General features: G+C 37.2%; 3 protein-coding genes and 1 long non-coding RNA gene across 6 annotated transcripts; 2 read left to right on the forward strand and 2 right to left on the reverse strand.

Annotated features, from left to right (window-relative positions):
* The first annotated feature begins 7,828 nt into the window (after positions 1–7,828).
* rcan1b (regulator of calcineurin 1b) lies at positions 7,829–30,799 on the forward strand. Of its 2 annotated transcripts, none has more exons than XM_060860831.1 (4): positions 7,829–8,182; positions 21,032–21,205; positions 24,589–24,748; positions 28,489–30,799. In XM_060860831.1, exons 1-4 carry the CDS (start codon positions 8,063–8,065, stop codon positions 28,656–28,658), a joined length of 624 nt encoding a protein of 207 aa, XP_060716814.1. In that variant the 5' UTR covers positions 7,829–8,062; the 3' UTR covers positions 28,659–30,799. The 2 variants fall into 2 exon arrangements, with proteins under 2 accessions (XP_060716814.1, XP_060716815.1); XM_060860832.1 differs by lacking the exon at positions 7,829–8,182 and adding an exon at positions 12,820–12,938.
* Positions 30,800–31,877: 1,078 nt separating this feature from the next.
* On the reverse strand, positions 31,878–37,873 carry LOC132839830 (small integral membrane protein 11-like). The gene is made up of 3 exons (XM_060861019.1): positions 37,494–37,873; positions 32,862–33,058; positions 31,878–32,078 (listed from the first exon to the last, which is right to left on the reverse strand). The coding sequence occupies exons 1-2, from the start codon at positions 37,506–37,508 to the stop codon at positions 32,870–32,872; spliced, it is 204 nt and encodes a 67-aa protein (XP_060717002.1). The 5' UTR covers positions 37,509–37,873; the 3' UTR covers positions 31,878–32,078; positions 32,862–32,869.
* A 7,800-nt stretch (positions 37,874–45,673) lies between these two features.
* Positions 45,674–56,356, forward strand: LOC132839284 (chloride intracellular channel protein 4). 2 transcript variants are annotated; one of them, XM_060860181.1, is made up of 7 exons: positions 45,674–46,410; positions 47,372–47,494; positions 52,872–52,981; positions 53,113–53,238; positions 53,338–53,444; positions 53,594–53,775; positions 54,017–56,356. In XM_060860181.1, exons 1-7 carry the CDS (start codon positions 45,760–45,762, stop codon positions 54,176–54,178), a joined length of 1,461 nt encoding a protein of 486 aa, XP_060716164.1. In that variant the 5' UTR covers positions 45,674–45,759; the 3' UTR covers positions 54,179–56,356. The 2 variants fall into 2 exon arrangements, with proteins under 2 accessions (XP_060716164.1, XP_060716165.1); XM_060860182.1 differs by lacking the exons at positions 45,674–46,410; positions 47,372–47,494 and adding an exon at positions 51,550–52,108.
* Positions 56,357–62,396: 6,040 nt separating this feature from the next.
* On the reverse strand, positions 62,397–71,888 carry LOC132839392 (uncharacterized). Its single transcript, XR_009647727.1, has 3 exons — positions 71,835–71,888; positions 64,602–64,700; positions 62,397–62,746 (listed from the first exon to the last, which is right to left on the reverse strand). It is a non-coding gene; the product is annotated as an uncharacterized LOC132839392 (long non-coding RNA).
* Positions 71,889–72,089: the final 201 nt, after the last annotated feature.

Raw genomic sequence — 72,089 nt, forward strand, 5'->3', positions numbered from 1 at the left:
TTTGGGTGACACCAGAGAGTGTGAATATAAATTATTCACACTCTCTGGTGTCAGAGAGTGTGATTTTAAATAATGTCCTTTCTGCAGTCCTATACAATTGGATTTGTGTAACCAGGAGATCCTGAGCAACTCATAAATTAGCTCATCATAGATTCAACACCAACTCCTCCATGCCAAAGCCTTCAAATAATCAAATTTTAAAAGATAAGAAAACATTCATCCAACAGACACTTAACAAAAAAAAAGTGTGCCCTTGAGAAGCCGGACATTTACACTTCACAAGCTAACAGATGTTGTTGAGACTAAAAAGGCCAATGTTTCCCAGAATTCAGTGTTGTTTCAGCCAGCAGGCTGAGCATGCTTTCCCAGTGGTGAAAAGGGGCCTGTGGTGTGAGTCAACATACAGAGCAGACATGACATTCCAATTGCACCTCACTACTCTAGCTGTGTTTGTTCAGATGGAATTATGTGCTTTTCTTTCTCTAAACTCTGACTCTTCTTTCCCTAAAATGCTGTTATGTCAAATCAAACTACAAAACATCAGATGCAAATATGTACACATACGCTGTACAATCAGCAGCCCTGTTGTACCAATCAATCAAATTCGTATACTTCCAAATTTGTTTCACACACACACACACACACATATATATATATATATATATATATATATATATATATATATATATATATATATATACACAAACACACACAGAATTTACTTATAATTCCAAATAAGCTAACAAGATTTCATTAAAAGTTAAATTAACAAAGAAACAAAAGGTTTAGTAATTTTAGGCCAGATTTTAAAAGTATGTGTACATATACATTGAGTACAATCAGATGTACACTATTAGGCCAAATGTTTGTGGACCTCTGACCATATGTGAGCCTTCCCTAAACTTTTGCCACATAGTTGGCAGCACACAAATATACAGAATGTCTTTGCATACTGTACCATTAAGATTCGTTTTACTGGAACTAAATGGCCCAAAACTGGTTCCATCACCTGTAAAGCAGCACCCATTCCAGCACCTTTAAAACATTACAGGAGCAGGAAATGTGCATGAATGAGTGTGGGCATGTTCACACAGTGATGAAATGTCATCTCATTCAGGATCCACCATCAACGGTTAGTGAAAGTAAGTGACATACAGAGTTTTAGTGCCCTCTGCTGTTTAATACAAGTGGCATGAAATTTGTAAACCCCAGGAAATCCTACAGCTCTGTGGGGAAGCGACAGATGTTGACAGTAAAAACCTTATCTGATCCATGAGTACCCCCTCTGGTCTTACTGTGTATCCAATAAAAGCCACTGTCATCATGTGAAGCTTGTATTTCAAGTAGTTTGTTTAAAATATGATTGACGTGGGCAATGTTTGTTTCTTTGTCTGGGGAGTAAATTAAAATTATATTGATGATGAACCTCCCCAACATGTCCCTGCTGCAGAGTCTTCTCCATGCATTTATACATGACTATATTTGGCCCTCAATGTGTAAATAAGGTCCTGCAGTTACTGCCAGGAGCTCAATGCAATCTTCTCCAATCATAAGGCTTTGTTGAACACCTCCTACTTGTGGTCTGAGTCTTATGGCTTTCTATAGTTATAAAAGCAACATAGGATGAAGGAACTTGATGGCACTTTGTATGTGCCTTCTGCAATATGCATACCAGTGTGGGATTTCCCTTTCTTGCATGAAATCTGTGTGCCCTGGGTTGCATCCAGCGAAACCTGAGCACCACAAGGAACTAGGTTGCAACTGTGACAGGAAGGAAGATCTCTTGCATGTTCAAGGTGCTGATGTGGAGGGTTAATGGTTCTATGCAGTGGTTGATGGAAACACCTAAATGGGGCCACTGTGTTCGTATGTGAAATAGGTGCTAAAGTGGCTGGAGTGGTGATTGGAGCTTCTCAGTAAGTGTGCATTTACTGTTCTATGTCCTCCAGAATCAATCGATGTAGAAACATAACAAATGTTGTATAAGTGCATCTAAATGGGAGGGTGCAAAATTCTGGTGAGAAAAGAATTTGAAATAACTCTCCATGTGGGAGTGAGAGGTGGAGGTTGTTCCCTCAATTTTCTCTATAGAAGAGCTGGAAAAAGTGCTTAGAGAAAGCCATGGATTCACACCCTTTATCCCACATTGCAATCATCCATTTGTGGTATCTTGCCAATAAGCAGATTCATGAAGTGTGAGACTTTTTATAGCTTATGCATCCTCTCAAAACTGGCAAAATACAACAAGCACTGCAGCCTGACATTTTTACACAGAGAGAGATCAGTTTAACTTTAGCTGTCTTGAAGCATCATCTCCTGTCCCCAAACAAGGTCTTTGGAAACAGTCTCAGATTTGCCTGCACTAAATGGTTCTATATGCTGATATCTGTAGATAAAGACACAAACAGGCAAATATGTTTCTAACATCATAATCCTGATTGTCCAGTGCTTGTGGGTGTTAACATGGTCTGTCTCTCACTCTCTGCCTGTGTGTCCTCCTCAGCCTCAATATCACTGTCTTTTTGACACTTTTTGTTCTGTGCCTCTACTTTCACACCTTTCAGTTAAGACCCCTGGCTTTGCATTCACTTCCTTCTGCTTCTCTTCCCTTTCTGCTTCTTTTTGTCTATCTGGATCAATCTCTGTCTCATAAAGGGGCAAAAAAGGACACAATGTCCCTTTTTTTCTTCATTTGGATAAATATAGAGCAGAAACAACAGAGAGAAATGCACAACACTTCACTCAGAACAGGAAATTAATACTGTTGCAAGCATACTTGTGAGCAGGTATTATTACTCGTTCTCTCTCTCTCTCTCTCTCTCTCTCTCTCTCTCTCTCTTGCTCGCTCGTAATGATCCCAATTGCTTCTGCACTCTGACATGCCTTATCCTGATGACCTACTTCTGTTTAGAGTCTCACCACTGCTGATGGGGATGGTTCCATGTGGAGTACCTGGAGATATATGAAAATGCTGTTAATAGAATAATATGGAGACCATGGATGTGGCTTTAACACATACTTATATCTTGCCCAAAAGCTCCTGGTTATACAGTTCCACTTGAGTTGTAAAAAGCAAATTAATTATAATCACACTCTCCGGTGTCACCCAGAAGAGGATATGGTTCCCTCTTGAGGTTCAAGGTTTATATAAGCTTATAACATCCCAGAGATTTTTTTGCCACTGTTGCCTCTGGCTTGCTCATTAAGGATAAATATAAATATAAACTTTTTTTTCTAACTTTTTATATTCCAGTAGCTTTTCCTGTAAAGCTGTATCGAAACATATGGTACCATCATCTCTCAGAGTAAGAGGTAGGTATTTTGTGGTGTTATTTGGTGTTGTGGTGGTGGATTGAACCTCCCCTGGATGTCTGAGTCAACAGCTGAATCTTCAAACGACGATTGAAGACCTACCTTTTCCTGCAACACTTAAAAGCCTGCCTGAACACCTCCCTCTGCAACCTCAGTCAGTCCGGATTGGGAACAGCACCTCCAGCACCACCACACTAAGCTTTGGGGCCCCTCAGGGCTGTGTGCTCAGTCCACTGCTGTTCACTCTGCTGAATCACGACCGTGTAGCAATGCATAGCTCAAACCACATCAAGTTCACCAATGACACGACTGTGATGGGTTTCATCGACAATTTCCAGCATACAGGAACAAACGGCTAACTCTCTGATATTGAGCCAACAACCTGTCTCTGAATGTTGATGAAACTAAAGAGATGGTTGTTGACTTCAGGAGAGACCACTTTCCGCTGAACATCAACAGACCTTCCGTGGAGATCGTCAAGATCACCAAATTCCGTTCAATTGCCAGAGAACTTCACCTGGTCAGTCAACATCAGGTCCATCAGTAAGAAAGGACAACAGTGCCTCTACTTTCTATGCAGGCTGAGGAAAGCCCATCTCCCTCCTCCATCCTGACCATGATCTATAGAGGGACCATCAAGGGACCCTGCAGCGTAAAGTGATGACAGCTGAGAAAATCATTGGCATCTCTCATCCCTTGATCACAGACATTCATAACACACACTGATGCACAAAGCAACAGCATTGTGGATGACACCACACACCCCTTACACACACTCTTCAGGCTCTTGCTGTCTGGAAAATATCATATCATGGTACATACAATATCATGGTATCATAGCATTAGGGGCTGTGCAATAGTTTCTTCCCTCAAGCCGTCAGACACCTCAACAAACAGAACTGAACTATACCGAACACGTGCACATACACACACACACACACACACACACACACACACACACACACACACACACACACACACACACACACACACACACACTCACTCACTCACTCACACAACTGTGTGAACATCACTGGACTGTACAAATCAATCACTCACTCACTGCTGTTTTGCTAACCGTATTTCAATACCTCATCTAACTGCGGTTACTACATAAGTTTGTATATGTTGACACTTGCTCTGATTGCACAATGTACTTCATAATAAACAATATGCACACTGGTCAGCAATATTTTGTGTATTTTGTGTTTTTGTCTTGTAGTGTTTTGTATTGTCTGTTTGCACTGTCCTTTCTTGCACTGTTGCATTAGGTTGCACATATTGCATTTTGTGTGGCTTAAGTCCTTAGCTCTGTGTTGCCTGATGTAGCTTTGTCATTTTTTGTAGCACTGTAGTCCTGGAGAAATGCTGTTTCATTTCACTGTGTACTGCGTCATGTCTTTGGACTGGGGGAGGAAACCGGAGTACCCGGAGCAAACCCCCAAGGCACGGGGAGAACATGCAAACTCCACACACACAAGGCGGAGGCGGGAATCTAACCCCGACCCTAGAGGTGTGAGGCGAACGTGCTAACCACTAAGCCACCGTGCCCCCCCATCTAACCAGTGTTAATGTATTAATTGATAAAGTTTTAAAAGCACTTTTGTACATCGCTTTGTATAAGGCCGTCTGCCAAATGCAGCAAATGTAAATGATACAGTGTCCATTGTTAAAAGTGCTATATAAAACAAGATAGAATAGAACTGAATTATCCCTAGAAGGCTGACTTCTCATCTGACCTGAAGGTGTTTCCCGAGGTCTTCTGTAGTGTGCACATATATGTATATTCTGGCTTGTATATGTTGTGATGAAGATAATCTTCTATACACATGTAACCAGTCACAGATCCTGTGTATTACTCCAAATCAGTGGAATGGTGATATGTCTTAGCCTCTTTAAACATGTTCCAGACTGGATGTGATCAAAACAGTCCTGGAGAGCCCATATGGAGCACTCAGTCCAGGGGATTCATTTATCAGCTCTTTCTTCAGATGTGTGCACCGATTTCTTTGGCAGTAACTAGTCCCATTTCTGGAGAGACAAACAAAATTCAGCAATAGCATCCTTGAGCACACCTAAGCCCTTTCAACACTAGGGATTTTAGACACAGACACATTTCTACATGAAATGAGAGGATATCACACCATCACTGGTTTCCCGCAGGTTATAGGAACAACAGACTGCACACATGGAAGCAATAAATCCACCCAGCTTTAAGAATTTCATGCATGTGTACAGAAAGGGTTATCATAGAAGCTAGAAGTACAATGGAATGCACAATATAACTATTGTGTTCCCCATATGGTCATTGTGCATACTGAAAACCCAGTGGCTATGCTTGTAAAGCATATTATATTCTTTTCTTAATTAGTCTTTTATATTTGCTGTAGTATGATACCATGTGAAGTTATGTAATGAGAAATGTTGTATGTACAAGGTCCCAAAAATTGAGTGACATAGTATGTATGCCTCGTACATAGTGAAGATACAAGCAAGTTCTTTGCAAACACTAGGGGGAAAATTTTATTATTTTTTTTATATACAATAGAGACATATAAGTCACTCCTTCTTGAATAAGCCTAATTAGACACAGGAACCACAGCATTACCAACACAAACTCATAGGCATAGGAGCCACACCTCCTCTGTTAAGCCTGCATGACATCGGTGCCCACACCACCACCGACAAACAGCCTGCAAGCTCTCCTCCCACTACTACCACCATGATAAACAAAAGACCATGTGGCTGTATGGTGGGGAACTCTCTTTGCAGTCAGTTAATCTGAGAGTCAGCAGAAGCTCTTCACCCTCAGAACCCTAGAGAATATCAAGATATCCAGCAGATTGGTGGTGGTATAATAGTTTTCATGAAATTATTCTGATTGTGTTCTCTGTAGAGTTTCTCAGAACTGTTGCCCTGGATCCTAGATGGAACCTAAATCTTTCAGAGAATCAAGAAGGTGTGCTTCTTCCTTCATGTTAAGCTTGGAAAGTACCTTTTCACCTTTCTCTGCTCCTGGTGTATCTGTGCTGAGCCTAATAAACAACTGATAAACACACAGGACAAGTGCTTCATCCAAAATGACTGAGACATACATATCAACTACAGTATGGCTTATAATCAGAAACCACACCTCATCCAATAAAATACTGACAGACACAGCTTCCATCTTCTCCTCCAGTAGGTGCTGGCAGACATAGAAGCCACATGTCCTGCACTATGGTCTGCCATCTCCAAAAGGACTGAAAGGACCTTATTTGAGAAGCTGAATTACATACAGTGCAAGTTTGCAGGAGTGCCTATAAACTTTCTGTTCTTTGAAATCAAGTGAAGAAATGAAAAACCAATCACAAAGTCAACAATTAATCTGATAATGATATAAAGTCTCGATATAATTTTCAACATAATTGAAACTATATTGAATAGACTCTAATATACATACAGCAAAATGCAATAAAGTGTTTACAGACACAGTGGTGAGAGACTACTTTTTCTTAATCAATTTCTCTTGGCTAGTCATGCAAAAAGTAATTTAAAAACACCCAATCAAACAAATCAGTCCAATTATTTCAACTTCATTTGAAATTATTTCAAATTCCTAAGTTTACTTAGAAATTGACTGTCTGTTTAATAGACTGAAAGATTCCAGAAACTGATGTATGGACATTTAGAAGTTCAATTTTTTAATTTATACTTATATAAAGTTTGAGGTCAAACAGCCAATTTTTTGAAAATATAAAATTCATATATATTATTTATAATATTTCGTACTGTGTTTTTTTTCCCTTTTGGCTGCTGCCTGTTCGGGGTCACCACAGGGTATTATGTTTATCCCAGGTTTTGGGCCGGAAGCCCTTTCTGACTTAATCCTCCCATTTAAAAGGGTTTTAAAAGATTTAAAAAGATTTAAAAGGGGAATCGAACCTGGATCCTTCTGCTGGGTCACCAGGAGACCAAAATACTCCATACTGTGTAAAAGACTACCAGGGGCCGCCCCCCCCCCCCCCCAAAAAAAAAAAAAAAAGAAAAGAAAGAAAGAAAAACATTGATCAGATGAAAATGTAAAAATTCTAATAATCTGATTTTAATAATAAATCAATGTTAATGATATAAGTCAATGATCTATTACACATTGTGGATTTTACAAAACATCAGTGTAGAGTTTAATAATCATTTATTGTTTTCGGTTCTTTGTGCTTGATGTTTTATGGTGATTTCAGGGTTCACATGTGTTTCATTTGCCTCGGAAAGAAATCTGCACTTTATTTTCTCTCAACATATGAAGACAATTAGCATTAATATTATAGCTGCTGTAAAAGAAATTAATACATAAAAATGAAAACACCTGCTTTTTCACAATCACTCAGCAGACTTAAAAACACAGGGTAGAAAACTACAGGATTTTTCTGATTGCATCTTGAGCTCTTTGTTCACATGCTGAAGAAACGCAGTCAAAACTCGACTTGTTATTGCTTTTATATGAACAGGCGTCATTTCCGTTTTTGGAAACAATTTAATTCGGTGCCATCACCAACACTGACGTGGTCCGTTGTGTCAGACTGTACGGGGATTTATAAAAGTCCCTCAATAATGAAACAGCGCTCGGACTGTGGTGTTGTGGCCGCAGACGCCTCTGTACCGAACACTGCGGCATGAACACAGCCGTCTGTTTAAAACAGACCCGTCTTATCTGACCTCAAAACGGCTCCAGCGGGTGAAGCCTCGACCATTTTTGTTGTTTACATCCGTCATGCAGGAGTCGGATGAACGGAAAGGGGCGGCGACGGCAGACGTGCAGGTCGATGAACAACCGAACGCGCTCATCGCCTGTAAAGTCCCCGACGAGGTCTTTAATGACACCCATGTAAAGGTAGGTTATAACAACACATAGCTTTTGCTAAAGCTTCACCTGTAAAACAGAGGGGCCTTTAAAACTGTTCACTAGACACATCATCTCAGCAGTGACATTTACATGCAGGTGAAGTGTGTGATGAATCATCATGAGTCAGTAAACAGCGAGCATCAACATTTATAATAATAATAATAATAACAATAATAATAATAATGTAGTCGGTTATTATACTTATTATACATAAAAATAATCTACTGTGCCACAAATATGGCCATAATATCTCTGTACAAATACATCAGACAGGAAATGACCTCATTCACCAAAATACTGCATTCGGTTTGTATTTCATTATGGACACACAAATCACTCATAGTGTTTAAAATGAGTAATTATCTTTTCTACATTTATTCCAAACGTCAACAAATACTTGTGGACCTGACCGAGTGTGATATGTTAGTATACAAATTAAAACTAGTTCAAATCAAAGTGTAATATCGTTATAAATCAAGTTTCAATGTGGTTTGCTATCTATAAACAAAAGAAAAAGAGCCCTCAATTTCTCTGGGTCTTAATGGCCTAGTCGTCTCACCCTCCAACCTGATTGGCTGTGATAATGGTCATATTAGAAATAGATGGTTAACTAAAACACTCGTGATCGTTATTATTAATTACTTTAGAGTGCCTTGTGTTGCCCTGCACACTAAAGTAGGACATGGTTTTTGATCTCTGATTTAATTTTATTTCCTTGGTTCACCTTCCTTGTGTTTCTCAGTCAGGTTTTGTGTGTGTGCCCAAAAAGGTGCATTGTCTGCCTCTTCAATTTATAACAAAGCTGATGGAAGATGGTTTACAAGAAAAAGGAGTATAAACACTTGTAAACTATATATAATACTGATGTGATAATGTGCTTGACACGGTTGTGTAGCATGCATATTGTATGACTAATACTAGCTTCAGACTGATGTAGTGCTGAAGTGAGTCATTATCTTTTCTACCTTTCAATCCAAATGTCAGTAAACACTATAAATAACTGCAACTCCTCCTCTTGATTTTGGGCAGCTCCATGGTGGGATGGCCTCGGTTTACTATGTTTGGATGGGGAAAAGCAGAATTAAAAAAGCCTTGCTGACCTCACCTCTGTTTATGCAGCACAGGTCCTATCCATCGGTGTATCTCTCCCTCAGTCTTAATCGCTGCCAGTATCACTGGGTGAAGAACAAACAGTTAAACTCCTTTGTGTGACAGTGTGCTCTGCCAGTCAGGGCATCAGTAAGCATGCTAAAGTAGTTTTCAAACTTGATTTGCATATGCATCTTTAAAAATTGGTTTCATTTAAGTATTATGTATGGGTTGTTTTCAGTGTTATTTATTTTGAGTTTGGCTTAAATGTATTGCATTTTTTGCAATTTTTTGAAAGATGAAGCATTTCGTAAAAGCTTCTTTGGTTCACCCTCTTTGTGTTTTTCAGTCAAGTTTGTGTGTTTCTGAACGTGTACGTCATCATTTTTGATTCTGCTAGTCTTTAGATTGCTTAAGCTAGTTCATTAATATGATCTATTATATATGATCTTATGCTCTTTTTTTCTGAAGTGAAAAAGTAAATGCTCCTTGTAGACAATGTCTAGTGATTATGCGATTTTATATAAAGAGAGGTAATATTATTAGAGAACTTCAGACTGTGGCGAAGTAATTATGTTTTCTACATTTAACGCTGTCAGAAAATTCTGTTTAGTGGACATGACTGAGTATAAGATATGGCTATGAATAGTATGTTGGAAAAAACAACGGTCTCAAAGCAGTTTATTGTGCTCTACAAGTGAATGAAGATGTCAATCTGTGCTTTTTTGTGGATAGACGATAGATGTTTTTATCTAGTCATCTGAAACTGGGTAGGTTTTGTTGAGCTAGGTGTAGTGGCCTCCCCCCCCACTAAAATAGAGGCATGGTTTTAGAAATTCATTTGCATTTGTGTTTCTTTAAACTTTTTTGATCAAAGCATTTAGGATGGGTTGTTTTCACTGTTTCTCATTTTGTGTTGGCTTAAATGTATTGTGTTAGAAAATATTTTGAAGCATTCCTTAGTTCAACTTCTTTGTGCACATGTGAACAGTTGCATACTTAACTTTTGCCCAACACCTAGAACATCATTATAATTAACTGCAACTCCTTGAAAATGAACAGTTGTACTACTTAACAGAAATGAGCCACTTGGTGTAGAATGGTGTGGAATAAATCGTTGCTCCTCCTTTAACCTGCTAAATAGCACTCTTCAAAGGCAGTGAACATTACTAGCCATTGGGTATAATAAGTGTGGTTCTGTTTACTCAGTGGAGAATAAACTGTAAATAAGCAGAGGTTCCAAGACTCTGCTCAAAGATGGTGTAGTAGATCTAGTGGCTTCTCTCTCCCACCCGAACAATAATAAATTACAACCATACTTTGCTGAGCAGCATTCACTGCACAGCAGAGAATAAAGAAGCCAACAATTTATCAGTGCGTGTTTGTTGAACATCCTATTCCAAAACCAAGTCAAGTCAAGAAGCTCGTCAAGAAGCTTTTATTGTCATTTCAACCATACAGTATATAGCTGTTGCAGTACACCGTGAAATGAGACGTTTCTCCAGGACCAGGGTGCTACATAAAACAAAGACAGAGCTAAGGACTTAGTAAAGTACAACCTGGTGCAAACAGTGCAAGACAAGACAGACAAGAAAGACAAGACAGTGCAGGACAAAAGACAGTGCAGGACAATAGACAACAATACAGACAAGACAGTGCAGAACAAAAGACAGTGCAGACGAAATGTTACAAGACAATACAAAAAAGACAATACACAAAAGACAATAAACAGAAACAGCACCGATCGACCAGTGTAAATACTGTATGTTCAGACAATATTGCGTGCAGTAATACTAGAATGAACACAGTTACTTAGCAGCAGGTCCCTGAGATAATGTATAGGATTTGTGCAAAAACAGCAAACGACTGAAATGTTGTACAGTATGTGCAAAACGACTGAAATATTGTACAGTATGTGCAAAATGACAGAAATGATTAGACAGTGTGTGCAAAGAGCAAAAAAGTGTGCAAAACAGCATGTAAACAGTTTGATGGATGTATATTGGAAGTGTGTGTATTTGGTGTAGGTCTGTGCAGTCCATACAGATGATGTGTGTGTGTGTGTAAGTTGTGCTCAGAACAGTTCAGTTCAGTTATTATGAAGTCTGATGGCTTGTGGGAAGAAACTGTTACACAGTCTGGTCGTGAGGGCCTGAATGCTTTGGTACCTTATCCAAACGGTAGGAGGTTGTAGAGTTTGTATGAGGGGTGTGTGGGGACATCCACAATGCTGTTGGCTTTGCGGATGCAGCGCGTGGTGTAAGCGTCCATGATAGAGAGAAGAGAGACTCCAATGATCATCTCAGCTGTCCTCACTATCCGCTGCAGGGTCTTGCGATCCGAGATCGTACAGTTCCCAAACCAGACAGTGATGCAGCTGCTCAGGATGCTCTCAATGCTCCCTCTGTAGAACATGATCAGGGTGGGGGGAGGGAGATGTGCCTTTCTCAGACTTTGTAAGAAGTAGAGACGCTGCTGAGCTTTCTTGGTGATGGAGCTGGTGTTGAGTGACCAGGTGAAGTTCTCTGCTAGATGAACACCAAGAAAGTTGGTGCTCTTGATGATCTCTACAAGTTATCCGTCAATGTTCAGCGGAGAGTGGTCGCTCTGTGCTCTCCTGAAGTCAACAACCATGTCTTTAGTTTTACATAATTAGCATCAATATGGCAAATTATGTAAAACACTTCTTTTGTGGTTATTAGATACAATCAAAGATTTTACAGTTAATTACATAAAAAGTCACAAACATTGTTGAATAAAATACAATATTTTCTGGGGGATGTAGTAGCCCAGTGGTTAAGGTGCTGGGCTACCAAGCTGAAGGCTGCAAGCTCAAATCCCAGGTCCACAAAGCAACCATAATGGGCCTCTGAGCAAAGCCCCCAACCTCAATTGCTCAACTGTACAAAATGAGTGGAAAAGGGCATTTGCCAAGTGCCATGAATGTAAATGTGCTCAGAACATTTGCACTACAAGGATTCTAGCTTATGCCAATTGGCAGTAAGTGTGTTCTATATTATCGTACATATAACCACCTATCGTAATGTTATACAGCCTTTTTGTAGCATCAATGTACAGTATTACACTACTTGTTTGGCACAATTATTTTAATTGGTATTTTGTATGTTTTGAACAGACCTTTGAACATATCTGAATGTCTGATTAGTGGTGAGAAGACAAGGATTATGGACATCTGTTTACTATCTTTAGATGAGAAAAGAAAACAATACGCACTATAGATATCCATCTCTGCAATACAGTTGCTAAACATTCATTCATTCATTCATCTTCTACCGCTTATCCGAACTACCTCGGGTCACGGGGAGCCTGTGCCTATCTCAGGCATCATCGGGCATCAAGGCAGGATACACCCTGGACGGAGTGCCAACCCATCGCAGGGCACACACACACACTCTCATTCACTCACGCAATCACACACTAGGGACAATTTTTCCAGAGATGCCAATCAACCTACCATGCATGTCTTTGGACAGGGGGAGGAAACCGGAGTACCCGGAGGAAACCCCCGAGGCACGGGGAGAACATGCAAACTCCACACACACAAGGTGGAGGCGGGAATCGAACCCCGACCCTGGAGGTGTGAGGCGAACGTGCTAACCACTAAGCCACTGTGACCCCCAGTTGCTAAACAATGGTGTGTTTTTATTTTTAAAGTATCATAATGTTCATAGGTAGCTTCAGACTGAGGTAATATAATTAAGTTTTCTTTATTTAGCTAAAATGTCAATAAATACTGTTTAGTGGACATTAATGAGTATATGGTATAGGTACAGTATGTACAGTATTTAATTCAATTCAATTTTGTTTGTATAGCACTTTTAACAAAGGACATTGTCTTAAAGCAGCTTTACAGAAATATAAAGGAAATAGAATAAAATGACAGCTGAAATTTAATATTTATCCCTATTAAACAAGCCTGAGGAAACTGTGGCAAGGAAAACCTCCCAGAGACAATATGAGGAAGAAACCTTTAGAGTAGCCAGACTCAAAAGGGAGCCCATCCTCATTTGGGTTTCACTGGAGAGTGTGCGCTTATAATTAATATACTTTCTACAACTGTATGTAGTCAAGTGGAATTGTGCAACCAAGAGCTCCTGAGCAACTTCTAGGACAGGACAGACATTAGAGGGATAGGACAGAGTCCATTATAGATTCAACTCTAATTACAGTGTCACGCAAAAGTATTCATACCCACTGAACTTTTTCACATTTTGACACGTTACAAAAACACGAACAAAAATGTATCTTATTAGGATTTTATGTGATAGACCAACACAATTTTTTTTTTTTTACTAATAAATATCTGAAAAGTGTGGCATGCATTTGTATTCAGCCCCACTGAGTCAATGCTTTGTAGAACCACCTTTGTCTGCAATTACAGCTGCAAGTCTTTTGGGGTATGTCTCTACCCGCTTTGCACATCTAGAGAGTGAAATTTTTGCCCATTCTTTTTTGCAAAATAGCTCAAGCTCAGACAGATTGGATGGCACAGATTCTCATTTGGATTTAGGACTGGACTTTGACTGGGCCGTTCTAACACATGAATATGATTTAATCTAAACAACTCCATTGTAGCTCTGGCTGTATGTTTAGGGTCATTGTCTTGCTGGAAGGTGAACCTCTGACCCAGTCTCAAGTCTTTTGCAGACTCTAACAGGTTTTTATCTAAGATTGCCCTGTATTTGGCTCTATCCATCTTCCCATCGACTCTGACCAGCTTCCCTGTCCCTGCTGAAGAAAAGCATCCCCACAACATGATGCTGCCACCACCATGATGTGCATTGTTAGGTTTCCGCCACACATAATGTTTTGAATTTTGTCCAAAAAGTTAAATTTTGGTCTCATCTGACCCGAGCACCTTCTTCCACATGCTTGCTGTGTCCCCCACATGGCTTGTCTCAAACTGCAAACGGGATTTGTTATGGCTCTCTTTCAACAATGGCTTTCTTCTTGCCACTCTTCCATAAAGAGCAGATTTGTGGAGTGCACGACTAATAGTTGTCCTGTGGAAAGAGTATGGCACAACTGCAAGCCTACCAAGACATGGCAGGCTTGCAGTTGTGCCATACTCTTTCCATTTCCGGATGATGGATTGTACAGTGCTCCATGAGATGTTCAAGGCTTGGGATATTAGTTTATAACTAAACCCTTCTTTAAACTTCTCCACAACTTTATCCTTGACCTGTCTGGTGTGTTATTTGGTCTTCATGATGCTGTTTCTTTACTAATGTCCTCTAACACTTCTGAGGGCTTCACAGAACAGCTGTATTTATACTGAGATTAAATTACACACAGTTGCACTCTATTTACTAATTAGGTGACTTCTGAAGGCAGTTGGTTTTACTGGATTTTAGTTAGGGGTATCCGTGTAAAGGGGGCTGAATACAAATGCACACCACACTTTTCAGATATTTATTTGTAAAAAAAAATTTGGACACCATTTATAATTTTCATTCCACTTCACAATTATGTGCCAATTTCTTTTGGTTTATTTCATAAAATCTATTTCATAAAATCCCAATAAAGTACATTTTTCTTTGTGGTTGTAACGTGTGAAAATGTGAAAAAGTTCAGTGGGTATGAAAACTTTTGCAAGTCACTGTACATTCCGCTGAAGTCTTGACTGTCTTCAGACTTCTCTGGCTGAAGTCTTGACTACAAGACTGTCCATGCAGAGCCATCACCAGCAACAGTTAGCACTAAGTGTCAAGACTTCAACCAGAGGTAAGGCATCCGAATAGATCATTTTACATTTACATTTACAGCATTTAGCAGACACTCTTATCCAGAGTGACTTACATTTTTCTTATTTCAGTTTATACACCTGGGCAATTGAGGGTTAAGGGCCTTGCTCAGGGGCCTTGCAGTGGCAACTTGGTGGACATGGGATTCGAACCAGTGATCAGTAGTCGAACACCTTAACCACTGAGCTACCACATCCCACAAATGTGAAGCAGATCAGAAAAAGATCAGAAGCAGAAAGAGAGAAATGTATGTATATATTAGGCTGACGTGTAATCATGTAAGGGTTAAAGACAACCATTATCCATTCAAAGCTGAGCAACACCCTACAAAGATAGCAAGCTCAACTAGCCTGCGTGTTAAGTTGGATTCTGTTGCTTGTTGGCGAATTGGTGGGCAGTAATTCCAGACTTCTTTTCAATGGCTGTTGAGCTTGCACTTGAACACCTAGATTATTATAACTGCAACGACGTCTTCTGATTTTAAGCCACTCTAAAGTGAATGGCTTCCATTTGTTATCTTTAGAAGAAAGAAAAAAAATTCACTCTGTGCAGCAGAGCTCCTACGTATATGTGTTTTTTTTTCCCTCAGCTTTGCTTACTGCCAGCATCACTTGGTGGAAATGAGCAGTTATACTCCTGGCAGTGAGCTCAGACAACAGTAAGCATCAGTTTGGCAAATAATCTCAACTTGCCAAATTGAGTGTGATGTGGTACGGTACACCACACCACGAAGACTAAACAGTTGTTGTGTGATTTAGCCCACCAGTGTCTTCCACCATCCTGCTGAACTAAAAGCCCTCAAAAGCTGGGTGTTCATCTACTCATCATACAAGAGGGCAGGGTTTTCCATGGGAATGGTAGTGTTAATAAAGGCCACATTAAAACTCATGGCTAAAATCAAACACAATAGTTATTAGTATCAGGCTTGCTTGCTGCCAGTATCACTTGGTGGAGAATGAACAGTTGTCATTGTGGGTTGGCAAAAGGTTTCTTTTCTCAGTCAGGTTTTGTGCATGTGCCCAAACAAGCACATAGATATCTTAGGTTCTGCAAACTCAGTCTTAATTAAGGCTGATGAATGATGCTTTAAAAGAACTTTATGCGCTATATACTATCAAAACTATAAACTATATATAATACTGATGTGATAATGTGCTTGACATGGTTGTGCGTCTTGCATATTTTATGACTAATACTCTATGACTAAGCAGAGGTAATATTCTTCAGACTGAGGTAGTGCTGAAGTGAGTAATTACGTTTTCTAAAATTTAATCCAAATATCAGTAAATAGTACTTAGTGGACATGACTGTGTAGGAGGGCCAGTTCCAACCAATTATATTAGGGTGGGTTGGCACAAATAATAGGTGGACAATCAGTGGTAGTGGCTCTGACACCTAATCCAGTTCTCTCCATAACCAATATTTCAATCTGTGTTTTACCCACCAGCATACAGTTTCCCCTGTTGCTTCTGCACATAACTAGCTGGACGCATGCTTCTGTAAGAGATGGGGCTGCTTTGGGTCATTTGTAAGGACTGGGGAGGAGCAGTGTGTATGAATTGGAAACTGGAATTAGCTGTATCCACTGATGTGCTAGTAAAAGATACAGGCAGCACTAGTATTGCTTTATAGACTTAAAAATTATATATCACACAATACGTCAAGTTGCAACAACAGTCAAGTAAACATAAAATTTAATGTTGGTCAAACTTGAGCATTTGTTAGCTGCTGCACAGTAATCACAAATTGAGAAAAGTTGGTAGACTTAAAAAAAAAAAACACAGTATGAAGCTGTAAGTGTGTCGAACTCACAGAAGCATGAGGTGACTAATGAAAAACTGTTTCGCACTGCGGGATGAATGAACTTGTCGGGCTGGGCAAACACACCAGATTACATACTGTGCCTCTCCCTCAGCATTGCTTCCAATATATCATTGGGAACAAATGGAACAAATTGGAAGAACAAATGGTTCTATATCTTGAATGTATTGAACTCTGTCAGAAATCTGGAGACTACAGCCTGGTAAATGTTCTCAACTAGCTGGGTTTCGCTTGATACAGCACACCACAGTGGCAGATAATATCTGATTGCTTAGCCCACCAGCATATCCCTGCAACCTGTTCAACAGTACCTCTCAAAGGCAGCGTTATTTACAAGTGAATAAATGTCAATCTGTGCTTTTTCTGTGGATAGACTGTTTTTTATTTTCCAAAAGAGCAATGATAATCTAGCTCAGTCAGACAGCTGTAGGCTAGGTGTGGTGTTTATATAGCATAGCATGACACACCGCAAAGGAAAAAGGAGTTGCTATTTGATTGGTTATCCCACCTGTATCAACGCTTTGCTGCACAAAATCCTTTAACGGCAGGAAGATTGACCAGCTAATGGGAACGTCAAACTGAACACTGTTGACAGTTGACAGTGCTGAAGCAGCTATTTTTGTCTATTCAGCTGAAAGTTGCCAGGATTTTCAGAGCTTTTCTCAGAGGTGGTGAGCTAGGACTAGTAGCCTTACTCTCCCACCTGAATAGCTGTGAGAAGACGAGGATTATGGGTAGTAATGATAATGGCAACTTTAAAAACTGATGATTAAAATTAAACCAATTAAATAAAACCAAATGTCAGTAAATATTACTTAGTGGATATGAGTGAAAAGTCATTTTTTATGGCTATGTATGATGTTGGCATAAACAAATTTAAATTTGTTCAGTTTGAACACCTAAAACCATCATAAATAACTGCAAACCACTCCTGTTGATATTAGGTAGTTCAAAGATGGATGGCGTCAAATGTGGATGGCCCAGTTTGTGTGGTAAAGCTTCTCAGCATTGGTGTACCTTGCTTTCTTCTAATATAACATATTGGAGAACAAGCAGTTGTACTCCTTCTCAGTAGTGTGCTTTGTTAGCTTACTGTGCTTTGTTAGCTTTAGCCTTGATAACATTCTTAGCTCACTAAGTAAAACTTTATACTTGATTACTTATTCCATCAGCATGGACCCTTCAAAGAAAAGCAGCTTTAATAACTAATAGGGATGTCAAGTGAAGCCTTGTTCTTCTAAACGTTGATGAGCTTGGCCTAATGGCCTCACACACAAACCTGATTGGTTGTGAGAAGACAAGGATTTTGATTTTTAAGGATTTCTAATGCTAATATTGCACATGATAAGCCACCTGCTTCGGTTTGGGTGGAGTTTTTTTCATGTACTGTACAAAAGTTTTGTCAGGTGTGTAAAAATGCTGTAAAGCACAAATTCCTTCATAGATAGAAGTGTTAATAGTTTATTTTTTATCAATGAACAAAATGGAAAGTAAATGAACAGAAGAGAAATCAAATGAATATTTGGTGTGACCAACCTGGTGTGCAAACAATCAATTCTTCTAGGTACACTAGCACACAGTTTTTGAGGGAACTCCGCAGGTAGGTTGTTCCAGACATCTTGAAGAAATAACCACAGATCTTCTGTAGATGTTGGCTACCTCATATCCTTCTGTCTCTTCCTGTAATCCCAGACAGACTCAGAGCTCATGATGTTGAGCTCAGAGCTCTATAGGGGCCGAACCCTCACTTTAGGTCACAATCAGGTCTACTTATACACTGCATGGTAGTAGAATAGGTCTTTGAAGGTAGTCATCTATAATATTTTCTATATAAGTTGGTGTAGCTTATTGGATGTTTTCCCCTAAGACTGCTATTTGGGGAAAAGAGACCTAAAATTATGCAATAAGCTCTAAAATATCTTTGGCCTCTTAACGTTGTTTCAGCCCCTTAACGTAGTCACTTTCCTGTTTTAAACCTTTATACACAGTTTTCAGTGGTAAATAGGTCAGTAGCCTGTTCATAATCATTTTAGCTCAGAGACATGAGAAAGTGTGTGTTTTTAGGCAGTTTAATATAAACTTCAGTGAAATGTCTACAGTGTAAAAATGAGAGACAATTTCAGATCTAATGTACTGATATAGTTATGTAATGTGATATAGATATATTGTATAATGTGAATAGATTAGAATTTCATAGACATTGTGCTAGGTTTATTTTGTTCTAAAAAGCTTGATAACCAACCATTGCTAATTAAAGCTGTACTGTACATTTACATTTGTTCATTCAGATTTGTCTTATAGTCCTGAGTGTGGATACAGTCCATGCTGTAAAGGGCTTGGCTGAAACAGTCTAACAGCTACTCCGACAGCCTTCTAATTAAAGCCAATTCACACTGGACATGTCATGTGTAGCATCAAGTCACGTGCGGCAACAAGACCTCATTAAGTTCTATTTTAAAAAGCCTTTCAGTTCTCACCGGTCCAATTAGAGGCATTTTGGTGAGGTATAAGTTCCAGCCTGCACAAATGTTTGCTTTTTTTTTTCCATTCGTGAGTCCATAGAAATCCACAGTCCATTCTATGTCCATAGATATCCACTGCAATCTTAAAACCACACTTTATATACATTTTGATCTTTATTGAGAATCATGACCTACACTTGATCTTAATACAGGTATTAGATCTGACTTTGTTAAATATTCTCAAATTCAGTTTTGTTGCGTACAAATAGTTCCTGGTCCAGATCCAGGACCAAGCTTTTGCCAGCACATGATGCCACACACTTCAGTCCTGTGTTCTTGCATTTTTGAGCATGCCAAGAATGAAAAATGCCAGGAATTAAAAATATAATCATCATCATAATAATAATTATAATAATGAGAATAATAATGAGAAGAAGAAGAGTCCACATGTTTGAGTCACGTCTCACACACGGCTCTAACTGCAATCAGAGATGGCCAAACATTTGGGACTGTATAATGGATATTTAAAAAAAAAAAAGGTTTTATAGATCACAGATCTTTTGAGTTTACAGAAAAATGATTCAATATGCCTCACTAAACTTACTGAACTCCACTTTGCCAACACATGAATAGAAGTAAAAAGACTTCTGCACAGAATAGAAAGTTCACTGGATGTCTGAATGATGCCATTAGTTTCCAGTCACTCTCTGTTTTGGATTAGTCCGTGTTATAAAATAGCTTTGTTCCTACTCAGTATTTTAACACTTTGAGGTCAGTGAATTAGAACATAGGTGAAGGAATATTAAATGACAGATGAACGATGAAGATAGAATTGCTGAATGACAGACGGGTGGAAGGAGAGACAGAGGTAGTGATTCATTAGAAGAAGAGCCAGTTTAGCTGATTACTAAATCTATAAGCTGTTTCAGCAGCAGATATCGTGACTGCTAACAAATGTGGTGGAAGGAACATTTCAGATTGAACAGAAACTGCCTGAACTTCACTTTTCTGAAAGAGCTGGATCATCTTTTAAATCTCTACAGAGAAAGAGTTCACAAACATGTACTGGAAATATTGCATTTGTACCAGAAAATCTAATGTATTAGATCTCTTGTTGGTAGTAAATTTGAAGACCACTATCAATCATTTCTATCTTGGTGGCTGTACTTGGTGCTGAGGTGTTCATCCATCCAGTAGATCAGGTAAGGCAGTTTAACAATGAAATTCATGCTGTTGTTTTGCTAGCAACAATCTAGCCACAGGGGTTGCAAGCCAGTGAAAAGAAAAGAAAAGAAAAGTTTTGCTAGCAACAGGGTAGACCATTTTAGAGGATGAGGTTCTCTTTTGAGTCTGGCTGTTCTCAAGGTTTCTCCATCATTTCATCTCAGTGAGTTTTTCCTCATAACTGCTGCCTTGAAAGAAACCTTGAGAGGAACCAGTCTCAGAAGTGAGAAATATAAATAATGTTCTTTCTACAACAGTTTATAGTTGAGTGGAATTAATCATCCAAGAGCTAGTGAGGAACTAACAGGTCAGTTTAATTTCTTATTTCATTGCAGACTTAACACCAATGTTCTTCAAATGGTCACTGATAAAGATCTGATTCAGAATATCAGGGGATTGGTCTCCAGAAAATGTTTGTCTCGACCAAGTACCAGGACCATCTTTATTGTCTTTTCTTGTTTATTTGTCATCTTCAGGGCCAGTTTGAGACACTGTTTCATCAGTTTGATGCAGGAGTGTATTTCCAGTTCTTCAAAAGCTTTCACCGTGTACGCATTAACTTCACCAGTGCTGTGGCTGCTGCTCAGGCGAGAGTGAACCTTCACAAGAGTGACTTCAGTGGCAAAGAGATGCGCCTCTATTTTGCCCAGGTACAAATAATCTTACTGTAAAAGCATAAACCCACAGCCAGGAATGTAATTAACCAAGTTTATTCTTTAGTAATTCTTTAGTAACCAAGTAATTTCCTTAAACGAGCCACTTAAGAGTTACATATGTGTATGTATGTATGTGTGTGTATATATATATATATATATATATATATCACTGATTCTTGAGATAAGGGACAAAAGAACTTTTGAAAAGTGACAAACAAAAAATCAATACTACATTAATTTGAACTGGATATCTTCATAAACACGGGTCTCATCTATCATACCATGAAAAGGAACAGGTTTTTTATTCAACCACTTTTTATAAAAATGTACATTTACTCGCTTAGTAAGTTGACATTTGTCAACTTCGTCTGACACATGAAAATATGTTTTTTGTGTGTTTGATCAATTCAACAACACTGTAAAGTCTTTAAGTGTGTAGAAAGGGTGTGCTTTAGCAAGGTTAAGTAATAAATTGTATTGTATACACTTTTAATATTAATTTACATTGTTTTGGAATTAGCCATTTTAAATTACCTTAATGTAGTTTACTAATTTTTTCATTTTTAATATACACAGTCAATGGGTTTGTGCACACAAGACACTGATGCATGTAGATAAGTTGGTGTTTTAATGTATGAACACAATCAATTGTACAAAAGAATACATTTTTTTATAAAAAAAAAAATAAAATCTCCATCTTACGGTGTTGACACACAACTAACGTTGTTGACACACAACTAACGTTGTTGACACACAACTAACGGTGTTGACACACAATTGACGGTGTTGACAAACTAATCGAGAATTAAACTGATTAAAGATATTTACCTAGTTTTAACATGGAAAAGAGAGAGTATCAAGGGAAAGGGTATCAAACTTCAAACAAAGAGTACCTGGTGACAGGATCTTTATGGCACACATGAAAATGTCAAAATGTTCCTGGTATCAAAAGAAAAACGCAAATGTATCTGGAGCTCCTCTATTGTTTATCTATATTCAAACTAAACTGTAAATCTAACAACTGATTTGAAAGAGGACACAATAAGCTGAGCTCTAACTAAGAAAAGTATGTAATAGTGTTAATAGTGTACAAATGTTGAAGTGTAACAGGACCTAGAATTCTCCCCATGCATTTCCTGACTACTTCCAAAGGCTCACTGAAAAAATGAAAAGTTAACAATCAGACTCATAATGTCAGTGTTTCTGTAAATCTAAATTGGTTGAAATGTCTGTTGTAATTCCATCTATACTTTAACACAGGGATTCAGACAGGTAAGTTATATGATTTACTTCAATTTCTCTCAACAAATAAGTAAATATATAGAGAGTTTTATCCTGTTATTACTGCCTTTGGTGTAGAGCCAAGCATTAGATATTTATATAACAGTTTGTCTAACCTGCGGGGACATGGGCATTGGACAAGAGGTGTTGAACATGTCTACGCTCTATGAAGTCTATACCTGTAACATCAGGGGCTATGGCATCGAGCTCCCTGGTCCGGCTTGCTTGGAGGGGACAAGCTGTTCCTGTCAGTTTCAAAAGGACATCTTTCAATGGACAGAAACAGACATCCCTCCTCCCATGTTTTGGGTGAAGATTGGCAGTAGGGCCACAAGGATGCATAAACTCAACTTTCACGTCTTGGTGTACATCAATCTACATCAATGGACTTTCCTAACCACCAGTGATCATCATACACCACTGCCAGCCAATCCCCTGTCTCAATACTGTTGATAGTTATATCTCTGGTACTCTGTTTCTTTTTCTTTGCTCCACCACTGACAGTTTTGGTCTAGCCATGTCTGCCTACAGTACAGATAAAATATATTAAGATATTTTAAATATATTAAGATATTTTAAGTCAATCAACATGTATACTTGGATCATAATATCATGTTAAGTAGTTGTTATACACTACCATTCAAAAGTTTAGGGTCACTCACTTGTTCTTTATTTATATTTTTTTCCATATTACAAATATAATAATAAACTTGTCCAAACTACGGCATAACACAAATGTAACTGTGAGAATTATTTTGGTGACCAAAAGAATCCAAAATAAATCAAAACTCTTTTAGATTTTATCATCTGAAGTGCAGTCACCCTTTGCCTAGAAATTGCAAAACCGTACGCGTGTCATTTTTTTCAAGAAGCTTCTTAAATTTTCAATTTAGGATGAATTTTAAAGCGTATAGAAGGAGTTCATATTTAATCTGGGCTCTTATTGGCTGTTTTTTCTTCAATATTCAGTGTAAGTCATCTATTTTAAAAATAATATTTTAAAATAAAATTTTAGTTTTCTAATAACAGAAATTAATCTTTTTGGCACAGGTATATTTTTGTCTACAAAAGTAATTTCAAGCATTACTTAAGTATTTGGGAGCACTTTTCCACTCCGTCAGCTTACATGTCAACACCGTCAGACAAAATATCTGACAGAGTTGACGTCTGACGGAGTTGACAAAACAACATGTTTTTTCAACTTAATCATGTTTAATAAATGGTAGCCATTTTGATTTTCCTCAGTGGTCAGCTGTCACTAAACTAAACCAAAAGACCAACTTTTATTTCAAAATTCTTGATTAAAATCATCCCTACTTTGAAGACAGTGTTGACACATAAAAGCTTTGACCACAGGGATTTCAACTTGTTTACTGAATATTTAAAGAAATGTAAAACTTATGAGGCCATGTGTTGGACTGCTGCATCCATCAACAGACAAAATTCAAAGGCGGTCCTCAGGGTTAAAGCTGACCAAAATATCCCTGATTTATTTCAAATTTAATATTAATATCTGACGGAGTTGACATGAATTGATGACAGATTTTGAAAGGCTGTTGTTAACGTATAAAATAATGTAATGTTCACTTTAAGTATTTTGTGATATTTAATTAAGCCATGCAATTAACCTTATATTCATATTTGTGCATTTTGGGCATTTTAAAACACTTTTTTTTGCAGTTTGATACTGTGACCTCTACAGAGGACGAGTTCATTTGCATGGGCTTTCATAGTACAGTGCCGGTATTTTATAAAATTACTATGAAATAACATAAATATATACAAAACTAAGGGTCTAAACATACATGTCTTTCTTATCCAACGTTTAAAGCCTTTTAAATGAAACAATTTATTGTTTTTTAAGGGAAATTGTAACATTTTGATAGGGGACATGTTTTGTCCCTTATCTCAAGAATCAGTGATACATATATATATATATATATATATATATGTGTGTGTGTGTGTGTGTGTGTGTGTGTGTGTTAGTGTTATCCATGGCTTTTTGAATTTAATTAAGACTGTATTTGTCTCTTCTATTTTTTTCCTATCTATCTTTCTTTTTTCTCCACTCTTTCCCGTCACTATTCTTCCTTCAGTCTGTGCATATAGGCAGTCCTCGTCTAGAGCCCCCAAAGCCAGACAAGCAGTTCCTCATTTCTCCTCCAGCCTCTCCTCCAGTAGGCTGGGCGCAGTCTCAGGATGCTACGCCCCTCATTAATTATGACCTACTGTGTGCTGTCTCCAAACTTGGTCCAGGTAAAAATAAACTACAACAAGCAATATCAGTACAGCATCAGAAACACATAAATAATTCTTACTGTAATTATCACTGGTGATACTTTCTTAGTGTGGGCTGTGTTAATTAAGTTGCCTTGGCTACATTAGTCTTACCTTCTAAAAAAAGGAAATAGATTAGACAGCTGTTTTTTATCTATTAATCAATTTTTACATTTATTGTGACGAAGCAAGCAACAAAATTCATATAAAAAAACAAATACAAATATAAACAATTTTAACAAAGTAATAATAGATAAAATAATATTAATAATAAAAAAGAAAAGAGATTGCAATTTAAATGATATGGAGCATGTGACTGTTGTAAGGAACTATTGAGACAGTTCACTATTTTACATTTTGTCACATCCTCCCAAGGAGCTTCACAGGCCAGACCCAAATGCAGTACAGATCTGCTGGTTCTGCTGGATTTTCTTTACAGCTTCTTGGTTTTATCTGCCTGGTAAACCCATGGTCCTCACAGAGCTTGCAAAGCAGGTAGTATCGCTCAGGAGAGGGGTACAAAAGAATTTTCCAAAAAGTGTACCATGGAAAACAGTGAAGTTTATCATCAACACATGGAGAGAATTTTTCACCACAGTGACATTATCAGGAACAGAACGTCAATCCAAAATTGTCCACATGTCTGGGATCTGGGCCATCAGATGACTATGCTTTGATCTAAATCATTCCATTTTAGCTCTGGCTGTATGTTTATAGGGTCGGTGTCCTGCTGGAAGGTGAACCTCTGCCCCAGTCTCAAATCTTTTGCCCTGTATGGTGAGGTTATTTGCTTACATCGCTTCTCTTACCACTGCCATGCTGATGACAGTCAACTCTTCTTCTCCTTCCCGCTCTCAGATACCAGGCTTCTGCTCAAATCTCAGAATGTCTAGTGGACATATCATCATGGATGATGGTTCATCAGTTGAAAATCAATCCCAGCAAAACTGAACTGCTGATCATCCCAGGTGATTCATCCCCGGGTCAGGATCTTGCAATATCCCTGCACAATGATCTGATCTCTGCTTCAGTCACAGCTCGCAACCTTGGGGTAACCATGGACACTCAAATGTCCTTTTTCTCGCATGTTGCTAATGTGAACGCTCATGTCGGTTCCTTCTCTACAACATTAAAATAATTTGCCCATTTTTGTCCTCACAATCTGCTCAGCTACTTGTTCAGTCTCTTGTCATCTCAAGACTGGACTACAGTAACTCACTGCTGGCAGGTCTACCTCTGATTGCAATTTGTCCTCTACAATTGTTCCAAAATGCAGCTGCACAACTTGTTTTCAAACTGCCTAAGTTCTCACACACCACCCACCTGCTGTGATCCCTCCATTCTCTTCTGGTAGCTGAACGCATCAGATTCAAAACACTGCTGCTTGTCTACACTCCTCACCCTGCACCTTGCTCCCTCAGATCTACCAGCACCTCTCGACTGGTCCCACCATCTCTCAGGGTAAGAGGTAGGTATACAAGACTCTTTTATGTTCTGGCACCAAGGTGGTGGAATAAACTTTCCCTAGATACCCAAACAGATTATCCTCTTCCTGAAACACTTGAATGTATATTTAAAAAAAAAACCTGAATAGTTTTAGGTTGATGGTATACTAAGTCTGTAACCTAGTGAACCAGTGTTAATGTATTCATCGATAGAGACTTATAAGCACTTTTGTACGTCGCTCTGGATAAGAGTGCCTGCAAAATGTTGTAAATGTAAAATGTATTTGGCCATCCATCTTCCCATTAACTCTGACCAGCTACCCTGTTCCTGCTGAAGAAAAGCATCCCTCAACTGACCAGAACACCTTCTTCCACATGTTTGGCTTGTCTCAAACTGCAAACGGGACTTTTTGAGGCTTTCAATTAACAATAGCTTTCTTCTTCTGTTCAAGGCTTGGGATAATGTTTTATAACTAAACCCTGCTTTAAACTTCTCCACAACTTTAAGTCTGACCTGTCTGGTGTGTTCCTTGTTCTCCATGATGCTGTTTGTTCACTGATGTTCTCCAACACACTTCTGAGGGCTTCACAGAACAGCTGTATTTATAGTGAGAGTAAAAGACATACACGTGGACTCTGTTTACTAATTAGGTGACTTCTGAAGGCAACTGGTTTCACTGGATTTAAAGCTCGGCTCACACTGTGTGATTCTGGCCACATCTTAATAAAGATGTAATAAAAATCAACATAAACATAAAAAAAAACATAAAAATCTTTTTAGAATCCTATTGTAAAATCTGTAATCTTTGCTTGCTGGTTTGACATGGTCACCGACAGCTGATTAATGGCCGTTGTGATCAGTTTTTTCCTCTAATCTGCAGTGTTCTACATCATCTACACCGAGCGTCAAACCAAGAACCAATAAGAGCGCCTAGCAACTTCAAACCACCTCAGGGAAGATGTCCTTATTTATCTGTTATTATCAAGGATAAAAAATAAACAAAATTAACACTACAGATTCGGATAAGCGGTAGAAGATGAGTGAGTGAGTGAACACTACAGATTGTTCTTGTTTGCTGCCATCTGCCATTTTAACGAGAGAATACGGGTCTAAAAGTGTCATGAATTGATGACATCAACCCTGGACAAGTCCTCTTGTGTGTACATCCTATTTCAACACGTCTTGACTGTCGTACAGTTTGACATGATGACAACAGTGAGATCCAACAGTGTGACATAGGGATCACACTTTTCAGATATTTATTTGTAAAAGATTTTGGACACCATTTCCTTCCACTTCAAAATTATGTGCCAATTTGTGTTGGTCTATCACAAAAAATCCCAATAAAATACATTTTTGTTTGTGGTTGTAACGTGGAAAAATGCAGTGGGTATGAATACAAGGCACTGTAAATGTTGCAAAACCATGTAGTAAAATTTGTTTTGGTATGATGAGTCCAAGATAGATATGACAGCTTATCACCCAAAGAACACCACACCCACTGTGAAGCAACCTGCTACTGGGCTGCCATCTGTTTTGGCACAACACCTGCTGGCGTCTGTGTGAAGAAATACTTTCAAAAATTAATGGAAAACATATGGAATGACTCAGAGTTCTGCACTCAGTGGTCCCTTCATTATTTGATTTATTTTTAATTTTTAATTTTTTTTGCAAGGAAGAGTGGAAGAGAATTTCTAAATCAAGAAGTGTTCAGTTTGAATCTGTCCACAAACAATGAGTGCTGTGTATCAAGTGCTGAACAAAGTGTTAGTTAAGTGATGTGCACCTCTATGCAAACAGGTTTTCTTTTTCTTATTTTTCCTGAAACGCTTCACTTTTTTTATTAGAATTTTGATGTTTATCTCAGAATAAACCATTATTCAAATCAACCATCATTTATCTTGGTTTATTTTTTTTGAGCTGAGCAATTGAGGGTTACTCAGGGGACCAGCAGGGCCAGCTTGGTGTACCTGGGATATGAACTCACAACCTTCTCAGTTGTCCAACCGTCCGCACTGAGTTACCACCTCCCCACATCACACAACCACAAAGTACATTTGAGGCGAGCAGAAAAGCATCTCTGTACTCATGAAACATTGTAGACTAATGCTGATGGCCTACAACAGCAGAAGAGCGCGTTGGGTTCCACTTCAGTCAACCAAGAACTGAAAGCTAAGGCTTTGGCCACAGACTCACTAAAACTGGACAGTATTGAATGTAGCATGGGGTGAATTTTCATTTCTTTTCTTAATCTTATATTGTTTTTGTTTTAGGTGAGCAGTATGAGTTACACACTGGAACCACCACCACGCCTAGTGTGATAGTGCATGTGTGTGAAGATGACATCTCGGATGATGAAGAGGAAACAGAGAGAGGAACCCGGGCACGCCCAAAAATTATTCAGACTCGGCGCCCAGATTATGCTCATGCTGTCAAGAAGTGAATTTATTGGACCATCCGTGCAACTAGTAACTGGACTTTAAATCTAGTTTTACCCTCCACAGCACCACGGAGACAGCAAAGACGAGCACCTCTTACTGAGATGGAGTGTCTGATCTTTACCACCACATGCACTTCTGAAGTAAATTTGGTTTATTTCGGTAGAACAAGATACATTAGGCAATGAATTGAGTTTATATAATTTAACAAAAGGCGCTTCTGCTTGGCCTTACATTCATGTAATGAGAAAGTGGCATTTGGAGAGTGTTGTCTGGTTTTGTTGTTTTTTTTGTTTGTTTGTTTTTTTGTTTTTGTTTTTGTTTTTTTACTTTAGTTTTTATAAAACACATTTTCTTCATGTGTGAAAGTTATGTCTGTTGAGGGGCCACAAATGTAGAGCAGCTTATTGGCATTATGTTGTAGCCTGTTGTGTCTGTCTATGTTGCTATGTTATAATATTGTGCAAAAACTAATTAATGTTATTAATGTTATCTGATTTATCTGATTATTATGCACTTGGGGCCCGAATTCAGAGTTGCCCGCATACCTAGGAGCTAATAATGGAATTGCAATTGTCCAGACCTTTTTTGACGGGGCGTTGACTAGACCACATCAAAATACCTGAAAGAAATATCAGACATATTACTAATTATACATCCTGTAAAGAAATCTTTACAATGTAAAAATACAAATATGTGCAGTTTATGTTGCTCTGACAAATGAAAGTGTTCTTGTTTTCAACTCTTTTCAATTCGAAAAATTACTTTTAACTGTTTTAATTCAATTCTAATTATTTGTATATTGATTTTAACTACGGACATTGTCTCAAAGCAGCTTTACAGAAATCTAAAAACATAGAATAAAGATTACGAAGTTTAAAATTACATTAATATTTATCCCTAACATTCAAAACATCCATTAAAACAGTAATAGTATGCTTGTTTAGTTTGCTGTATATAAAGAGGATCCACACCTGAGTGCCCTTTATTTAATTCAATTCAATTTAGTTTATTTGTATGGCGCTTTTAACAATTGTGGAATTGTCTCGAAGCAGAAGCACAGACACAGAATAAAAATTGTAAAGTTTAAGATTAAGTTAATATTTATCTCTAACATCTATTCCTAATGGGAAGCCTGAGGTCATGGTGGTGAGGAAAAACTCCCTGAGATGATATGAGGAAGAAACCTTGAGAGGAACCAGACTCAGAAGTGAACCTCATCCTCATTTGGGTGACACTGGACAGAAAATAATGTCCCTTCTGTTTGCGTATTTAGCTAATTGCATTACAAGCTTGATAAACTTTCCCGGTGGGCCACTGATCTTAAATTCTAAGAGAGATGTCATGGGGCAGTTAAGCTCATTTACCCCTGGGGTCAAACTCTGGATGCTTCTGCACTACTACATTTAGCTGAGATCCTGACCATGTTCACAATATGAGCACAATCACAATCCACACTAAATCTAATCACAACTGGAGTTTCACTCCTGACTAAGCCTCAGGATTTCTGCTATAATGCTATAAATTAGTAGACTATGTTTATGTTAAGTTAATCATGCCGAATTAAATTGGCTGCATCAGTAATATTTATAGATTTGCAGACGGTTAAATTGCATGAAACCCCCGTTGTTAAATTGACACATTTGCCATAATTGTGTCTTAATGTGATTATTACGATTTGGAATCTTTTCACATACCGATTATGACAATCAGCCTTAGTATATTTGCAATATATTCAACTACAATTAGATTTAGTTATTTCTGGCATTTTCAGGCAGCTCTTTATTTCCCCTTTTTTAATCATACTGATTGTTAATGAAAGAAATCAATCTTCTGAGCTATGAACTACATATTTTAATAATTTACATATTATAAATAAGTGAATAATCTCTCTAATCCTCACCGGAATCTGATGTTCAATATAAACATAAATATTCTTGTATCTTTCAAAAACAAGTCTGCAGCTCTGAATACGGCCCTTGAAGAATAACGCCTTATTATGTGGTACATGTTTAACATGACTTGAGTGTTGCTTCATATCTGTTACATAAAATGTGATCTGTTGATCTGGTGTACTGTATTGTCTGTGGAGATTAGTCACTGAAATCATTGTCAGAGAATAAAGAAAATAAAATTTTAAAATGCATTTCCATCCTCTCTGCACAGCATTCAGTCATTATTGAATTAAATCTGTTGAAATCAGACATGCTCTTCTAAATAATACACCTGTTTGCCAGACGTCCCAGGTCTCTACAAAATCAGAAAAGTATTCATTACCTTTCAAATTCCACAACAATAGCATAAAATAATGCAGTTTAATGAAAGGTTATAATGCATTATGTAGTAAATTGTAATCAAGTACTATTATTGTCTGCTTCTTAAAGGTGGAAGGAACAAACTTGAGTGGTTACACTGAGCATTATACACTGTTGCCTAGTGCAGTTACCCATGTTTCCAGTGTGGAGTAAGATACATCAACATATCTGTCCACATGCCAGAAGCGATTGTTTTCAGATTATACAAGAATTCAGACTTCCTTTAAATTTCATTAAAATGCAACAGAATCTTTATTAAAATATCTATCTATCTATCTATCTATTATTATTATTATAATTTTAGCAAATCAAACAATCAAAGCTGCCACTGCAGTCTTGCACTGTTTGTTGTGTTAATGCTTGAAAATCTCTTTTGAATATAAAATCCACGATAAAATCCACGATAATAGAAATCCAGTGATAGGCCTGGTTTCTACACTATACTAATCCACACTACACTATACTAATCCACACTACACTATACTAATCCACACTACACTATACTAATCCACACTACACTATACTAATCCACACTACACTATACTAATCCACACTACACTATACTAATCCACACTACACTATACTAATCCACACTACACTATACATAGCAGATTCAAGTATCCTTTAAAGGGAGAAAAGTTTAACACTAGCTGAGCAGCAAGCTTTTTTAATATGTCAGTTTTTAGACAAGGATGAAGCAGTATTTATTGCTTTCTGTTACAACACAAAGGATATTAAAGAGGATATTAAAGTTCAGTTTGATGGGATCCTATCCTATGGGAAGTCTATACCCAAGTGAAGCAGTGTTAATGTATTCATTGATACAGACTTCAAAGCAGTTTTCTATGTCTCTCTGGATAAGGGCGTCTGCCAAAAACCATAATGTAAATGTAAAAACGTATATAAAACTTCTCCAAAGGTATCCATTTGCTTTTATTTTTTATATTACAAACAGGGTAATTCACAGCATAATAAATAGGTTTGTAGTATAAAGTGGTGGCAACAACGTTGACTAGCTCCATGTAAACAAATGAAACATCTCCACTCGAGGCCTCGTCTGTAGATTTGACAATTGCACCAGTTTCTGTGTGACGGTGAGGCCGTACATCTCTGGGGAAACAAAGGAAATCGTAATGAAATACACTGTAAGTCTGTAAGTACAATAAACTTTAAAAACACACAAAGTATTTTAAATGCATATGGCTCTGATAAATGTAATACACTATCACCTGTTCCATTATTTGACATCTTATTAGCCATTAATTTCTATTTGGTTTTTATTGGCCTCTCAAATATTAATTGAACCATTTTCAAAACAGCTGTGTGGAAAGTTTTCAATACTTCATGAATTTGTTTAACCATCACTAGATGACAGTAGCTCTAGTAATTGATATATTATTGTTGCCTCAGTCGACTGATGTTATTTCAGTTAGCAGTACTGATGGATATCGGCACTGGCACTTCATGTAGACAATAACTGATCTCAGAGTAAACGAAAAAAAGATGAAAAATCTTGTTAATTGTACTTTTCCAACATGTTGTATTTCATGGATCAATCCCCAAACTGCTCAACATCTTTTCGATACATTTACAGAGCCTTCCTCTGGACTGCAGCATCATGTCTAGAGTGATATATTATATACAGTATATATAAATCATTATTTATTACATGCATTGCTACACCAGGCTGCAAAACCAAAAAGCATTTCCTTAACACTTAAGAAATCATGAAGTGTGATAACTTTACCCTTACTTCAGTGCATACTCTTCCAGGAAAGTCTGGTTTAAACTTCATGCTCATGTGTTGAAAACGGGCACAAATCTTTGTTCATAGCTCTTAAGTTTAAACAGAAACACTGCTCAATTTTTTTTATCCTGCTTTCTCTAGCATACCCAGATGTTCAGTCATCCTTCTTGTTGTCAAGAAGTTCCTGTGTTTCCTGTGCAAGTTTTCTCTTCATCTCTAACTGCTGTTTCAGGGCTGCTTCTTCCTTCTTCTGCTGATACAGTTTGGCTCCAGCAAAGGCAAGACACAAGAGAAGGGTCTTGGCTGCCAGAATGTACAACAGCAGAGGAATGTTGTCCAAAGCCTAAAACAAAAGGGTTTTAAAAACTGCTGAGGAATTATATGTTCATTTAAACCAGTGCACTGACATCAAACTTATTTTTAATCAGTATAAACAAATAAATACATTTTACCAAAGTTTGATATAAAAATTAGTCAGGATACTGTTTGCTTTCATTGTGTAACAGTGTGAATATATACATATATATATATACTGTGAGGTTATCTGAAAAAAAAAAATACACGTGTATTTACATTTTGTATATGGACATATGCACATATATATATACACACACACAGGTGCTGATCATATAATTAGAATATCATCAAAAAGTTTATTTATTTCACTAATTCCATTCCATTCATTCATTACACACAGACTGATATATTTCAAATGCTTATTTCTTTAAATTTTGATGATTATAACTGACAACCAGGTACTGGTAGCTTTGACACTGTCATGACGCGGGACAGAGACGGACACAAACGCAGGATAGCAAAACAAACGGGGTTTAATAACAAAAGAACACGAAACATAACACGGACTAGAGACAGGACAAGACAACAGTAGATTCCGCGCTGCACAAGGCAACGCAGCACAGTTAAATAGACAAAGGAAATGACAATGGGAAACAGGTGTGTAGAAGCGGGAGGAGCAGACAAAGGTGGGTCAGACACGTGACGAAGAACATAAACAAATGCACATGGCCAGAGTCCGGGCAGAGTCCTAACAGACACAGTTCTTTTGGAAAATGAAATCTGCATCTCCATAAAGTTGGCTAGCAGCAGGAAGCATGAAGTGCTCTAAAACTTCCTGGTATATGGCTGCGTTGACCTTGGACCTCAGAAAACACAGTGGACCAACACCAGCAGATGACATGGCACCCCAAACCATCACTGACTATGGAAACTTTACACTGGACCTCAAGCTATGTGGATTGTGTGCCTCTCCTCTCTTCCTCCAGGCTCTGGGACCCTGATTTCCAAAAGGAAATGCAAAATTTACTTTCATCAGAGAATATAACTTTGGACCACTCAGCAGCAGTCCAGTTCTTTTTGTCTTTAGCCCAGGTGAGACGCTGTCTGTGCACTTCCTGCTTCCTTCTGCTGACCAACTTTATGGAGATGCAGATTTCATTTTCCAGCAGGATTTGGCACCTGCACACAGTGACAAAGCTACCAGTACCTGGATTAAGGACCATGAGATCCCTGTTCTTAATTGGCCAGCAAACTCGCCTGACCTTAACCACATAGAAAATCGATGGGGTATTGTGAAGAGGAAGGATGTGATATGCCAGACCCAACAATACAGAAGAGCTGAAGGCCACTATCAGAGCAACCTGGGCTCTCATAACACCTGAGCAGTGCCACAGACAGATCGACTCCATGCCACGCCGCATTGCTGCAGTAATTCAGGCAAAAGGAGCCCCAACTAAGTACTGAGTGCTGTACATGCTCATACTTTTCATGTTCATACTTTTCAGTTGGCCCAGATTTCTAAAAATCCTTTCTTTGTATTGGTCTTTAGTAATATTCTAATTTTCTGAGATACTGAATTTGGGATTTTCCTTAGTTGTCAGTTATAATCATCAAAATTAAAAGAAATAAACATTTGCAATATATCAGTCTGTGTGGTCTGTGTGTAATGAATGAATATAACATACAAGTTTCACTTTTTTAATGGAATTAGTGAAATAAATCAACTTATTGATGATATCCTAATTATATGACCAGCACCTGTATATATATTTAGATAACCTCACAGTTTGATATAATTTTTCTACATTTCTACAAGACGTAAGCTGGGTAAAAACAAACATATTTATAGAAATATAGTTATAGTTATTATTAACCACCACTGTTGAGTGACATGACAGAGGAATTCAATGCTGAACACAGACAAGAAAACAGGTGGAAACTCTATTTTCTGGCCTCTGGGGGAAAACAAACTTTCAAAAATCTACTGTCTGTGATTATTGTAATTGTATAAAACATGTGAATTGTATGTGAATACTATGAAAGCTCGTCTGGTGTAAAACCAAATAAACAATTATGCTGGGAAGATTGTGGAAATGTCCAAAATAGCTGAGGACTTTCTGGAAGGGTGGTGGGGCGTGAGGAAGGAGGGGGCGGGGTGAAGGCAGCTGCTTCACTACTGACAAGTTGTATACATGTAGAGCAGTATTACAGAACATCAACACTACGTCTGTTTATGAAACACACATGATATTCAGGACATTGTGTAAATAAGGAATTGTATTATACACAACTCACTTTAAGCTCCAAACAGTAATCAGTAATTAAAGTTGTTTATACACTTTGTATAACACTATACAAGTTTATACACTGTGTATAACACTATATATATGTTTATACACTGTGTATAACACTATATATGTTTATACACTGTGTATAACACTATATATATGTTTATACACTGTGTATAACACTATATATATGTTTATACACTGTGTATAACACTATATATATGTTTATACACTGTGTATAACACTATATATGTTTATACACTGTGTATAACACTATATATATGTATACACTGTGTATAACACTATATATATGTATACACTGTGTATAACACTATATATATATGTTTATACACTGTGTATAACACTATATATATATGTTTATACACTGTGTATGCACACTATATATGTGCATACACTGTGTATAACACTAATATATATATATATATATATATATGTTTATACACTGTGTATAACACTATATATGTTTATACACTGTGTATAACACTATATATGTGTATACATTGTGTATAACACTATATATGTGTATACATTGTGTATAACACTATATATAAGTTTATACACTGTGTATAACACTATATATGTTTAGACACTGTGTATAACACTATATGTTTATACACTGTGTATAACACTATATATGTTTAGACACTGTGTATAACACTATATATGTTTAGACACTGTGTATAACACTATATATGTTTATACACTGTGTATAACACTATATATGTGTATACATTGTGTATAACACTATATATAAGTTTATACACTGTGTAAAACACTATATATGTTTAGACACTGTGTATAACACTATATATGTTTATACACTGTGTATAACACTATATATGTTTAGACACTGTGTATAACACTATATATGTTTAGACACTGTGTATAACACTATATATGTTTATACACTGTGTATAACACTATATATGTTTAGACACTGTGTATAACACTATATATGTTTAGACACTGTGTATAACACTATATATGTTTAGACACTGTGTATAACACTATATATGTTTATACACTGTGTATAAGACTATATATATATGTTTAGACACTGTGTATAACACTATATATATGTTTAGACACTGTGTATAACACTATATATGTTTAGACACTGTGTATAACACTATATATGTTTAGACACTGTGTATAACACTATATATATGTTTAGACACTGTGTATAACACTATATATATGTTTAGACACTGTGTATAACACTATATATATGTTTAGACACGGTGATGTAACACTATATATATGTTTAGACGCTGTGTATAACACTATATATGTTTAGACACTGTGTATAACACTATATATGTTTAGACACTGTGTATAACACTATATATATGTTTAGACACTGTGTATAACACTATATATGTTTATACACTGTGTATAACACTATATATGTTTATACACTGTGTATAACACTATATATGTTTATACACTGTGTATAACACTATATATATGTTTAGACACGGTGATGTAACACTATATATATGTTTAGACGCTGTGTATAACACTATATATGTTTAGACACTGTGTATAACACTATATATATGTTTAGACACTGTGTATAACACTATATATGTTTAGACACTGTGTATAACACTATATATGTTTATACACTGTGTATAACACTATATATGTTTAGACACTGTGTATAACACTATATATGTTTAGACACTGTGTATAACACTATATATATGTTTATACACTGTGTATAACACTATATATATGTTTATACACTGTGTATAACACTATATATGTTTATACACTGTGTATAACACTATATATGTTTAGACACTGTGTATAACACTATATATGTTTATACACTGTGTATAACACTATATATGTTTATACACTGTGTATAACACTATATATGTTTATACACTGTGTATAACACTATATATGTTTAGACACTGTGTATAACACTATATATGTTTATACACTGTGTATAACACTATATATGTTTAGACACTGTGTATAACACTATATATGTTTATACACTGTGTATAACACTATATATGTTTAGACACTGTGTATAACACTATATATGTTTAGACACTAACACAACACGCAGGTTCTAGACGCACTGATCTATTGGTTCAGGCTTTAAAGCTCTACATTAAACACATGAACAACTTTTAAAGAAGTGGGTATTTCACTTACCCGCCAGTTTATCATTTTCGTCTCTTTGTTTTCAGCTCTTAAACAAATCTCTAAGAAGTCCAGCTGGAACAATCGTACCTCATCTTCTGCTATAAGTCGGTACTGTTTTGACCCCTAAACCACATATAGCTCAAGCCCCGCCCCCTGAGACTGTGATCCAATCAGAAAATGTCTTACTCATGCGCGTGTGACTAATCAGGAAATAATCCGCCTTAATTCACGCTAATTCAACTGTGTCCGAAATGGTGCCTTAGTTTATATTACTTATATAAACTTTCTGAAACAATCCGTGTAAGATAATCATCAAAATATCAACACGAAGTCTCACTAGTGACGTTTCTCCACTCAGCAGCCATTTTACCTTTCCGGGGTGTAACGTAAAATGACGCTGTGAAAAGTCACGAGTCACTTCTGCGCATGCGCCATATTCGAACACGTGGGGAGAATAGGATCACCTCTCTATTCATACGTGATAGTGATGGGAAGTTCGGTTCTTCTCCGCGAACCGGTTCTGTCGGACAGTTCGTTTTAATGAACCAGTTCAAAAATCCAGTTCACCAGTTCTTTTACGTCCTGACGTAATGGCGTAATTCACAATGGCGTAATGACGTAAATTCCTTCATCCCGCCGCTGCCGGCAGATATTAATACAATCAATTTAACACATTTAAAAAGTTCTTTGTAATCATAACTTTAGTTGAATACGTTTCTTACATTTCTTACGTTTCTTAAGTTTTGCAACTAAAACACCCAGTACAGGAATTGATGTGCAAACGTGAGTGTTTTACGTGTCTTAAAGATATAAAGTTAATAAACTAATCTTCATCAACTTAGAAAAGCTTACAAAAAAAAGCATAATTTTGAAATATCGCTCCAGCAGTTGTTTAAAAACTAATGCAACTGAGTTAAACACTCATACGTTGATAAGACATTAAATCATAACCATTTACATTTGTTACTGTATCAGTTCAGTGATTTACGCATGCGCAGTAACAACAGCTCATCGGTTCTCGGACGAGTCCGAAAGAAACAGTTCTCAGTTCAGTTGTACTGATGATTCGCTGTATCAGTTCAGTGATTCGTGCATGCGCAGTATCAACAGTTCATTGGTTCTCGGACGCGTCCGAAAGAAACAGTTCTCAGTTCTGTACCTATGATTCGCTGTATCGGTTCAGTGATTCGTGCGCAGTATCAACAGCTCGAGCTGTCGAAAGTGAGTAACTTTAGTAACTTGTGGATCAGCGCTGACTCAAGACGCGAACTGTTTAAAACGAAGTCCGATTTGGTGAACTGGTTCATCCAGTTCACTAAAAAGAACCGGTTCAAAAGAACGATTCGTTCACGAACTGGCCATCACTAATTCATAAGTATTGTGCTAACAGTAGATAAGAAACTAGGATCACACTTTTCACAGCCGGCAATCACAGGGAGTTTAAACATAACATAAACTAAATTGTCTAGCTCTTTAAATCAGAATAATGATGCAAAAAGCTTTGGATTTTACAAATTGGAATTTGTATTATACTGTGCATTTATAATACCAAATCATATAATGCAACACACATTTTACAAAAAAAAAAAAAAATCAGTATTTGATTCTTAACTCGACACTAAGCATGCATCGTGGTACAGAAAAATAAACCACTATGTAGGAAGAATAAAGTTGGGTATAAGACATAAGAAAAACTTTTAGCATGGGAGAAACATTGATGTAACAGCACAATGAATGGTTTATTGCTGATGAATATTAGTGGGTGTATTAGTGGCTCTTCTGACCTTGGCAACAACTTCTTCACTCTTTTGCCCTCCAGAAGATGCTATCAGTCAATAAAACAATTACCTCCAGACTCCATAATAGTTTCTACTCAAGAGCCATTACAGAACTAATCTCCAGCTGATGACACTCAAAACAACCACAATATACCACTACTGGATGTGCAATAAACTCTCTTCTGTCAATAGTTATATATTCTTTAACTGTTCTATTCATTTAAATATATTTATTGTATATAACTGCTCACTTTGACCTCATCCTATTTTGCACTCATTTGGTTTAACCCAAGTTTTAAGTACATTAAACTCCTGTTCAATAAAATTTTAATTCACAGTGTTTTAGATTTAAGGGATCTATTATTTACCAGTCTTAGCTTCACATTAAAGGTGCTGGCTGTGCATTCAGTATGAAAACAAACTTCTACATTTTCCCTCAGCTCTGGGATCATATTTTGAAACCTAACTGACATTCAGTGCAGCTAGAAGATGATCAGTTTAGCCTGCTGGTCTGATCCCACAACTGCCCTCAGATGATCTGGGATTAAGTCAAATGCCACTTGAGACAAAATATTAAATATTTGGTTCTAACAGATGTCTGGGTGTATGCAAGGAATTACAAAGCATGCTGAAGGTCCATGCAAGTTAAAAATCTATATTTATACATAAATACATACATACACAAAAACAAAAATCCACATCCACAACGTTCAGTCACTGTAGAGGTTGAGGTGTCCAAGACAGGCAGAGGCCATATAATCTCGAAATTTTGCTGTTCAGCCTCCATCCTTTGGCATTTTAACCCTCCTGTTTTCCTTACCTGAATTCCTATGCAAATTAGGAGCACAGAGTCAACTTGACCTTGTCTGTTTTGACTGCATATAAAAAATGTAAAGTATATATGATAGCCATTTTTTTCACCTTTTTAGTCTAACTTGTTTCCAACGTATTAACATATATTTTGCAAAAATATATATATATATATATTTGGTATAATAAACCTTATTTATATACAAAAATGCCACATTTTTAAGTAAAAAAAACAGAAATTTTGAATTATTTTCACTATAGAGGCACAAAAGTTGATGCACAATTGCAGGCTGGTATTATACAATTATCACCATTCTGTGTGATCAGCCTTACATTTGGTACATTTGTGTGTATGTGTGCGTGTGTGTGTAGCATCATTTCGGTAGATCATATTTTGCCCTCTGCTAGGCAAATGCATATCAAAAGTGTGAAATATTTAGAATATGTTGCTTTTTTTTCTGGAGGCCTAATGAAACGCAATGCCCTATATGTGTGTGTGTGCGTGTGTGTGTGTGTGTGTGTGTGGTGTGTGAGTGTGTGTTTTGGGTGCGTGTGTTAGTGGACATTTTATGTGTGCATTTTTGTGTCTGTATGTATGTTCATTGCGCTGAAAAGGGAAAAAGTGTGACCTATTGCCCCACTAAATGTGGCCAGGTCCAACTGACCTTGGAGGATCCAAAATTAAAAGTATATATTGGTCCGAACACATAGTTCAACAAAAAATAGACAATATTAATTTTACTTGCAAACTAGATAATTTGGAACAATCCTGGTAAATTTCAGGCAAATATGTGGAAGGAAACCCAAGTTATGACACATTAAACTTTCATGAAACCTTCCAGCCGGGTCAGATAGACCCGAGGAAAAAACAAGGGTTAAAAGAAACTGAGCCTGGGTGAATATGACTACGACATTGGTAACAGAATTCCTTGCTATAAAGTTACCACTGAAAAAAGGTGTAACTAGGTAAAGGGGTCGGCTTCAACATTTTTACCAACCACAAGAGCCTTAAAGATCCCATGACAGTCAAAACATTGAATTCTTACCAATCATGCTGAGCTCTCTTCTTCACCAGCCTCCATTTCACACTCTCCTTCTCTGTCACTCTGTCTTCTGTCCACTGTCCTCTGTCCTACTTTCTCGTTCAAAAACTCATTATCACTCATTTCCTTACTCACCTCAAAGACTCCAAGAATAAATTAATTCTGCTGTCATCTTTGTCATCAGACACCATCTAGTGTCACCCATATGAGGATGGTTCCCCTTAGTCTGGTTCCTCTCAAGGTTTCTTCCTTTACCAATCTAAGGGAGTTTTTCCTTGCCACTGCTGCCTGAGTCACCTCAGACTTGCTCATTGGGGACAAATACATATACACACATACATACATACATACATACATACTGTGAACTATATATATCTTGAATTTTATTATATTAATTCTTTATACTACTCCTTATATTTATCTTTTGTTCTATGTTTATGTTCTGTAAAGCTGCTTTGTCCATTGTAAAAAGCGTTATACAAATAAACCTGAATTGAATTGAATTGAATCTTTTTTCTCCAGAACATAAACATGGGCCATGGACCAGAAGATGGCTCAGATACAATCTCTTAATACAGTTCCTCCTCATGGGCAAGATCTATGTGTCATTACCTTAATTAACACTTTCAAATCAAATTCCCTGCTATAGGCATCCAGTGGTCCAGAATACCTGTCAATTTTCCAAGGAAAATACTGGTGGCCAAGCATGAATTCTGACCCCATGTATTCCTGAGCATGGCCTTTAACCCCATAAATGCTCAGCTGTATAAAATGAGATGAAAAGAATGTCACCCTGAATAAGAACATCTGTAAATGTGAATAACCAGGATGTACCACTTTTAAGTACTTTTTCCCAAGTAGTCCTAGAAATTCAATGTGTGTTACAAACCCCTCTGATTACCTTGGTACCTGTATGCAAACTCTGCTGATATAAATGACCAATATCGAACAACGAGAACAGTGTGCACAAGTACATTGGGCCTTTTAAAACTCAACAATGCATCAAAAAAGTAACATAAAAGGTTCTGGGTCCTGCTCTTGGCGTGAACTCAATTCCCACTGACAGACTCATCAGAGCACATCATGACTTAGACCCCAATTCCAATCCCTCTTTGTCACATTCATAGTCACTAGATTACTTATCGTCCACAACTGGTTTCTAGCACACACCCACCGGCTCACAAACTCACTGTCATGGGATTCAAAATTATAAGATTCTAAAATGTTTTCAATATTTTCAAACTCACTTTCATACAATAATTTACAACCAGGAAGATCCTTATTTATGGTGTATATAGTATGTAGTAGATTTATATCTACATTATGCAACATATGTCCCCTGGTGGTCCAGCAGCAGGATGCATGCTGCCATTACCATGGCCTGGGTTTGATTCCCAGGTAGGGAACTAACCCATGCACTGAGGGATTACATTTCAGTACCAGTCCCAAGCCTAAATAAAATGGGATCTGAAAGCTGAAAGAACAACAACATTATGCTTTCATGACCTCTAGACTGGACTATTGTAATGCATTACTACAGTAGGTGGTTGTCCAGCGTCTTTAATAAACAGGCTACAGTTAGTCCAAAATGCAGCTGGCAGAGTTCTCACTAGGACAAGAAAGTATGACCATATAACCCCAATTTTATCATCTCTACACTGGCTACCTGTTAAGTTTAGAATTGATTACAAACTGCTGATACTTACATACAAGGCTCTTAAAGGTTTAGCTCCCACGTATCTAACACGTTACAATCCTTCACGCTCTCTGAGATCACAAAACTCAGGACTTCTGGTAGTTCCCAGAATATCCAAGTCTACTAAAGCTGGTAGAGCATTTTCTTATTTAGCTCCCAAACTTTGGAAAAGTCTTCCTGATAGTGTTCGGGGCTCAGACACACTTTCCCTGTTTAAATGTAGAATAAAAACTCATCTCTTTAGTCAGGCGTACACATAATACATCCCATAATATTGTGCACTATTACATTAGATGCACATTTTTATGAACAGCAGATATGTTAATCCCTCTACACTGCTTCTCTCTTTCTACCCATCCCGAGGCATCCAGACATTGTACCAGCTCCGATCGTCTTCCGTGCAATGAAGACCTTGGACCTCCACTGAGATGAGGCCGACTCTGTGAGAATCCTGAGACATCTACAGATCTACCAGCTCCAGTTGGACTCTGTGATACTAAGTGGAGATCTGAACTTCATGTGATCCTTACACCAATACAGCATTTGTTTGACTGTATATTTGTAATCACACTAGAGGTCTTCTCGGGTATAAAAAAATGTACCCGACCCGAAGTGACCCGAATCACTTTTTACCCGAACAGGACGTGCATAATTTTTTTTTTCTTCAGGAAAGACCCGACCCGAGACAAACTCGAAAAAATTAGACCCGAGTCCGACCCGTCCCGTTGGGATTTTTTTTTAACCCGGCTGGACCCGAATGTTGCATAACTCTACACTAAAGTAACCGCTACAGCGTGGATTCAAAATTGATTGACAGGTCTGTTTCAACAAAAATTAGCTTACCGCCAGTCACACATCGGCAGCCACATGTCGCAAGCGGTCTAAACAAACAGAGAAGAGGATGGTAAAGGACTCGAGTCGATGCACACACACGAGATAAAGTAGCTCGGGTCTTCTCGGGTCCATTCGGTAAAAACACATTCATTTTAAATTACCCGAGGCCCGATGCCACTATCCCGGCACACGTGAGGCACACATGAAACTTTTAGACCCAAACCCGCTCAGGTCTCGGGTCGAACCTCGGGTTTTTGGATCTAAGTGGACCCGTGAAGACCTCTAAATCACACCCTCTAGTGTCACCCATATGAGGATGGGCTCCCCTTTGAGTTTGGTTCCTCTCAAGGTTTCTTCCTTACCAATTTAAGGGAGTTTTTCCTTGCCACTGCTGCGTGAGTCACCTCAGACTTGCTCATTGGGGATAAATACATATACATACATACATACATACATACATACACACTGTGAACTATATATATCTTGAATTTATTATATTAATTCTTTATATTTCTCCTTATGTTTACCTTCTGCTCTATGTTCATGTTCTGTAAAGCTGCTTTGAGACAATGTAAATTGTAAAAAGCGTTATATAATACAAATAAACTTGAATGAATGAATGAATTATACAACATGACGTTTTCTGTCAATGCCTTTTATCAAATAATAAAAGAAAAAAAATTTGATAAAAATTTATCAAATTCTGTGATTGCAAACAGTAAGGGATAAGAATTTGGTATTTGGTATTACTTTTTCTAAAAGTAATGATAGTGTGATGTATGAATGAATGTGATGTAATTACTGTAAGAAATAAAAAAAATGTGTGAAAATAAAACGATGATGGTGAAGATCTTAATGAAGAACAATAAGTTTATGCCAGAGACAAAATACATGAAGTACTTTGAATTCATTGGAGTCAGTAAGAACACAGGACAAATCCTGTTCAAGCATTTTATACCGTTTTCCCTTTTTGTAGTTTAAAAGAGGTTCCGCTTTGAATGTGTATTGAGCGTAAGAACTGAGTGTCTCCCAAATGGCTGGGATACACTTTGTTGTCTAGCTGGATGTCTATAAATGTTAATCATGGTCATGTACACCTTGGATTGGTATTGTTACAATTGTTATCAACCAAATGGTCACTTTAAATGTTAACCACAGTCACATAGACCCTTTGTTAGTGGCCATCCTTGATGTCCTGCTGCTGCTCCCATACTAACGATTGAATCGAGTTTATTCATTTAGAGATCTAAACGTATTACCTTATGATATGTAAGCCTTTTTAGGAATGAGCCTTCAAATAATTCGATGTGTACCTTGGAGTGTAATCTGTGTGCATTTATCTGTGTGCATTTATCTTACATTACAGATGTGTGAGAAATTAAAGGAAATCTGGTGGTTCTCATGCTTTGGGAGATATTTTGTCTGGTTTGGTCAGAATTTTAGTGGATTCTCCCATTTGAATGAAGAGTCACTGTAAATAAATAAAAATATTCTTAATTTTCACCATTCTATATTGAAACATTTACATCCTGATGCACGTGGTGTCTTCCAAGATGACACTGTTCCCCTTCCATATAGCAACAAAATGCTGAATGGTGTGAAAATGAGGTAAATCAAATGCCATGGCCTTCACAGTCACCAGATCTCAATCAAATGGATTACCTGATGGGGTTTAGCTCCAGAAACTTGTATAATCTATACAAAGGTGCTATGATTCTGGTGACTTGTTCTGGTGACTCTTAGGTCACACTTAGATGTGATTTGACAATGTTTGATAAATTTCTGGGATTTGCAGTTACAAAGATGATGCATAACAGTTTCCCAAGTCTGTAATATGTAAGCTGTACTGTGCTGTTCAGATATCCAGGTCAGCCAGGATCCCTGTGCAGCAGATTTAGGATAATAGCCAAGTCACGTGGGAAATGGGGATTAAAAATTCACCATAATCCTCTGGAGAGAAAGGGTGGGGATAAAGCAAGGAGTCTGAGCAATGCATGTTACCTATGTATAGATTAGAAAGACAATCACAATAGTAACTGTGAAAAGAGGAGTTAATGCCCTATTATTGATTGTCAAATTGTTCTTTTTGTGTTATTCCTCAGTTCCAAACTGGCATGGATCATTCCTCTGAGAATCATTATGTCACAATGATCCACACTGAATTGGACCATCTGGAGATTGGGGAAGAAGATGGAGATGTGATTGAACTAGCAAATGAAATGGATGAGGACACTGGCATGAAAGTTTGGGAGAGAACAACAGGAAAGCAAACATTTGGCAAACAATTTTCTCAACCTGGTTTACAGCAGAAAGCAAAACTGTCCCCAATCATGCATGTAATACCGGGCGAATGGGACACAAAGTTTGTGGATCATGCTAGCGATGCAGAACCTAAAGTAATGGACATTACAAACAAGGATCTTGATAAAGAGAGAGAAAAGGAACTGGAACAGGTGGGCTTAAGATTGTCTGATTTACAGGCTGAGGTGGAGCCACCTGGGGAAAGTGAACACCAACCTCACACCGCACTACAAACTCAAAACATAACAGAAAGCAATGTTGAATTGTTTTCTGTAACTACCATGGAACAAAAAGTACAATCAGGGTTTTCTGCTCTAGAGCATCAACCTGAGATGGAAATGGCAGGACCTATAGAAAAAGAAGCAAGATTTTCAATAAAGATGAATGATATGCCAAAGGAACATTATGAGGAGGAAGAGTGTGTAGAGAAAACAGCTGAGCAGGAAGTGGTGGTATCTTCTAAGGTAAGAATTATGGACAGTCCATGTCAAGCAAAAAGCAAAACACTCAATTTTGTGTTCAGTAATGATGCTACAGTGGACAACATTAATTTAGGCTTTAATAGGCTAATGTGCAGGTATATCTGACTTTGAACACTTGTTACAGTAGAATGATTTGGAACTGAGGACACAGAGAAAGCAACAGAGTTTTCCTGCAAATAATATGCTTGATGAGCCTGTTGTCTTGCACTGTAAAAGATAATGAAAGAAGATTTACATGAAGAAATAATTTTCATTAGAATACTTTTCATTAGAAATGAACCAGTTTCATGAGAGATGACTAATCAGTGCCAAGTACCTTAGAAAGCAATTCACAAGTTCTTTCAGAATGACAATATATTTGAAAGGCAAAGTTTTCCAGACACAAAACAAAAGCCTACTGTTGGCAAAGAAATAGCAGTAAAAAAAAAAAAAAGAGTTAAGACCACCTTTGAGCAGCCAGATATTGGTTTAATGCAAACAAGTCTACAGGAAATAGTAAACAAGCATAACAAATGGATGATGAAGAGGTGCAAGATGTTAACAAAAGAATATCTGGACATAGAAAACTATTAGTTCATTATGGATAACCTGAATGAGAAAGATCTAAACTAAAGAGGAAGAAGTAAAGTGCAGTGTGTAAGTTTTGATTTTGAAGGAGTCCCAAAAGCTGCACAGGATGGAGATAATAGGGAGCTGAAACTGCTGGAGACTCTCACAGTAGCCAGAAGACAGGGAATGAGGGAGGATGTAAAGTGACAGTACTTACTGTTCTTTAGTGCTGTTCTTTAAAGTGCATGTGTGATTGTTAGTCCCTAACCCTAACCCTAAACTTTTTATTTTTTTAATTGGAGCTAGATGACTAGAGTGTAGATCATTTAGAAATAACCGAGTTCAAAGGTCAAGAAATTTAAACGACCTCCCTCTTTCTGTACCACCTAACTAGGTGGTTCACCTGGAGCAGATACCCCCGGTTTTGATGCAGGAAGAGGGGTATTTAGACAATCAGATTGAGGTGAAGCTTCACAGTCCTCATCCTACAGACTGGGAGATCTTTCTCTATATAAAGGTAACCTACCAAGTCAGTAAGTAAATAAAAAAATTACAAAAATTATAAAAAATTTAAAAATATATTAGTATGTTATACAAATTTTGACCATCTTATATTTTTCTCCTTAACCTGAGTGTTAGCAATTAGCATGTTACACTAAATTCGACAACAACGGTAGAAACCTGTCTACACAGGACCTGTGATACAGTACCACATGTCCCCACTGAAATTTGTTTGGCCATCACAGGTGTCCCTCTGGTGAAGCCAGCAGGTAATATATATGAGAAATTCTCTAGGTATCCATTTGCACATTTTGTTGTAACATTTATGTTCTGAGGTGGATTCTGTCTCACAGGCTTTTTCCTGCTCAATAACCTGCTAAAGGTGAATGTCCTACAGGTCCTTACAGCCTTTTGTTACCAGATATCTGCTGCACCAGTGACAATGTGACTGTGTTGCTCTGCCTGCTAACCCTTTTAATGTTAAAATACTGTATAACTGTGCTTATAAGTATCCACTAGTGCCCATGGGGTCACCACAGTCCTCTTTATCACTATGCTACATTAAGCTCTACTTTACATTAACCTCTACTCACTGTACAATTATTACTGTGTCACCACAAGGAACTAAACATCTTTGTCAAATGTGCAGATGACACCACAGTTACTGGACCGGTCTGCAACATCATACAAAATTATACAAATTATACAAATTACAACGTTTGAAATTTGAATTTATATTTATCCCTAATAAGAAAGCCTGAAGCAACAGAGGTGAGGAAAAAGTCCCTGAGATGATCTAAGGAAGAAGGAACCGGACTCAAAAGGGAACCTCATCCTTATTTGGCTTCACCAGACACCAGATGATTGTGAATAATCATAAAGATATGGAGTTCAAGTGCCCTCGGTTTGTACTTTGTTGTCAGAATAATGAGCAGAAAGAATTTAGCTGCACAAATAGGCTGACTTTCGATTAACTTTCTAATTGTTTACAATTTTGCTTTTGATTTCTTTTATATGTTTCTTTTTGTGCTTAAAAGGCAAAAATGGCAATGAGTGTTTCACTTCATATTACACAAAATATCCTGTAGCACATTCTGTAGCAAAGCCTGAAAGCAATGTAGAATAACCATGGGCTGTAATTGGCCTTAAACATCTAGATTGGTGTACAGATCATCATATCTACAATAAGACTTCAGCAGCTGCTGCACCCTTTTGATAAGAGAGTTACAGTCCTGCTCACCATTATTGGCACCCCTTCATGTTTTGCATAACTGAGTGAATGTCTTCAGAAATAAATGGAAATGTACCAAATTTATATCAGCAGGATCTTTTAATTGGAGGTCCAAAGTAATTCAACAAAGATTATTGTTATTTCAACATAGATATTCTAATTCCAAAGGAAAAAACAGAAAACCAGCATGTGCACTAATATTGGCACCCCTCCTTAATATTTGGTTGCACACCCTTTGGCAGCAATGACAGCCTCCAAACGTTTCTTATATCCATCTATATGCTTCTTGCACTTCTCGGGTGGAATTTTCTCCCACACTTACTTTGCAATATGCTCAAGCTTTTGAACATTTGCAGGGTTCCTTTCTCCAATGGCAGATTTCAGCTCCCCCCAAAGATTTTCAATTAGATTGAGATCAGGACTCATTGCTGGCCATTTTAAAAAAGTCAATTTTTTCCCTTTCAACCATTCCTGCATGCTTTTGGAGGTATGCTTTGGGTCTTTATCTTGCTGGAGGACCCATGATCTTCGCCTCAAACCAAGTTTCCTTACACTGGGCAAGACATTTCGCTCTAGAATTGCTTGATAATCTTCTGATTTCATGATGCCTGTTATACGGTCAAGGCCTCCAGTACCAGATGCAGCAAAGCAGCCCAACAGCATTATGGATCCTCCACCATGCTTGACTGTTGGTATGGTGTTCTTTTCCTTAAAGGCTTCATTGCGCCGTCTGTAAACATACTGTTTGTGTGCATTACAAAAAGCTCCATCATTGTCCATTGTTTCATCTTGTCATTGCTAGACTGGATTACTGCAACACACTACTGGCAGGTCTACCTATGAACGCAATCCGTCCTCTGCAAATGATCCAAAATGCAGCTGCCCGGCTTGTTTTCAGCCTGCCTAAGTTCTCACACACCACCCCGCTGCTGCGATCCCTCCACTGGCTTCCAGTAGCTGCACACATCAGATTCAAAACACTGATGCTGGCCTACAAAGCCAAAAATGGACCAGCTCCCTCTTACCTCAAAGCCCTCATCACTCCTCGCACAGCACCCCGCACCCTCCGATCTACCAGCACTGCTCGACTGGTTCCACCATCTCTCAGGGTAAGAGGCAAGTATACTACAAGTATACTTCTTCTCTGTTCTGGCACCAAGGCGGTGGAACGAACTTCCCCTTGAGGTCCGGACAGCCCGGACAGAGTCACTGGCTATTTTCAAGCGGCGGTTGAAGACCTACTTATTCAGGAAACACTTCAACTAGCACTTCTTTCCTTATCTTTTGCATTAAAACACTTTCACTGTAACTTTGATCAAAGTCTTTAAACTCATGGTATCTTAAGTATGTAACTTAGTGAGCCAGCATTAATGTATTCAATGTTAGAGATTTAAGCACTTATGTATGTCGCTCTGGATAAGGGCGTCTGCCAAATGCTGTAAATGTAAATGTCATCTGTCCATAAAACATTGTCCCAGAAGGCTTGAGGTTTGTCCAGGTTCTCTTTCACGAAGATCAGTCGTTCCTTTTTATGTCTTTTCTTCAGCAATTGGGTCTCCTTGGCCTCCGCCCATAAAGCCCCGCTTTGTTTAGTGTGCAGTGTATGGTACTTGTTGAAACAATTACACCACACTGCTCCAGGTTGGTCTTCAGGTCTTTAGATGTTTGACGTGCTGTTTTATCCACCATTCGCACCAACCTTCGAAGACTTCTGGAGGCAATGCATCACAAGTGAACCTCATTTGTGATTTGCAACGGGTGAGCCAAATTGGGTTTCCATACTGATTTGCAGCAAAGGGTGCCAGTACCATTGACACGGCAAGCATTATGTTTTTCTGTGTTTTCCTCATAATGTTTATCTTTTTAAATGTTCTATATCATTTGCTGTATTGTATCAAACACAAGCTATCTGTAGTAATATGTTGTTTCACTTGAAAAATTTCCTTTAGTAGATATTCCACAATATGTACATAAACTTCATGGGTGCCAATAATGGTGAGCAGGACTGTATGAGAGTTTGTTCTACACTATGACACTCTTTATGATGTAAGCAAATGCTAATAAAACACCTTACACAGTTAAGCAGACATGTTTACCATGCACATATGACTGAAGTATAACCTGCACAACAAAAGAAAAATATAATCTCAATTTTTAAAGTATTCATATACTAATAGCATGATGTGGGATTTATACAGACCTCTGTGTTAAGGTAGCTAAATGACACTCTGGGTGTAGTTTTAAATGGAAGGCACATTTAATATACAAAAAGAATCTGCAGATTTGTTTTTGTCTGGTAATGCTGTAAAATGTCTACAAATATATATATATATATAATATAATGTATACAAAAATAAGTTGTAGGGGTTTTAAATCCTCAGTGAATCCACAGAGTACAGTACTATAATACTGTGATACAGATTCACTGTGAATTTAAACCCCTACAAGGTATTTTTGGTGTAATAAAAATACACAGGTTTTCAGTGGTTTTCTCTGGTAAGTTTTTTTTTTTTAAAATCAAGTATTGTTGGGTTACAGTACAACAGCTGTAAAGGTGTTTTACATGTATTTGGCAGACACCCTTATCCAGAGCAACTTATATTTAATCTCATTTTTTTTACAACAGAAGGTTAAGGGCCTTGTTCTTTTGCCCAGCAGTGAATGCTTGGTGGACCTGGGATTCAAAATCACAACCTTCTGAGCAGTAGTCCAGTGCCTTAACCACTACGTGACCAGTTCCTTCAGCACCACCAGAAGAAAAGAAAATCTGCAGATACAGAATATATGAACATTTCCAAGATAATTTGTTTACACGTGTTGCTTTTGGAGTGAAATTGAATTGTTGCTCTGGATACAGCAGATAGGCTTCATATTTCTTACATGAAAAACTAAGGAACATTTTAGAAAATACATGTTTGAAATTCATTTATCCGTTTGACACATGGATTTTGTGTGCCTGTCAATTTCAGAACAAAGCGCTACACAAAGGCAACTGGAAAAAAATGAGTTCTGGAAAAAAGACTGGCTCTCATAAACAGACCATTTATTGATGCTGTGTTCTACAACAAAGAACAAGTGTTTTATCAAGGACTTTAGCAGTCTCATACTGGCATTTATTCCACCCTGGACTCTTCCAGAACATTAGCCTTTGAGAATATTCAGTCATTTCAATAGATTTCTAAATAATAATAAGGTATATTTTGGGATTATTATCTAAACTTCATAGTGGCAATATTTAGGAGTTAATCTAAAAATTCTGATCTACAATGTAAAGGTTAGAAGTGAGAAAGGAGCTGTTTTCTCTGCCACTTTTCCAAACTTTTGACTATCTATAAAATGGCTTGGTTTGATATAGCAGCCAAAAAGTTTGGATTCCCCAATATTGAGCTGTTTGTGAAGGTAAGAAAAAATACCTTAAAATTAAATTTTGTATAGTTCATAATATCCAGACAAATTTTAATTCACTTACTTCAAGTGATAGACACAATGCATACAATTATTATTATGACCAATGATTAAGCTCTTTGGTCATATTACTGTTTTTTACTTGCTGCTACAAAACATTTTAGAGTTTACCTGTGTATAAAATGTGTGCTTGTGTGTGTGTGTGTGTGTGTGTGTGTGTGTGTGTGTGTGTGAGAGAGAGAGAGAGAGAGAGAGAGAGAGAGAGAGAGAGAGAGAAGCTACTGAATCTAAACTTTATGACCAAAGGTTTGTGGAACAAACCCCTATGTGGTTCTTTCTCAAATTATTGACACAAGGGTGGAAGAACCTGATTGTGTTTGAGATCTTTATATACTGAAAAGTTTCCCTTCAATAGAACTAAGAGGCCCAAAACTGTTACATGACAGTGCCCCTATACACAAAGTGTGTGTGTGTGTGTGTGTGTGTGTGTGTGTGTGTGTGTGTGTGTGTGTGTGTGTGTGTGATAGTCAGGGAGTCCACATACTTTTAGCCATATGGTATATATCTACATTGTTATCCTAAATCTCAGCATTACTTTCTTTTTTCTTTCTTTATTCTATCTATCTATCTATCTATCTATCTATCTATCTATCTATCTATCTATCTATCTATCTATCTATCTATCTATCTATCTATCTATCTATCATTTCCCTTCTTTCTCACAGAGACTGTACTGTATTGTACTATTGTTTTGCAGGCAGGAATTGATGGAGAAAGCATCGGCAACTGTCCATTCTCTCAGAGACTCTTCATGATCCTTTGGCTAAAGGGAGTCATCTTTAATGTCACAACTGTGGACCTCAAGAAGTAGCAACTCATTTTAATTCATTTCTCATTGGTTGCATTGAACATTGAGAATACCAGCAGATTTAATGCTGGGTAATAAAATTCTTTAATAAGAGCTGTATCATGATCTTGTTATTCTTGTAATCTTATAGAAAACCAGCTGATTTGCAAAACCTTGCACCAGGAACTAACCCACCTTTTATTACCTTTAATGGTGAAGTGCTGGTGGATGTTAACAAGATTGAGGAATTTCTTGAGGAAAAGCTTACACCACCACGGTACAGGACCGTTATTAAATCTGTTCAACCACAATGTTTAGAGTAAATTGATGTTCCTGTTTGCTGGTTGTTACTCACTGTATATCGATGCTTCTAAAGGTATCCAAAGTTGGCTGTTAAACACCCAGAGTCAAACTGTGCAGGAATAGATGTATTTGCCAAGTTTTCTGCATACATCAAGAACTCTCATAAATGTGCAAATGATGGTAAATAATTCATGTATTTTTATCATATGGTCTTTATGGATGTGTTTATAGCAGTGATTATTATTATTATTATTATTATTATTATTATTATTATTATTATTATTATTATTATTATTATTATTATTATTATTATTATGTGCATTCTTTAGGCTTGGAGAAAGCTCTGTTGAAATCCCTGAAGAAATTGGATGACTATCTGCAGTCTCCACTGTCAGAGGAGATTGATGCCAACAGCCGTGATGACCCAGGACCATCAACACGCAATTTCCTAGATGGACCAGACTTAACTCTTGCTGACTGCAACCTGCTTCCCAAACTACACATCATCAGGGTATTGTGTCATATTTGCTCTTTACAATATGTATCTGAACATATAATATACAAGCTATACAAATAAATTGAATTGAATTGAATGTCAACCCATTTATATGAGAGCCTTCATTTAGGTCATTTAATTTAACCCTGAGTGTTGACTGATAGCTTCAAACAGACTAGCTGATGCCTACTTTAAGATGTTTTTGTAAACTTATGAGGTCACACAGTGATGGTATTTTTATTATTTTTTGGCTCAGATTGTTGCGAAGAAGTATAGAAATTTTGAGATTCCAGCCGAAATGAAAGGAATTTGGCGATACCTGAACTCTGCCTACCAGAGAGAGGAGTTCACCTGCACATGTCCTGCAGAACGAGAAACTGAATTCGCCTATTTGGATTTTGTCAAAAAGTTAATATAAGACTGATGATGGGTGAAAATGGACAGAGATATATGTGTGAGAGTGAAGAGAGAGTAAGAGTGGAGTTTGTGAGTGTGAGTGTGTGTGTGTGTGTGTGTGTGTGTGTGAGAGAGAGAGAGAGAGAGAGAGAGAGAGAGAGAGAGAGAGAGAGAGAGAGAGAGAGAGAGAGAGAGTGAGAAAGTAAAGAAAGAGATTGAGAGTGTGTGACAGAGTTTGAGAGAATGAGTGTGTAAAAAAATAGTACTACTATCAGATATTAAGGGAAATTTATCTATTAATAAATTCAATAAAATCAGTTCAGGACAGAAATGTTCCAATACAGCACAGTTAATCTGGAGAGGATCTTGTTAAAACTCAGAAACCTGGATCTCCAAGCCAGTCATTTTCCTGACCTCTGGAACTGGGGGCCATATACAGTAGTCTAAGGTTAAAATAGACCCCAACATCTGCCAGGCCTTCTGTGTGAGCAGTACTCTGGGGAAGGTTTTCTGCTGTATCATTTAAAGCCCCAGATTCTGAAAAACTGTAGAACTGCTCACATTTACACCCTGCACACTAATCAATCAACACATTTATATTTTATAAAGTTTTAAAAAGTGGTGAAAGGAGTAAAGAGCTCTATCAATCTGAACAAAAGAATGCAGTATAAAACAAAGTGCTTCACTCAAGGGCATGAGGTGCGACAGAGCCGCAGCCAACTCTGATCAATGATTATATAAATGTGTGAGCAGTGTTACTAGAATAATCTGCAGCTCAGAGATTTGAGGATAAATTTTTGATCTACACAGACAACCTGGTGCTGCTGTCTCTTACTGTGGTATAAAGCAGCACCTGGACCTACTGGAGCAGTACCAACAATCAAACTTGATAATCTGGACAAAACCAAAATGATCTTCCAAAAAAAGACCAGTGAGAAAGATACCAGTTCACTCCAGATAACACTGCCTTAAAGCATTTGTTACTTTACTATCTGGAGCTGAATCAGTGACTCAGGTGGATTTGATCAGGGAGCGAATGGAAAGTGAACAGAAGAACAGGACTGAAGTGGTTAAGGCTCTGTGTTGTTACGTGGAAGGTTATGGTTCAAGTCTCAGCCCTGCCAGGTTATCACTGTTGGCTGATTAGGGAAGGCCCTTAACCCTCCCTACACTGTGTCAGAGTCGCCGCTGCACTCCAGCCCCAACCTCCTCAGTTGGGATGTGTGAAGAAAAGAGTTTCACTTTGTTGTAAAGTATATATGTTGATAAAGGGCCACAATTTCATTTATTTCAAAAACACTAAGAGAGCACAAAATAGACTTTAGAATCAGGTGTGGAGTTTCAGAGAAAACCCTAAAAAACACTTTACAGTGTTATTGACCCTTTTGTTCTATATAACTATTCATTTATGGTTAATTGGTACATTCAGTATACACGACTACATTAGATGCGAGAAACATCTCATACAGTCCATTCATGCAGAATTCATTAGAACTCCAAAAAATATTTTTGGAAGCTTCTTAAATGAACTAAGAGCCCAAACTACTAAAACCATTTCCTCCTGTCAGCTTGTCCTGAGACTCACTAACACAAAAAAACAACAGTCTCAAACCAGCACTGCTCACCAAAGTCTAATCAGAGTCAACAAATTTACTGAACAGATCAGAAGAGTGTGTCTGGAGCACTGGGAGAGCCAAACCCAGTCTAGATTATAAACAGAGAAAAAAATTGTCAGTGTATCTGTTCACGGTCAGAGATATAAAGCATGTACAGAGAGATCATGAACATGTACAGGTTTGAGTGAGGCAGAGTGAGAGAGTGAGACAGAGTGAGAGAGAGAGAGAGTGAGACAGAATGAGAGAGAGTGAGACAGAGGGAGAGAGTGAGAGAGAGTGAGAGAGAGTGAGAGAGAGACAGAGTGAGAGTGAGAGTGAGAGAGAGAGACAGAGTGAGAGAGAGAGTGAGCCAGAGTGTGAGCGAGTGAGACAGCACGAGAGAGAGTGAGACAGAGTGTGAGAGAGAGTGAGCCAGAGTGTGAGAGAGTGAGACAGAGTGAGAGAGAGAGAGAGAGAGAGAGAGAGAGAGAGTCAGAGAGAATTAGAGAGTGAGACAGAGCGAGGGAGAGAGAGTGTGTGAGGAAGACTGAAATGAAGAGGAGTGTGTATGGGTATAGGTAAGCTTTATCTATAATCATTTATTCAAGGATGTAATATGTGTAAAATTTGTTTTTAAAAGTTTGTTTTTAGTTTGTATATTTATTTTGTAATTTGTCGTATCTGTTCACTTTCTGCAAGATTTTCCATTAAAAACTAGAACTGATTAGAATAATTTTTTCTTGATTGCTATATTCTAACAGACATTTTATCAGATATGTTACAGACAATATTTTAATGAATATAAATATTTTTTATTCTAACTTAAAAAAAGAAGTTAAATACTTCCTGTATAAAGCATATTAATTATTGTTCTATATTATCTATTAAAATATTTCTTCCTCCTTCTTCTTTATGATTCATTATTATTGTTTATTTCTTATTGTTTATTCATTCATTCATTCATTTTCTACCGCTTTTCCGAACTACCTCGGGTCACGGGGCGTTCAGGTGTCATCGGGCATCAAGGCAGGATACACCCTGGATGGAGTATTGTTTATTATGTTTAGTAATTTTTTGTATATTAATTAAGTTACTAATTAACTAGTTAGTAGTTAGTAGTTCTGTCTGAGTGATGTAGGAAAATGTGTCATGATGCTTTGAAATTGAAATCTTTAGAACTGAAGACAGTTTGTGAATTTTCACTAACATGAGTGTAGAAGCTTAGTGTGTTATTTATTCCTTGTTACAGTCACATTTGTTTCTGACATTTAAAATAAAGGGTTTTAAAAGATTATCAGGGTAAAAGACAAAGAGAAGAAAAGCTCTCAGATGTGTTGGGTCTGATCTCTCATCACTCTTCTCCTCACTGACCTGACTAGGCTTGTTAATTGGTTGTCATGGTTACACTGCCAGCAGCCCTCAGAACAATCCAAAAACTTTTAAAGCCATAATATCAACAGCTTGGGTTTATTGGTTACTAAATATACTTTGTTACTAGAGAAACCCTCACCTAGAGAATTTTGGCTAGAGCTTGAGCAAACATTGAGATAATGTAGAAGGGCCGAAGGGGAAGAAAAGCAGTTCCACTGACGACATTTGTACCTGAGCTCTTTGAACTTTTGTCTTTTCAAATTTCCTTAATATTTCACAATGATCACCAAGCACGGGAGGTACAAAAATAAATTTCTGTTTATTAATTAGACCTCTTCTGCATGCTTGAAAAATTTTATTGATGTCATACAGCATTCACTTGTAGAGTGGGAGTTAACAGGATTTCGTGCAATGAGCCTACACACGTCATACGAGGTCACTGGGGTAAGTCGTGTTAAGTATGTTGTTGAAGTCTCAATTAGAAGTGGCCTTAGATGAGCATAGGGTCATGCAAGCACGTGAGACAGAAGTGTGAGAAATTCTTAGTTCTGAGAGCAGTATTTCCAGAAACAAACTGTAAAAAGAAAGAAAGAAAGAAAGAAAGAAAGAAAGAAAGAAAGAAAGAAAGAAAGCAAGAAAGAAAATGTTAATAAATGTTACCTTCTGTACATTTTCATAGTTTATTATTACTGTGAACAGAAAATGAATTGACTACATGGTTTTACTCTTTAATTTCAGCTCACCTCTCTTGTTAGTTTTCTTAGGAGTCGAGGGAAAAGTCTTCTTGAATGCCTTTCCATTCAGGAGTTTGGGATCCACTTGGTCAGTACTAGCCTTAGCTGAGGCACCTCTGCTGACCACAGATGACACTGTAGTGGCTTTTGTGTTACCCTCTGAAATCTACATTCATATCAAAAGAGGCCAAAATTACTGATGAGGAAACAGGAAAAGACTGTTTTTTAGATTCGCTAATAGCGTCATCAGTCATCAGTTATAAACTTACCATTTTATTCTTTTTTCCTTGACTGCGACTGTTGCTATTACCTTTAAACAGATCAAAACATAGACATAAATTATTTTATGCATTTACTTTTCAGTTACTCCCTAAAACCTACTGTTCTATGATAAAACAGTGAAGAGAGGAATGTACGTCTAAAACTGAGAAATCATGGATACTATATTGTACCTTTATTGGTCATCAGGGTTTCACCCTCGAGTGTGTGTCTTTGTTACTGTTAGTATCACTGGAAAATGTGAATAACATTTTCTTCTGCTGTGCTATTTCTAAAAAAGATTTCATCGTTTATCTTTGACTGGCTTTAGAGTAAGGATTTAATGTAGACTCAGTGTGTCTTCTCAGATTAAAGATACCTAGTAAAGTTAAAAAATGTACACTTAAAATTTAAGGGATTATTGCAACTTTAATCTGAATGCTGATATTTATGTTTTATTTATTGATTATCAGAATATTGTTCTTATAGTATCATGATTACTTAGTAGGAGTAAAAATGCTAAATCAGCAATAGTTTGCTGCAAGAAATGAGCAACTGTGGTAAAAGTCTCTCCTTTTTCTTACCTCTTGTTAGGAAAGTGAGATGGCTGTTTAGTGTATTGTTGAGTGACCTATGAAGCTCCTCAAGAGCACTCAGCATATGCAGCATCTTCTCTCGTCTGTCTGCTGTGCTGCTGGCTGAATTCATCTTTGCTCTTTTGGTCTTACTTTGTTTATTTGAATTTACAATCGCCGATATTAGCGTCAGTGGTTTGCGAACACTGCTGTCTACCATTGGTACACGATCCTCTATTTCAGGCTCTTCCATTAAAGAGCCAAGGTTAAGCTGATTGTCCAAACTGCTGGTTGCTGCTACTATATTTTCTAGTCCAACAGAACCAATTGGAACTGAAGCAAGGTTCATTCTTCGGCCTTGAGCGTTAGTTGCTGCCAATATTTTATCCAGGAAATGTGGACTGTTTATGGCTTTGTCTAAACGACCTGAAGGTCTTACAGGGACTGTCATTTCCTGTGCGTCAAAATACGTAGTCATATCGCGGATGTCTGGGCCACTCGTCCAAGGATCTGTTGGTTTCTCATCACCTTTTGATTAAAATATTAATATTAAACATATAAGTACTTGTGACCCCATGGCATTATATCACTATGCCACTAACAGGTCAACATTAACAAGAAACTTAAGCATGCAGGTGTGAACAACAAAAAGTCATTTCTCTTTCATTCAGGAAAACTGAAACAGAGTTAAATATCAGAAAACAAATCTACAAAGTTGTAAACCAAATAAATGTTTAATAGGACTGTATAGACATGATGCTGTACCTTGCAAGCTTGTGATCAAGACTGCAGAAATCTAAATATCTGTTTTTACTGAAAATTATTTTAGTAACTTTTTTTTAGGATTAATAATAAAGATAACCACTTTAAGAAATATTCTGTTCGAGCATATCTGAAGTCTTCCGTGGTCTTTATTATTAATTTAGAACGTAACACATGACAATTATTCATCAAATTAAAACAAAATCTCAACTTCACAATCGCAGAAGAATTAACAAACAGAAGAGGATCGTTGGCTGATTAAAGCTGGTTAACATCAGACCTTAAGCTTGTCACAAATCAGTTGATGAAATACTGTACATCTCTTATTTACTAGAGAAAAGCTTGTTTAAGGCTACAACAAGAGGAAAATATTTGACTACAATCAGAGTCTTTACCTCTTAATGATGTCTTTTTAAGGTCTGACACTTCCGATGTTACTGGTGCAGCATCCAGAGCTGGAGCTAAAATCACCATTGCTACTACTGTTATTAATTTCCTCATGCATCGTTTCTGCATCTTGGCTTCGTCTGAAACACTACACGATAGCAGATCTAGCATTTATGATTAAAAATAACTGTCCGGTGCAGAGTTTAATTAAAATTTGTGTTTAATAGATGATATAGATCATCTCTCACTGCAATACACACACTTGTTAATCTAATGCGCCCCTACAATGAGAAGGCTTGTCGAGTGTGTGATGTCTATGTGCTTCGCTCTCTCTTCCATCATGCAGGTGCTGTTACCCCTTTTAAACCTAGAAAGGTTTGGGCGTGGGGTAGAGACCTGCCTTGGCAATGGCCAATCTGGAAAAATCCTCCTCCTTATCACGGATTGGCGTCTTTGTGACATTTAGGACTGTGTTTGGTGTTGGGGCCTTCCATTGTAAATAAGGCAGCAGGCAATGGGCCCTTCTGCGTCAGAGTCTCTTTCTCCTTTGGCCCCTGTGCAAACACATTAGGAAATGCCCTATCACTGCTTATACAGCAGGTCTCCTGGCCACTGTTGTCTTCCAGATAGACAATGGGAAATGTCCAATCCAAAGATTATTTAATCATTCATCTAGGCAAATACCTGAATAAATGTAGAACACTATACTGTACGTGAAAGCATTGGCACCGATTAGCTTGACATATCTAACTAAAAATGATTGTATAAGCTTGTATATATGGGGTTTGTAAAACGAATATGATTAAATTTTATTAAAAAATGATTTTAAATTAAGGGACCTCGGGTTGATATAATAACGTAACTGTGGAAATGTAATCAATAAAGTGTTTTGATTTGAGTCAGAAAGTGATTTCAGGGTTTTTTTTATGTTGATGATAATGGTACCAGAAATTCCAGTCTCTATTTGTCTGCTTCTCTGATGTCAGGAGCGAGGGATGCGGAATCTGAGCGAAGCAGACGACAGAGGAGACAGAATCACAGCACTGGATGAATGGAGGTTTAGAAAGCCAGTTGCTGGGAAGGCGCCACTTAACCTACAAGTATTTAGTAATTCATTACCCATGTATATTTGAATACTGACTCATTCTTTGACATGTGTGTATCTGTTTGCATGTTTTTGTGCCAATACTTACATGGGTATTGTTTAACTGATTCTTGTTCTTTATTAAAATTCCTTGGTCCTATATTTAGGGACTAAAGAAGCTGGGTGGGAATAAAGGAATAATAAAGGACTAAGGAATAAAGTGGTAATAAAGAAGCTCTGCCTGTGGGCATTTTTTTCCTCATTTCTGTAAAACGCTGTTCTAGATGAGGTAAGAAGCTGTAAATGAGGCACTGCTAGGATTAAACGTACATTAAATTACTTGATGAACAGAACAGGTGATGTGAGGTGACAATATATTTAATAAAATTACTATTTTAAATGAGATGATGTGTTTTCTTAAGTTGCTATGGTTTATGTGATGAGAAACTAAAAGATTGTCTGACCTGTTAAGAGAAATCCATCACATTGTTAATAAAAATGATTGTTACCTTTGCTCTTATCTCACTACTTGTTTCCCAGGTTAATGCCTTATTACACACTAATAGCAATCAAACCAAAAGCATTTTTATTAATTTATGTGAGTCATTGTGGCAACAACAACAAATACAATCCATCTAATTATTGACTAAAGTTACAAATGAGAAAGTTGAGATGAAATCAATTTTTCACTCGTCTTTTGGGATGTCATATTCAGTGACAATCCAATACATGACTGCAATGTATACATACTGTATGTCATTTGTGTTCAGCGTATGATTATTAACCTCATTTCCATCAACACTAATAAGATCCTCTATGGCACATTCATTTAAGCTTAATATTGCACCTGTGCAAATGGATGGATGGATGGATGGATTTATGAGGTGTTTTAGTGTCTCCATTAAAAATATATTCTCTTCTTAGTACAAAATGAAGTTGTAATAAGTTCAATAAGTAATAAGTTTAATAAGTAAATCTTCTGTCTTAGTTTGAAGACAACCAGAGATTTATCTGTTCTGACACTCAGGGGAAGTTCATTGAGCCTCTTTGTCTTGATGCATGTCTTCGTTGTATCTGCAGGTCGAGTCAAGATGCTTCATGGAAATGTTGTGGAGAGCAGCCTAAGGCGGACACACTGGGAAACCATCAATTAGTTAAATACAGTTCTAATGAAGTCTGAAGCATCTCCTATAAACACAGGGTTTAAAAGAGCAGGGTTTATTCATGTATTTAAGCTAGGTGAGGGTCCATTTTACACAAGCATTAAGAGAGAGTCACTGAAGACTGAAAACTCAAATCAATTTCAATTTAGTTGTAATTTGTTTATTTGTAGATGTACAGAAATATAAAAACATTTACAATGAAAATTACAGAGTTTAAAATTGCATTTATAAAGTTGTTATTTATTCAAATGATAAGATTTCTGAAACAAGTTGTGCAGCTGGATTCAGGATCAGATGCAGATGTGGTCCCCGGATAAACTCTCTCTAGTCATCAAACACATTTTTCTCCTTTGTTTCTGACAAACCTTTTGAAATGGTCTTATTCAGTTCTTTATTTTAAAGCACATGCATATTTGTTAAATATGCTAATTGGATTCATGTCATTGAACCTGCAGTACATAAACGTGGCGGTAGATGGTGCTATAATACTGCAAATTTCATTATGTCGGTAGAAACACTTCTACAGACGCTACACAGCCACCTAGAAGTGTTTTATGTCCCTGCCAGAAAACCAGCAAACAAGATGATCATGTGAGAACAGGAATTGTTGATATTGCTGATGATAAAGATGGATGTTAAGGAAACCTGGATGGTCCAGTCACTACATCAGGGACACAAGAGGAGCAGGTTTAAAACTGTTGTACAGTTGTTCTGTTCAAATAAATAATCTCTGTAATGCTTTATTTGTTACTTTTTAATGAAGGTGATCCATACTGTACATGAAATGTTTGATTTACATTTTGTACGTGAGTGTGATTCTTTTTTGGGAAAAAAAGAACTGTACATGGATAAATCAAATTAAAACATCCCTTCATGTTACATCAGATGTTTGTCTGTTAACTTGCCATGTGAGGAGAAGCAAAAAATAAAGAAAAGATAGAAAAGTGATGGACAGAGCAGAGGAGGAGAAGGTCAGAGCCCAGAAAAGAGCGATTTGTTTTCAGTGAAACTGGAGAGCTCACCCCCACTTACCACCAGCACAACCTACAGCAGAATCAATTACCACTTGTGAGGATGAAACCAAAGCCATGCAACACAGTAAGGGCATGACCCAAGGAGTGTGTAATTGAGGGTGTGCATGTCTCTGTAGGTACGAGAGAGACAGGAGACAGAGATTGTACAGTTTGTTTGTGATTTGTGTTGTAAAGGTGTGCTCAGATTCTAATTAGGGAAAAGTGTGACTCAGTTGTGGTCATATTCTAATACAAATTCCTTTGTTCCCTGAATAGTTTAGCGTGTGTGTGTGTGTGTGTGTGTGTGTGTGTGTGTGCGCACTCCTCGTCCACTGGGTGCTGAGGGCAGCCTGTGTGTTGTCACTCTACACCTCGAGGACACTGTGGCTCACCAGAGGCCAGTGTGGTTCAGCAAGGGTTTGGAAACGTCTGAAACCTTTAACCACAGGAGCACGTTGGCCACCCAAGCTGTCAGGGCATGGGTAGTCACAAAACAAACTAGGGCAATGCCATTCTACATCCAGAATAGGAGACCCAAACTGAGCACTCTTACCCCACTAAATTTAAATTCAGAGTTTAAATTCTGTATATTCTCAAGCCTGTGAGCTAACTGGGTTGCTTTGAAACCGGCAGTTAAATAAATATACTTTTAATTAAGTCTGAAACATGCAATTTTATTATGAGCGTTACACATAACACTGGATTATCTGTTAGAGTAACAGTGTTAATAAACTCTCAATCAGAATAAATTTTTCACTTACCGTAAGGCATTTAGTGCAGGGAGTAAACATTCTGAGAGCATTCTGCACCCACAAACATATACTGTTATTATTTTTGTTTTGCCAATATTTTTTTATTATAATAATAACAATAACAATAACAACAACAACAACAACAATAATAATAACAATTATTATTATTATTATTATTATTATTATTATTATTATTATTATTATTATTATTATTATTATTATTATTATGTATAATTGCGGCACTGTTTGATTAAATGCTAATAAATGTGCACCACCTCTTTCACCCTGTTTCATGACGCATTAAGGTGTGCTATAGAATACAGTAAGACATTTCATCATTGTGAAGTAAATTAATCTGAGCATCTATCAATGGTTCAACACCTGTCTTTCAGATCTGATGAAATATCAGCTAAGCAGCAGCAGAGTCTGACGAGAAAGCCTCAAGGAGGAGTAGAAATAGAGGGATGAAAGGAGAGGAGTGAACAGAGCAGAGGGATAAAAGTGTGAATGGGTCCTGAAGGAAATCAAGGAGGACAGTACAAGTGATTGGTTACTATTAGCAGACTCTAATGGGTGTGACATCGATAAGGACTGTAACTTGATCTCATGTTTTTTAGTGCTAACTGCTGCACTCCCGTCGAGCCATCAATCATTATCGCACTCGGACTGGATTCCTTAGCTTGCTAAATATTTAATAAGCTTTTAAAAAGAAAACAGGCAGAAAACGAGAGTTAGTGGGGAAAAAGATTACCTCAGATTTTCCTCTTTTACTTTTGTTCTTTCTTCCACAGGAGGTCAAACACTTGTTCTTTAACTTTTTAATTGTAATCCTGGATGATCCTGGATGATCCTGGACGACAAAAGAAATCAAGCATGAAACTCAAGCACTTTTTCATGCATTGCTCCAAACTCTCAGAAAATATCAATCAAAATGACTGACATTTGCTCATAGATGCATAAACACACCAAGCTGCCAAAACCTTTTCATCACAGACTACTGACATGCCTCCAAAGTCACAGAAACACTCTGAATCAGACTCTTCCCTGGATCTATAATTAAAGTATATATTACTGCACATGGTGTGGTGTCAGGTGACCAGAGGTGAGATCTGATGCCTGGAACTCCGGTTCTATAACACTGGGCCCATTAGCAGGTATGAATTATACATTCAATGCCAACATGTGCCCAAAGATGGAGAGAGGGATAAAGGGAGAGTGAGAACCAGGCAGTTTGGACATTCACTCAAATTCTAAGTAGTTTAATGTAAAAAGGAATAAGAAAAGACCTCAGTGGGCTTCTACACTTGACCCTTGATGGTGGGCATCGACCACAACCTGTGATTAAACAACTTTCATTCAATATCAAGCAAAATCTTTTTTGTCTACTCAGGGCCTGCTCAGGCATGACCCCCACGTGTGTCTCTTCATTTTTTGTGTGTGGTTTCTGTAAATTATTTTTGAGAAATATTTGTAATAATTTCTAACTGATCAGCACTTTTCAGATTATGGTCAAATCCCAAAACATTGTCAACAGGTTTTACAAAATACAACTCCTTCAGCAAAAAAAAAAAAGTAAACATGTTTTTATCAGTAATTATAAGAAACTCTTTTTGGATGCTGTTTTATTTAGCTAGCTAATTGTGCAACACCATTAATGATGTGTTATTTACTCAATCCTGTAATGAACTATACAGTATATCACCTCACAGGGGTGGGGTAGAGGGGCTTCTGTGGCTGCATCTAAAACCACATATACCAAACTAAATTGTGTGTCAAATTAGTACACCACCAATGGCCAGATGTATTAGTTTGAACACATGGTAGTATGCAGATTGTGTATACAAGTGTAGGTAAGATTAGTTTAGGTTCTAAGTGATCTATTAAATTAAAGATAATATCAATAATATCTAAATATATCATAAATAGCTAAAAAAAATATATGCATTTTTTTCTCTTGTGCATGGGTTAACTTATAGAAGGCTGAATGTTTGGACAAGTCTAACCCAAGGGACTTTAGGCACAAGGTGGGTGACACCCTGGTTGGGGTACTAAGCCATCGCCACACAGAATCTCACACACTCACAGTACTACAGACAATTTAGAGATCCCAGTTAACCTATAACATGTCATTTGACTTTAAACTTTGAGCTCTGAGTCTCATTATTTCTTTGGTTAAACATTCTATAACGATATTCTTCAACAACCCATATCTTTGCAGGAATTAAACAGAAACAAAGATGGATCTGTTTATTAAAATGTATCTCATTCCAAAAAACTTAATTGGGTATTAGTTCCTTTAATAAGATATTAGTTAATTACCCAGTAAATATGTAAAGAGATGTTCATTATTAACTGTGCCGTAATTACTGAGTCCTAAGCAGTGATTAATTATTCTAACATTTCTCAGTGTAAACTATTGATATTTTATCCTCCTAATTTTAATTATGATTCTTCTTCTTCTTCTTCTTCTTCTTCTTCTTCTTCTTCTTCTTCTTCTTCTTATTATTATTATTATTATTATTATTATTATTATTATTATTGTCCAAATGTATATATGTATAAGAAATAAGTAATGCTAATTTTATAGGCATTTCTTTTATTATTTTTTTTTTTGCTTTATGTTTCAAACAGCTTAAAATTCTTTCTAGTGTCAGACTGGGTAATGGGAATCACTCATCTATTACTGTAATGACAGTGTAAGTAGTCAGTACAAGGTAACAGCTGAAAATATTATAACATGATAACACTCAAAAAATCACTGCTCTCTATTTTCATCTAACTTTTTTCATTGTGATATAAGTTAATAAAAGTTAAATGTGGAAAATAGAAAATAGAGAGAATGGAAGTCATTGTTTAAGTCTCTGGGTTACTGATCATAAGGTTGGGGTTTAAGCCTCAGCCCTTCCAAGCTGCCACTGTCGGGCCCTTGAGCAAGGCCCTTAACCCTCAATGCTCCAGGAGTGCTGTATCATGACTGACCCTGTGCTTTGACTCCAACTTCTTATGCTGGGATATGTGAAGAAGAGAATTTCACTGTGATGTAACGTATATGTGACAAATAAAGGCCTCTTCTTCTTCAGCCCTGGCTCTTACTGTTACTCTGACGCGTCCCTGTTCATCATCTCAGTTGTCAAAGCAGCATGTAAGTGTGTCACAGCTATAACAGATGGAGAAGGTAAAACATTAATTACAAATATTTGGACCCATGTGTCTTTCTGCCACAGGAATAGGTAAAGAGGACACAAGCTGAACTGTAAAGGCATTAAAGCATTTGAAAGTCTCTTTAACAGTTTCAACATTATACTAATGATGTCGTCTAAAGTCGGTTAAAACAAAGTGCTTAGAATCAGATTAACAAAGGTAATTTAGCCCCTCCGTGATATTTTAGCAACTACATTTACATTTACATATACAGCATTTGGCAGATGTCCTTATTCAGAACGACATACAAAAGTCCATTTAAATCTCAATGAATACACTGGTTCACTGGGGTACAGACTTAAGGTACCAATAACTCTGTTCAGGATTTTTTTATTTACATATAAAACAAACAGAGAAAATAAGTTTCAGGAGAAGGTTGGTCTTCACCCGTTGTTTGAAGATGGACATCTAGATCCACCACCTACAATTTTTCATCCAGTTCCAGTTACCTCCCTTCTCTAAGCATATGTAGTGTAAAGTTCTTAAATATCTCCGGAATGAATGTAAAACTTGATTTTTATTAGATGTCTAATAGCCTAAATATGGTATGACAAAGCTCTACTTCATTTAATATTTCAAACCTATGCATTCCAGTATAACATTTCTTATCATCTCAGTCTTGGCCAGAGAATTATTTTGCTTCAATTTCTCTTTATGAATAAACTCAGGAATCTATTTAGATGACAGTTATCGGAGTGATTTATGGTACACATTTGAAGAAAAGTGTGTTCTCCTTCAGTGACCTTACAATCATAGTGTACCGTTAAACCCATTTCCAGAAACAAATGGGTAAACAAAATGGAAACACAAGGCATACGGAAATAAAAAAAGAAACCTTTTGCTTCAGAAAATAAAACTGGCTGAGATTCAACCTGTAGTGTGTGTAAATATGAACCACGGATTTTTTAAATGAAACTTTTGAGTACACTTGACTGGAAATGATTCGTTGTCCAGCCGTGCAAGACTGTGCATTGATTCTCTCTCCTGTCAAAGGCTTGTTCAAAAAGATTCAGTCAAAAACCTTCCCTAGCTGCTAGCGACATAACTTCAATCCTTTCTACACAGATCCATTAAGCTGAATTAAATCTATACTAAAAATAGAAAATATAATACAACAAAATGTTGAATAGTACATAATTGATCTGCCAGACAAAAATGATAAACACTTTCCTAATTTAGGGCATTTAGTCAATGTCACTGAAGCACCCATCAATGCTGAAGAGAGTGAGGCTGTGTAGATACACAAGGTCTAATCTACATGAAACACTACAATGGCTCTCGGTATGAGAAGACATTGTCTATTGTATTGAACTTGTTAAACCAAAACTCTGTTTTTGGTCTGAAAAAAAGCAACATTGGCTACATGTAAAGCCCCAGACCTTCACCAGGCACAACCAGGATGCTTATCATGCCTTTCCACAGGGTGTATACATTGAGACATTCAGAAAGAGTCGCTGTATCGAATGTTGTCATTGTGGAGACCTTCTGTTTTCATTCATGTGACACACTGTGAGAAGCATAGGTATGTGTTCACTCACACTTTTGCCCTGCTGCATGCTTTTCATCCAAAGAGAAAGTTCTTCCATATTCTTGCGGAACATTTCCGTAGTTGTTGAGACGATGTCAATTGTAAAAAGCGCTATACAAATAAATTTGAATTGAATTGAATTGAATGCATGAGTGTCTGCACCACATAGTTAATTAGGAGAAGTCAGAAAAACACACAATGGAACATGATGTTATATATCTAAAACGATTACTGCATGCAAACCCCAGTTTAAAAGCTAATGTGGCTTTCCTGAATATCATGGTTTAACAGAAAATCTATTTACAGAAGATCCTTAACTCTCAATGGCAAAGAAACTTGAGCATCAGTTCTAAAAGTGTTTGAATATAAATGTTTTATTATCTTACCAACAATGCAATGCAAGACCTCAATACTTCTCCCTCTAGTCTTCTCATTTGATATGTTACTTTATGGGATTTTGCATTTGTTTTGCTCTTAATAACTGTAAGCTTTTGACTCAACTACCTTCTCTGCCAGAGCATAAGATGTCTAAGATAAATCCGTTTTGTCTACACAACAAAACCAGTGTCTGTCATTACAACAGCTAAAAGAACAGCAATGAAAAAGTATTTGTGTATCATAGACAAATAACCCACAAATCTCGAGACCGTGCTTTAGAGATGTCTTAGAGTTGGTCTCGAGAAAAAACAAAGAGTTTAAAAAAAAAAAATAAAAAAATTTACAATACAATAATACAAGAACAAGAGAAATATCACAGAGATTTATTTTTTCCTTTATTTCACTTCCTTAAATTCACTGTACAAAATTTATTTTACTGGATTATCAGTAATGAATTATCAGAATGTTCTTTATACTAACACAGGAAGAAGTATAATGAAACAAATCACCTTTAAAAAGAAATATGTCATTCATTGGATTATCAGACTGCTCTCTGTGTATACGTGCTCTACTTATTATTCTGTGGAGAAAGAAGTTCTTGCAGTCTACGTACTGTAATACAGAAAGAAATATGTTTATTCCGTTCCAATCCACAGCATTCTTGGCATGCAACACTATTTAGCCGGCTAATTGAAAGCCCCCTGAGACTCGTGCTGGTATTACAAGCAGGCAGCCTGAGACTGTTATCACGGGAATGATGCATAAGGCAAGAACAGTTGGTCCCAAGGGAGTGATGATGAAGAACGGAGGCAGGCAGGCCATGACAGGTAAACAAAACACTCACCCCATAGTCCCTCCAGTCTTAGACTGACCCTGTCCACAAGTCAGTGGAGTGAGACCAAACGCAAGCATGATAGTGAAGCAGTAGGTGTAACATGCAGAGTAAAAAGAGAAAATAGGATTCATGATCCTTTACAGAGCAGTAAATTGCAAGAGTAAGTAAGAGCAAGAGGGGTTGATAATGTGCATTTCTGATATTATGATCACTTTCTAATCGTATATAGATAGAAGAGAAATAGAGACACATTTCCATTTCCATTAAAGAATGTTTTTTTTTCCTTTCTAGAAACTACATCGAAAACATTTCATTTAACAAATGTATAAAACTAAAACTATGTTACAGTATACTTAAAACAAAGTATTTTAACATGCATATATTGGTGCTAACGTTCTTCTTATTTGTATGATCTTAAAGCTTTGTTTGTTGTTGCTTCCTCATTAGGTGCATTTCATGTAGTTTATGCTTGTCATTAATTACTGATCCTTTACCCCCAGTAACAGAGATTTCCTGTTGAATTTTGTTCTATAACAGGATGAATCCTTGTTACTGAGAGCAGCAGGTCAGATATTGTCCAGAATTCTCTGCTTTCATTTGATTGTCCATCTTGTAAAGAAGAAATAAGAAAAGGAAAATGTTAAACTTGAATGCAATGAAAAAAATATTTGTTTATCCTCAATGAAGATATTTTTTATTTTTGAATGTGAAATATTTAATTTGGTCAAATCAACTAACAATTATTTTATGTACATTAATCTTTGGGAAAATATACTGTATTAGTCTTTATTATTACCTTCATGACTGGCCTGAGATCAGCCTACAGTGTAGGATCATCTGACCAGAACATCCATTATTCCCTTGTGGAGCTTTCTTTGCTATTTAACAAACCAGGTCAGAACTATCGAAGGAAAATATCTGCCACATTTACCACATGATCATTTGACCTTAGCTCTTGTTGTTTTGCCCCTCCCCTTGTGTTTCGGTGTTGAAGGAAGGAAACTTAAATCAGCAATTTCCATGAATAATTAACAGCTCACTGGGATTAATTATTAATGTGTTGCACAAGTAATTGCTCCCGTTTAAGAGAGAGAGAGAGAGTGTGACTTTGGGGAACGTAAGAGAGACTGAACAGTGCAACTCAGAAATAGTCTATCTATCTATCTATCTATCTATCTATCTATCTATCTATCTATCTATCTATCTATCTATCTATCTATCTATCTATCTATCTATCTATGTGTCTCCTGTTTAAAAGGAAAAGTGTGACTTTGGGAAACATAAGAAATAGTGAAATGTACAACTCAGAAATAATCTTTCTATATATCTGTCTGTCTGTCTGTCTGTCTGACACCAAGGATTTCTGGTTAATACTTCATACATAATCATACACAACTCCATGAAGATCAGCCCACTACACATTGTATTTTCTTTTACACTCACCTGTACATTCACTGTGCCTTTTGCCTTTCCCAGCCCACCTTCCTTGACATTATTTTCCTCTGACACAGTTGCCTTTCTTTGCTCTTCTTGCTCTGCATTCTTCTTTTTGTGAATCCTCAAAGAGTGTGTATCATATTTCTCAGACCCAGCTTGTTATCTGCTAGCTAATTACTGTCATTATCTCCGTCTGTTAAACTCACAGGAATGCTACAACCCTCGAGGCTGTCTGTTTGGAGTTCTGACTCGATTGGATTTGGCTCATGTACCATGTTGTGTGTGATCCGATTGTGCCATGACGCAGTGTTATCTGTCAAGGCTGTACATTTTGTAGGTCTAATTTGCCTTAGTTACCTTGTTAAAATGCACATGAATGATCTAAATGTATAGTCACTCTGAAGAAAACTGTAAACTTTCTCCTTAAGTAAGTGCCAAACTGTCAGTACTGGATTAATCAGATTTAACATCTACTCTGTATGTCTGAATACAGTGTAAGAAAATCATTTATGTAACCTTTAGGTGTCAAACTAGTGATTTTATTGTGTGCAGTTAGTAAAAAAATGTGCATGTAAAAACCACCAAACCCATTGTGTGATCCTTACCTTTCAGTGTAGGTAATGGTCAGTGATTCCTCTTGTTCTTTCTTTCCGCTCATCGTCCATCCAAATGAATTGATCTGTCTCTGTATGTTCTCTAGTTATTTGCATTCAACCTCTGGACTGAGGTACTCTGAACACCAGTTATCTTTATGACAGCAAATACAGACTAAGAAGACCACTAATAGGGCAAGATCATGTTAGCTATTAACAATGTGAGCTAATCTTTTTGCACAACTTTAATTAGCAAAACTGTTGTGT

This window comes from Tachysurus vachellii, chromosome 24, assembly GCF_030014155.1.
Source record: "Tachysurus vachellii isolate PV-2020 chromosome 24, HZAU_Pvac_v1, whole genome shotgun sequence".
NCBI lineage: Eukaryota > Metazoa > Chordata > Actinopteri > Siluriformes > Bagridae > Tachysurus > Tachysurus vachellii.

What these genes read in the sequence shown, in the direction of transcription:
- rcan1b (XM_060860831.1), top strand. Translation starts at nt 8,063, where the DNA reads ATGCAGGAGTCGGATGAACGGAAAGGGGCGGCGACGGCAGACGTGCAG. An exon ending in TTAATGACACCCATGTAAAG is followed by an intron (nt 8,183 to 21,031) that starts GTAGGTTATAAC and finishes TGTCATCTTCAG; the next exon opens with GGCCAGTTTGAGACACTGTT. An exon ending in TGCGCCTCTATTTTGCCCAG is followed by an intron (nt 21,206 to 24,588) that starts GTACAAATAATC and finishes TTCTTCCTTCAG; the next exon opens with TCTGTGCATATAGGCAGTCC.
- LOC132839284 (XM_060860181.1), top strand. Translation starts at nt 45,760, where the DNA reads ATGGATCATTCCTCTGAGAATCATTATGTCACAATGATCCACACTGAA. An exon ending in AAGTGGTGGTATCTTCTAAG is followed by an intron (nt 46,411 to 47,371) that starts GTAAGAATTATG and finishes CCACCTAACTAG; the next exon opens with GTGGTTCACCTGGAGCAGAT. An exon ending in GAAAAGCTTACACCACCACG is followed by an intron (nt 53,239 to 53,337) that starts GTACAGGACCGT and finishes ATGCTTCTAAAG; the next exon opens with GTATCCAAAGTTGGCTGTTA.